At 43.4% G+C, this 72,089-nt stretch overlaps 1 protein-coding gene across 1 annotated transcript; it reads left to right on the top strand.

Moving 5' to 3' along the window:
* The first annotated feature begins 43,728 nt into the window (after positions 1-43,728).
* LRRTM1 (leucine rich repeat transmembrane neuronal 1) lies at positions 43,729-46,497 on the top strand. The gene has a single exon (XM_040335492.1). The coding sequence runs from the start codon at positions 44,633-44,635 to the stop codon at positions 46,289-46,291; it is 1,659 nt and encodes a 552-aa protein (XP_040191426.1). The 5' UTR covers positions 43,729-44,632; the 3' UTR covers positions 46,292-46,497.
* The last annotated feature ends 25,592 nt before the right edge of the window (positions 46,498-72,089 follow it).

The raw sequence follows: 72,089 nt of genomic DNA, 5'->3' as shown, positions 1-72,089 counted from the left end.
TTTCCCACTCTTTCATGTTTACTTTCCTGCTTCCTCCCTGCCTTCCTCTCTTCATTCCTTGCTCTCTCTTCTTTTCTCCTTCACCCCCCCCCCTTGTATCTTTTCCCCATTTCCCCCCTATTTTCCTTTCTCTTCCTCCTTCTTTTCATCTTTTCATCCACCCTCTTCTTTCCTTCCTTCCTTCCCTCATACCTTCCTTTCTACCCTCCCCTTTCCACCTTTTCTTTTATTTCCCTCCTTTCCTTCCTTCGTTTTTACCTTCCTTACATCCTCTGTTCTTCCCACTCTTTCATGTTTACTTTCCTGCTTCCTCTCTGCCTTCCTCTCTTCCCTCCTTGCTCTCTCTTCTTTTCTCCTTCACCCCCACCCCCTGAATTTCTTCCCCTTTTCCTCTCTATTTTCCTTTATCTTCCTTTTTCTTTTCATCCACCCCTTCCTTCCTTCCTCCTTCCCCTCCTCCCTTCCCTCATACCTTCCTTCTACCCTCCTCTTCCCACATTTCCTTTATTTCCCTCCCTTCCTTCCTTACTTCCGTCCTTCCTTCCTCTGTTTTCCCACTCTTTCATGTTTACTTTCCTGCTTCCTCACTCTTTTTTCCTTCATCCCTCTCTGTATTCCTTCCCCATGTCCTCTCTATCTTCCCTTCTCTTCTTCCTTGTTCATTCATCCCTCTATATCTCCCTCCCTACAATTCCATGCCCCCATCTATTACCAGTAGGTGTGTTCAGGATTTCATTGGATAGGTGAGGATGATATAAGTGTATAGACAAAGAATGGTGTACATAATATTGTCGGTGAAGACATAAAGACGCCTCTTTTCATATATCAGCCTATGACCCCGGTCATGTCACATGTGTACAATATCTATAATGGAAGATCGTTAGCAGCCACCTGATGGACGCCCCTTTCTGTACACAGACAATGAATTCCTTGGCATACATGGCGTGTAGAAGATCCTGTTCATTCCACAATATCTGCACATAATAAATAGTGAGATCCTGGCTCTTTTATTACAATCACGATCCTCATAGAGCTTTGTGCATTTACTCAGAGATAATGGATATCCTTTTATTTGCTTCTAATCAGATTCATTTAGTAGAGAATCGCCTCTTCCCACTGAATATTACTTCTCCTGTGGCCTAGATAGACTCCCGGAGAGAAGCGCAGTAACAGTACAGCTAATATGAACCTTCTTCCAGGTTTCCTGGGGCTCATGAAAGAAATGTTAGAACCTGGAGTTTTTCGTTGGGGAATAGCTTTCGTCCGAAAATCCAATAATACTTGGTCTCTGTCGAATGGTCAAAAGAATATTCGCCGAAACGTCGAATCTTTGTTTGTTTCTGTCTAATGGTCAAAAAATATTCGACGGAACGTCGAATCTTTACATCGAATCATACATTTCCGTTCGAATATTCCGCCTACAAGAATTCTAATGTTGTATGACTAGTAATAATGTCGAATCTATTCTCTATAATGTCGAATCTATTTTCTCATAAATCGAAATCTATTCTCTGTAATGTCGAATCTATTATTTCTATAGTGTCGAATCTTTTCTCTATAGTGTCGAATCTTTTCTCTATGATGTCGAACCTTTTCCCTATAATGTCGAATCTCTCTATATCGAATTTTTACCGCAACAAAACGAAAATAAAGCATTTTTTATGTCGGATCTTTCGGTTTTCGTTTCTTGCACTTTCATTATCGTTTGTTAAAACGATAACGAAAAAACCCGATTTTCGGACGAAAATGCATTCTAACGAAAACGAATGCACATGTCTATAATGGCTACTATGCACAACTGCACCAGATTTTGCACTCTCAAAGTTTTAGTAAATCAACCCCAATTGTCTTTAATTTTTTTATGAATAAACTTTTTCATGTGGTTGTTTTTAATAACTTTTTCAATTTGTTTTGTAATTGAGTAACAAGTGGTACCGTATGTACCTGGAACCCATTCATGTGGGAGGGTACCTGGGGGCCCCTTTATTTACTTGACTGGTCTGACCTCAACCCGATAGAACACATTTGGGATGAATAAGAGTGGAGACTGTGAGCCAGGCCTTCTCGTCCAACATCATTGCCTGACCTCACAAATGCGCTTCTGGAAGAATGATAAAACATTCCGATAGACACACTCCTAAACCTTGTGGACAACCTTCCCAGAAGAGTTAAAGCTGTTATAGCTGCAAAGAGTGGGCCAACTGAATATTGAACCCTACGGACTAAAGCCTCGTACACACGATCGGATTTTCCGACAACAAATGTGTGATGGCAGGGTTTTGTTGGGAAATCCGACCGTTTGTATGCTCCATTGGACAATTGTTGTCGGATTTTCCGACAACAAATGTTGGACAGCACGCTTTCAAATTTTCCAACAACAAATGTGTGATGTCGGATTATCCGATCATGTGTGTGCAAGTCCGTTGAAAAAAATAAATAATCTAAAGTACAAACACACATTCTCAGAAGCAATGCTAACCATAGCACAACATTAGCAGAAGTTGCCCAAAGGGTGGTGCTAAAGAGCTGAAAAAACACGTTGTTTTGTATTTGTTGGCCAGGGCTGCTGATAGGGGGGGACCACCAGTCCTCTTGTAGGGGGCCCAGGCTCACAGGGGGGACCAAACAGTAAAGGGAATCAGTGCGGTCGGATGGAGGGGCAATTACAGGATGCCCTATCTAGGGATGAGCCGAAAACCCCCCAGTTCGGTTCGCATCAGAACCTTCGAACGGACAGAACGTTTGCGCGAACATTTAGAACCCCATTGACGTCTATGGGACTCGAACGTTCGAATTCAAAAGTGATAATTTTAAAGCCTAATATGCAAGTTATTGTCGTAAAACGTCTTTGAGAACCCGGGTCTTTCCCCAGGGAACAAAAGTTTTAAAAGGGTCGTTTTTTCAGGAGCAGTGATTTTAATGATGCTTAAATAAAAAAATAAAAAAAATGAAAAATTCCTTTAAAAATTGTACCTGCTGGGTGTCTATAATATGCCTGTGAAAACGTCTTTGACAACCCGGGTCTTGCCCCAGGGAACATGTATCAATGGAAAAAAAGTTTTAAAAACGGTTGTATTTTTTAGGACTCTTTTATAGTGTGGGGCGTGAACTAACCCCCCCCCCAACCCCCCCCCCCCCTGAACCATAATTGGCCAAAGCCACCCTGGCTTTGGCCAATTATGGCTCTCCGTCTTTTGCAAGCTGTGATTGGCCAATCATGCGGGTCATAGTGCATGCTTGGCCAATCATCAGCCAGAGATGCCGCAGTGAATTATGTCCTGTGAAATGTAATTTCAAGTAATTTTTCACGCCACATTTCGAATTTGGCACGAACGACACGTTTTGTTCCTATTTCGACAAACGATTGAACATGATTTCGACGTGAATACGAAGATCATCCCTAGCCCTATGTAACTCTCTGCAGCAGCTGGAAAACCAGTTTCTCTCCCTCCCGCTGACTTTCAGCTGCTGCAGAGAGAGACACAGTCACAGCTGACGGCTTCCCTGTCCCATAAAAAAATAACAAAAAATAAATAATAAATTGTAACCCTGTATAGTTTTAATCCCTTGGAAAATGTAATAAAATTGTAAAAAATAATAATTTGTAAAAATGTTTAAATATTTTTCTTTCAAAACATATTTTTTTTTAAATCATATAATGTTTTTGTTAAAAAATGTAAAAAATGTATAAAAAAAAATGGCTAATTCACACAGCTCCTCTGTTATCTTTATGTCCGCTAAGAATGATTTTAACCTCTTGCCGACCGCGCCATACCCGATATACGGCTACAGCGCGGTCGAGTTATCCTGGGAGGACGTCTATGGACGTCCTCCCGTTCTCGTGCTTCTCGCGCGCCTCCTGGCGCGTGCTCCTGACAGTTTCCATGCTCGCCGGGTTCACGGAACCCTGCGCAACACGGATCAGGGTAAAAGACCAATGAAAATGGTCTTTTACCATGTGATCGCTTCCTCCAATGAGGGAGCGATCACAATGTAAACAAACTGGGGTCACAGAAAGGTCTATCTCTCTTCTCTCCTCACACCGATACAGTGAACTACAGTGCCCAGAAGTGCCCTACAGTGCCACACAGTGCCAATCTGAGCCCCCAAAGTACCCAGCAGTGCCCCCAAAGTACCCAAAAGTGCCCCCAAAGTACCCAGAAGTGCCACTACAGTACCCAGCAGTGCCATCAGTGCCACTACAGTACCCAGCAGTGCCACTAGTGTCCACCAGTGCCACTACAAGTCTCATCAGTGCCACACCAGTGCCCATCAGTGCCACCTCTGCCACTTCAGTGCCCAGCAGTGCCGCCAGTGTCCACCAGTGCCCCATCGGTGACGCCAGTGTCCACCAGTGCCCCATCGGTGCCACCAGTGTCCCATTGGTGCCACCTCTGCCACTTCAGTGCCCCTTCGGTGCCGCAGTATACATTTTTGCCCAAATTTATGAAGAAAAATTACTTATTTGCAAAATTTTATAATAGAAATGAAGAAAAAAACTTTTTTTTACAACATTTTCAGTCTTTTTTCATTTATAGCACAAAAAATAAAAAAACCCAGAGGTGATCAAATACCACCAAAAGAAAGCTCTATTTGTGGGAAAAAAAGGACGGAAATTTCATATGGGTACAATGTTGCATGACCGAGTAATTGTCATTCAAAATGTGAGAGCACACGAAAGCTGAAAATTGGTCTGGTTAGGAAGGGGGTTTAAGTGCCCAGTTGCCAAGTGGTTAATATATTTTTAGTGAAAATGTTGTTTTGATATATTTGAGGTGGGTCCTGCCAGGTAGGCTGTATGGGCCCCGTGATTTCAAATCCGATCGTGTGTATGAGGCTTTAGACTTGGATGCCATTAAAGTTCATGTGCGTGTAAAGGCAGGTGTCCCAATACTTTTGGCAAGATAGTGTATTTTCCTTAATATAAAGACGGAAACAGCTGTCAAAAATGGGGAAAGCTTTTATAAAGCGCAGTAACACACAATAGATATTAAACATTCTGCAAAAATAAAATAAAAAAATCTGTGTGTGACCAGAAGGCAGAGTTGGGTGATCCACCCTCCATAGGAACGTAGAATAAAATCTTTAAAGCTTGTTGAAAATCTCTAGACACGGTGACCCCATAGAAAACGTCTGTAATTTAATCTCTGGGTGGTATTACGCTCCGGTCAGGCTACAGCGGGACCTTTCCTTCACTCTCGGCAGGCCGTTACACGGGTTGTCATGGTAAAGGCTCTTACAGACGCGGATTGCCCGATAGCTACGTGACTTTTGGAAAAACGATAGAACACTTAATCAGAAAAGTTCCCGTCAATGAGATCACTTTGTCTCCATGGTCAGCCGGCATGTATGACACCGAAACTGGCCTTCAATATCACAGAAATACCTTTCCTATTAGTGTGCATAGATTACTGCTAAATCATCATCCAAGGGGGTGTAAAGGTTTGTGTTCTTTCACCTTAACCACTTAAGCCCCGGACCAATATGCTGCTAAATGCCCAAAGGCGTTTTTACAATTCGGCACTGCGTCGCTTTAACTGACAATTGCGCGGTCGTGCGACGTGGCTCCCAAACAAAATTGCATCCTTTTTCCCCCACAAATAGAGCTTTCTTTTGGTGGTATTTGATCACCTCTGCGTTTTTTTTTTGCGCTATAAACAAAAATAGAGCGACAATTTTAAAAAAAATGCAATATTTTTTACTTTTTGCTATAATAAATATTCCCCAAAAACATATATAAAACATTCCTCAGTTTAGGCCGATACGTATTTTTCTACCTATTTTTGTAAAAAAAAATCGCAATAAGTGTTTATCGATTGGTTTGCGCAAAATGTATAGCGTTTACAAAATAGGGGATAGTTTTATTGCATTTTTATTAATCTTTTTTTTTTTACTACTATTGGCGGCGATCAGCGATTTTTTTTGTGACTGCGACATTATGGCGGACACTTCGGACAATTTTGACACATTTTTGGGACCATTGTCATTTTCACAGCAAAAAATGCATTTAAATTGCATTGTTTATTGTGAAAATGACAGTTGCAGTTTGGGAGTTAACCACAGGGGGCGCTGTAGGAGTTAGGGTTCACCTAGTGTGTGTTTACAACTGTAGGGGGGTGTGGCTGTAGGTCTGACGTCATCGATCGAGTCTCCCTTATAAAAGGGATCACTCGATCGATACGCCGCCACAGTGAAGCACGGGGAAGCCGTGTTTACATACGGCTCTCCTCGTTCTTCAGCTCTGGGGAGCGATCGCGACGGAGTGGCTATAAACGAATAGCTGCGCCGTCCTCCCGGATCGCTCCCTGAGGGAATCCGCCCGCCGCACGCAGCGGGGGGGGGGGGGTCCCGATCGGACCCCCCACCCACTAGAAGGCAGGGACGTATATATACGCCCATCTGCCTGTATTAAGGTGAAAAAACACCTTACCTACTTACCTGACCCGTCAAAAGTCCTGCGCTCGGTCCCGAGATCCTCTTCGCTGCTCAACCTGGCCGCTGATTGGCTAGAGCGGATGGATTGAGAGCAGCGCAGCCATTGGCTGGCGCTGCTGTCAATCACATCCAGTGACGCTGCGCGCCGAGGGGCGGGGCCGAGTGATACAGCGTGCGGCTATGGCCGCTCGCTGTATCACAGGAGCGCGCCCGCAAGGACTCATCACCTCGCTCGCATGAATGTGGTGAGTTCTTGCGGGGCGGACCTCAGACAGCCGCCGAGGGACCCCAGAAGACGAGGATCGGGGGACACTCTGTGCAAAACAAACTGTACAGTGGAGGTAAGTATGACATGTTTGTTATTTTAAAGAACAATTTTTTTTCCCTTTAGTAACCCTTTAATACATCCTATGCATTAGGGTGAAAGAACACCTGGCAATGACGGTCATGAAGAGGGGTAAATCTTCCAGAGTTGAAGCGGTTAAAGCAGGTGTCTCAATCTGCCGGTCCCATGAGGCATTGCAAGGCTGACAGTTACAAGCGTGACTCCCACAGGCAGAGGCGTGATGGGTTTGCAACAGCTGGAGGGCCAGAAGATTGAAACCCCTGGATTAAAGTATAATAGTCCTCCCCCTGGGTGTGTGATATTGAGCTGTGCTGTGCCAGTAAAGGATTGGTAGGGGGCATTATACATACTTGCCAACTGTCCCAAATTTCCCGGGACATTCCCGGGATTCAGACCCTTTTCCCAGTTTGAAATGTCCCGGGAAATCCTTTTTTTTACAGATTTTTCGTCAGCGCCGCTGCTAGAGGTCCGCGGCCGGCGGAGACAATGTCTCCACCAGCTGCCATTTTGCAGAAGACCAGAACGTTTAGGCTGGGTGGCTGCCAATAGCCCCGCTGCTGGTCTGACAGTCTGTGAACTGTTGTGAAAAAGGCCACAGGGGGGTGGGCGGCGCCGCAGCTCAATTTCTATTGACGGTCACCCGGCCGGCTCTGCCTATTGTTCCACGCTGCCGGTTACTTTGTTCTGGTGTTCTGTAATGGCGGCGGAGAGAGTCTCCGCTACTGGGAGAGGGGGGCTGCTCCACTGTGGGACACGCACACATGGCAGGTGACACAGGGCTTCCATTAATTCTACATGATAGTGAGTTGAACTATTTCATTTTATATTACAATGTCAAAATAGAAATAATGCGCTTCAATCATCCTGACACCATAACAACCATGGTGCCGGCAGTGCCGGCCCAAGACATTGTGCTGCCTGGGACCAAGAATGAAATGCTGCCCCTCCCCCCCCAAAAAAAAAATCACGTCATGGCTCTATACATGTATAAAGAGGACCTGTCATGGCTCTATTCATGTGATAAAGACAAAATTGCTTAAGGTAAGCAACCAATGGTCGGACTTTATAGGCAACACAGACAGGAATAGTAAAAAATATATAATTTTTTTACAAAGTAGTTACATAAAACAACATTAAAAAGAAAACCATACAAGATGTCAGGTATGTATGTTGCCTATAAATGTCCCCTGTGCGTCTACATGTTTCGCCATGAGGCTTCTTCAGGACAGACAAGAGAGAAAAATAGTCAAAGTCATCCGAACCACATAGGCATAGGCATAGATATATCCTGTACACAGGCTGTCTCCCGGGGGCAAACGCTGCTATCCAATCTGCCATAATGAGTAATAACATTGTACCGGGGACACCACAGGGACGGGGCGGTATTAGGATCATAAGAATTTGTGGGTAGAGTACGAGGGAGCGGCAATGCAGAGGGCTGGAGAGGCGGAGTTCCGATCGGAGCCGAGAGCTAGGGGGGACAGATTCCGACGGGCAACCATTCTTGGCACAACAGGTTCCTCAGAGGGAGCGGCGCCTGCCTTTCTCACTCGCAGACTGCTCCCCTCCGGCTGCGAGTGTCCTCACAGGCAGCGGAGTGGGCTGTCTTGCGGGCGGCAGAATGCTGCCCCCTAAAAGTGCTACCTGGTACCCATCATAGGTAGGTAGATGACTGGGTGCCGGGGTGATTGAAGCGCCAACACCAAGTGTTTGGAGTATCGTTATCTGAATGAATGACTTGTATAGCGCTACACATGCTAACTGAATCGCCTCTGGGCGCTTTTTGCAGCCAGTGTCTTCCTGGCTGGTGCTGTCATTTTACCCCGTAGGATCTTGACACGCTTGGGATACACAGTCGTACACACATATATACATATATATACTGGGCCAATTTGACCAGGATACAATTAACCTTCCAGCATGTCTTTGGAGTGTGGGAGGAAACCAGAGTACCCGGAGGAAACCCACGCAGACACAGGGAGCACATGCAAACTCCAAGCAGATGGTGTCATGGTCGGGATCCGAAGCAGCGACCCTTTTGCTGCTAGGTGAAAGTGATAACCACTACACCACTCTACTGATTTGTTAAACTTTCTGAAATACACTTATTTCTATTGTGTTGTAGGATCTGGGCCTGCTGTCCCTCCATCCCTTTCTTTCTCTTTCTTTCTCCCTTTGTTTCTCCCTCCATCTCTTGTTCATCTCAGACTCTAACCACACCCCCTTTGAGTCACGCCCCATTTAAGCCACACACAATATTTAGCATAAACCACGCCCATTTCTGTGTCCCTATACATTTTTTTACAATGTTGGCAACTATGCAATATATAATATTGTACAGGACTACAATGAATGTTTTGTTATAGGCGTGTTACATTTTAATTGCATGGATATATTGCTCAATATTACACAGAAATGTTAAATAAAGAATTAAAGAAAATAATAATACCATTTCTATGTACAGATTATATACATGTAAATATTCTGCGCTGTACAGCGAATGTTCGCATAACACAGGCGTCTTGAAACTGAATCATTATTTTGATCATGGTCATTTTTTTCCCTTTTCTTCCCTTAAAAAGCTTTTTCATGCTTCTCTGCGCCTTAAAATTAAAGACAAAAAAAAACTAAAGATCAGTATCTAAGTTGATCCTGGACGTGGAGGGAAATAAAATCCCTGCACAGATGGATGCTGCAAATCCGACTGCACCAGCGCCAGGAGCTGAACCGCCAAGCCGCGCGGCAACACGGGCCAGACACCCCGCGCTCCGCGCTAGACAAGCAAAGGCAGAGAACTTAAAGGGGAACTCTCCCACCTAGGAAAATGTAGAGCAAGTTCACAAATGCTCACACATTTTATTTTTAGACTTTATTTTTAAAAAAAGGGAAATTTTAGGCAATATAAATCACTCAATAAAGGTAGTGTCCAACAATTACTGCAATTGTACTAATTGCAGAAAATTCATAGGCCCGGATTCACATACATCGGCACATATTTATGCCGGCGTAGTGTATCTCATATACGCTACGCCGACACAGCGCACAGAGGCAAGCACTGGATTCACAAAGCACTTGCTCCCACTCGCTCTTAAAGATACGCTGGGTTTCCTCTGCGTAAGCCGGCGTAGGTGGAAGTGGGCGTGAGCCATGCTAATGAGGCGTGACCCCATGCAAGTGATGGGCCAAGCGTCATAGAAGTACTTAAAACGAACAGCGCATGCGCCGTATTGTGGATGCATCCCAGTGCGCATGCTCAGAATCACGTCGGAACTACTCCCTAAGATACGACGGATCACTGCCTACGCCGTGAATGTAACCTACGCCTAGTCATATTCACATACTGTACTACGTAAACAACGTAAAATACGACGGCTGTGTTCCCTGGTCCATACCTTAGCATGAGTTGTGCCTCATATATGGGGAATAACTTTACGCCGGACGTACCACTTACGCAAACAGCGTATATTATGCGCCGGGTGCAAGTACGTTCGTGAATCAGCGTATCTCCCTCATTTGCATATGTGCATAGAAAATCAATGGGAGCGGGAAATGCGCCCAGCGTAAATTTGCGCCCACGATACGACAGCGTGGGCAAGTTACGTCGGTCGTAGGAAGCCTATTTTTAGGCGTATCTCAGATTGTGGGCACGGCGCAACAAATACGACAGTGCATAGTTACACTTACGCGGAGTATCTTGAGATACGTCCGCGTAAGTGCTTTGTGAATCCGGGCCATAATTGTTACCATAATCTAAATTCTGTGCAATCTACTGAAGCCAGAGTCCTGAGCAGTGGCGGCTGGTGATCTTTTTTTGGGGAGGCGTAAAACACGCTGCTTGCTAACCGTGCAGCTCCTCCCCTCCTAGGAGACATGGAGCCACTGCATGCTGCCTTCTACCCGCCTAGATGGGGTAAGTGCTGGCGGCACCTCCCTTCCCCTGCCAGTTGGTCAGCACTTACCCCATCTAGGCGCGTAATGGGTAGCATGCAGCTGCTCCTTCCCTCCTTCTAGGCATCCAATAGCATTCCCTGTCTTTTCAGTCAATCGGGTGATGGGTGTCAAAAGCCACTTTGTGATTGGCCAGGAGGAGGATTGGTGTTACAATAGCGAATATTCATTTGCTGTTGTAACACACCTGGGTGGGCTGTGAGCGCATTCTCTGTGGCCTGAGCCCACCCTATTTTGAAGCCAATTAGAGCCTTTGGTTTTAATCAGTGTTTCAAAAAAACACCCCCCACATTGGAATCCACGCGTCCTGAAAGGGGCCGGATGCATGGATAGGGGGCCCATGCGCACTTAATGGATGGGCCGCCCCTGCTGAGGGAACCTAACAAGGTCACTGGGGGTGCAAAACTTGTGCTTTGCAACATTCTCTCTCTCTCTCTTTTACCAATTACATTCTAACTTGCAATGAAGTATTGAATCTAACTTTTCATTCCAGTGTGCATGGCGATAGTGTCCAACCTGCTGCCTATGTGATTATTTTGCACTTTTGGTGGTCTTGGGGACCCCTGCAGGTGTGCAGAGGCTAAAATGTATTTCCCTCCTCCACCCTCGCTCACCTCGGAAGAGCCCACCTTAACCCAATTTTTATCATAATCCACAGTTTCCCCCAGGCCTTGACATTAGGGCCTTCCAGTGGTACTGTCCGTGATACTTTTATTATTTGCACTAAATTTGCATAATATTTTTCAGGACAAGCTTTCGGGGTATGTCCCCTTCTTCAAGGTCCAAGCAGTACTCAATTTTCTCTGCCACAATTGCACTAATACGGCTACAATCACGTAAAGAGTGGTGGCTAAATAAAGGGGTGTTTAGAATAGGACATTTCATATACCCTATGGGTCCTTTCTCGATTAGCCATTGTATAGGTAAACTGGATATGCCCCAATCAGAAAGATTTAGGGCTAGATTCATGTATGTCGGCGTAATTTTGTGGCGGCGTAGCGTATCGCATATACGCTACGCAGCAGGAAGTCAGAGAGGCAAGTGCTGTATTCACAAAGCACTTGCCTCCTAAGTTACGGCAGCGTAGCGTAAATGGGCCGGCCTAATCGCGCCTAATTCAAATGTGGAACAGGGGGGCATGTTTTATGTAAATTATTTGTGACCTGACGTGATTGCCATTTTTCACGAACGGCGGACATATCCCAGTGTGCATTGCTCCAAAGTACGCCGCAAGGCGTACTTGGTGATAAAGAGGCTTCTTATCACCATCAGAGATGCGGGCGCGCGCCGGCATAATATTCTGCTGGACACCCAGTCAGGATAACAGAACCATTCTGCAAACAGCGGGAGGGAAGTGGTTAATACTGTGTGACATAAACAATTGGAACTACCACTATTTTATTCTCCATATCTACTTTTTGGTTTTAACTAATCTTCAGGCCTAAAATAATAAAAAAAAAATAACGTGTGCAAGAAAACGCAATAACGTCTCCAGCAGCGAAAGGTTATTAAAGGTGTTCCTCTTTATCATCTTAGAGAATTGGGTGGCATGACATCCTCCCATACTTCCGTGTGCCACTGAGGAGGGTGGAAGTCAAGAGAACCTGTTTCTTTACCCTGAGCACAGGTTCACCGTTAAAGGTCATCTCGGTTTGCGTATTACCTTCTGAAGGCCGTCAAACCCCCATGCGACCTCTCCTGTAAAACATACTCATTAAAATCTCCCAGAATTCAGCCGCGGCTCCTGCTCGGGCCTTTTATCCGCTCATTTCGTTTGACACCGGCTGCGGCACGCCGAATCTCAATCAATTAGAGGTCATTTAAAAGGATCTCTGTATTTGTAAACAGAAACCTGTTAATAGGATCACAGGAGAATGAATATTTGCCCTGCTACGTCTTTAATTTGCCACTGACAGCGCCGAGGTTTCTAATAAAGATCACAGCCTAGTTAACTCCTCAGAAGATAATAGAAGACCATTAGGAGGACTGCCGATCATGGCTGGTTTTAGTCAGCAATAATTGACCAGGATCCCGGTAAACAAGCTTTTTTTTTTTTTTTCCTGTGTGCGGCGTTCAGCGTGATTGCTGAAGTCAATGATAAGAAACCCACAGGTGTTGTCACAGAGCTTGTTAGTGGATCTGCTTTTTTTTTCTGTGCCGCGATTGAATATGTGCTTAATGTCTTTTGCCAGATTGCTGAGGCACCATGGTGTTACTGGTGTATCAGCATAGATTTATCGGGTGGGTTAAGTCATTTCAATGAACAGCAATTTAACTTTTCTGCTCGCTTCAGAGCACTGACAATTTATTCCTGCCTGCATTCTGAATAGTATATATATATATATATATATATAGATAGATAGATAGATAGATAGATAGATACACACACTGGCCCAGATTCAAGTAGCAATTGCGCCTGTGTAACCATAGGTTACACAGCGCAATTGCTTACTTGCCCCGGTGTTACGAATGCTCCTGATTCAGGAACATCGTAACGCCGACTGCAGCCTAAAATCTGCGTGGCATAAGGCTCTTATGCCACGCATATCTAGGCTGCATTCTTGCGATGACCGCTAGGGGGGCGTTCCCATTGTGGTCAGCGTATAGTATGCAAATTGCATACTAACACCGATTCACAATGTTGCGCGAGCCCTGCGTACGCAATTTACGTTGTTTCCGTACGGCGTGTTTAGCGTAAGGCTGCCCCTTCTAATAGCAGGGGCAGCCAATGCTAAAGTATACCCGTCGTTCCCGCGTCGCAACGTTCGAATTTTACGTAATTTGCGTAAGTGATTCGTGAATGGCGCTGGACGCCATTCACGTTCACTTTGAAGCAAATGACGTCCTTGCAACGTCATTTGCCGCAATGCACGTCGGGAAAGTTTCCTGACGGAGCATGCGCTCTACGCTCGGCGCGGGAGCGCGCCTAATTTAAATGATTCCCGCCCCCTATGGGATCATTTACATTAGGCGCCCTTAGGCAGGGCAAGTTTACACAGCGCACACGCAATTTACGGAGCTACTGCTCCATGAATCGCGGGTAGCGCAGTAAGTAAATAAGGGGCAAATCTACCTGAATCCGGGCCACTATTCAGAATGCAGGCTTCCCTGATGTTGTAAAGCGCTGCGCAAACTGTTGGCGCTATATAAATCCTGTATAATAATAATAATAATAATAATAATAATATAATGTAATTATATATAAAAAAAAAGTATATAACTATATATGTGTATATAGATAGATAGATAGATAGATAGATAGATAGATAGATAGATAGATAGATAGATAGATAGACAGACAGACACATATATAGTTATATACTTTTTTTTTATATATAATTACATTATATTATTATTATTATTATTATTATTATTATTATTATTATTATTATACAGGATTTATATAGCGCCAACAGTTTGCGCAGCGCTTTACAACATCAGGGAAGACAGTACAGTTACAATACAATTCAATACAGGAGGGATCAGAGGGCCCTGCTCCTTAGAGCTTACAAGGGAGGGTTAAGTGGAACAAAGTGTAGTAGATGCGGGGGGTGATCAGATGGAACACAATTACAATACAGTTGTTAGATGTGGGTAGTATAGGCTTCTCTGAAGATGAGGGTTTTCAGGGATCCTCTAAAAGCTAATAGAGAAGGAGATAGACGGACAGATTGGGGTAAGGAGTTCCATAGGCTTGGAGAGGCTCTGGAAAAGTCCTGGAGACGAGCATGGGAGGAGGTGATGAGAGAGCTAGAGAGCAGGAGGTCTTGAGAAGAACGAATAGAATGATTAGGTTGGTATTTAGAGACTTGTAGGTAGAAGGTGGAATAACAATGTTAAAGTATGCCCGCCGTTCCCGACGCGAGATTCAAATTTTTTACGTCGTTTGCGTAAGTCGTCCGCAAATCGGGATTTACGTAGTTTATGTCCACGTCGAAATCAATGGGCCCGTGCGGCGTACTTAGCCGCAATGCACTCTGGGAAATGTAGGCGCCCGGTGCATTAAAGAAAAAACGTAAGACATTAATGGAGAGTGGAATGGGCATAGATGGGGGGAGGGTTATGGCAGGTGACAAGAAAGTTCCCATGTTGCAAACAGCCATTGGAAATAATAGTGCCATTTGTACTACTATAAATTATATGAAAAACACCAGAGAAAAATGTAACAATACATTTAAGTGTTTGTTCACCAATGCCAGAAGTCTGCCAAGCAAAACAGGTGAGCTGGAAGCTCTGATGCATGAGGAGAGCTATGATGTAATCGGTATTGCTGAAACTTGGCTTCAATCCTCACATGACTGGGCTATTAATATTCCTGGCTATGCTCTCTTTCGGAAAGACAGGGTAAAAAGGAAAGGTGGAGGGGTCTGTCTCTATGTGAGAAGTGACCTCAAAGCAAGCGTGAAAGAGAACCTGGTTGATGGAGAGTGTGATGAGGCTGAAGCATTATGGGTGGAACTGCATACAGATGTGCGTAGTTCAAAATTAATCATTGGAGTTTGTTATAAACCACCCAATGTTAATGAGGAGGTGGAGACTCAGCTCCTTGCACAGATGGAAAGGGCTGCAAGGTCTGGGACGGTGATAATAATGGGGGATTTTAACTACCCAGAAATTGACTGGATTAATGGCACTTCTGGGACAGTTAAAGGACAAAAATTTAAAAACCTATTGCAGGACAATTTTATGGTGCAGTTTATTGAGGCCCCAACTAGGAATGATGCTCTGTTGGACCTGATAATTTCAAACCATGCAGAGCTTATTACTAATGTTCAGATAAAGGAACACCTGGGTAGCAGTGATCATAACATGATTTCATTTAATGTTAACTATAAGCAAGAAATACATACAGGAAATATTAAAACACTAAATTTTAAGAGAGCAAATTTTCCAAGGATGAGGGCTGCTCTCCAGGACTTGGACTGGGAGGGACTATTGGCACAGATGAACACAGAACAGAAATGGGAATTCTTCAAAAAGACTGTGTGGAACCTCACTGCAAAGTATGTTCCCATGGGCAATAAGTTTAAAAGGCTAAAAATAAAACCTATGTGGCTCACGGTCAAAGTTAAAAAAGCTATAAACAATAAGAAAGTAGCTTTTAAAAAATATAAAAATGAAGGAACACTAGTGTTGTTTAAATGTTACAAAGAATATAACAGGATATGCAAAAAGGAAATCAAGGATGCAAAAATTCAAAACGAATGACAGATTGCAAAAGATAGTAGGACAAACCCCAAAAAAATCTTTAAATATATTAATAGTAAAAAGGTGAAGTCTGAGCATGTAGGCCCCTTACAAAATAATCTAGAGTGGGTGACTGGGGACAAAGAGAAGGCAAATTTACTAAATGTTTTCTTCAGCTCTGTGTATACAATGGAGCATGGGGGAGCTCATGTCCAAAATGGGGGTGGGAGTGACACAGCCCCAAATCCACAATGGCTCAAAAGTGATATGGTCCAGAAATATTTAGACAGAATAAAGGTGGATAAAGCACCTGGACCAGATGGCATCCACCCACGGATCCTAGGTGAGTTGAGCTCTGTCATTTCAAAGCCACTGTATCTAATATTTAGGGACTCATTAAAGACAGGATTAGTACCACTGGATTGGCGCAGGGCCAATGTGGTGCCCATATTTAAAAAGGGAACAAAGTCTTTACCAAGTAACTATAGACCTGTTAGTCTAACTTCTATAGTTGGGAAGATACTGGAACGTTTAATAAAAGACCACATGGATGAGTTCTTGCAGGAAAAAAACTATTTAAGCAGCAGACAACATGGATTCATGAAAGACAGAAGTTGTCAGACAAACCTGATTTCCTTTTATGAAGAGGTAAGTAAAACCCTGGACAGAGGCGTGGCTGTGGACGTGATATATTTGGATTTTGCAAAAGCGTTCGATACAGTTCCGCACACACGGCTCATGTGTAAGGTAAGGTCTACAGGATTGGATATATCAGTTTGTAAATGGATAGAAAACTGGCTGAAAGACAGAATTCAGAGAGTCGTGGTTAATGATTCTTACTCTGAATGGTCCAATGTTATGAGTGGTGTACCCCAAGGTTCAGTGCTGGGACCCTTACTTTTCAATATATTTATAAATGATATTGGGTCTGAGATCAAAAGTAACATTTCTGTCTTTGCAGATGACACCAAGCTATGCAGTGGAATAACGTCCTTGCAGGATGTCTCCAATTTACAAGCCGACCTCAATGCTCTGTCTAATTGGGCGACTAAGTGGCAGATGAGGTTTAATGTAGATAAATGTAAAGTTATGCACTTGGGGGCTAAGAATATGCATGCATCATACATACTAGGGGGAGTACAACTGGGGGGGTCTGTAGTGGAGAAGGATCTGGGGGTTTTAGTTGATCATAAGCTCAATAATGGCATGCAATGCCAAGCTGCGGTTTCCAAAGCGAGCAAAGTCCTTTCTTGTATTAAGAGAGGTATGGACTCCAGAGACAGAGATATAATTTTGCCCCTGTACAAATCATTAGTAAGACCTCATCTGGAATATGCAGTTCAGTTTTGGGCACCAGTTCTCAAAAAGGACATCGGAGAACTGGAGAAAGTGCAGAGAAGGGCAACCAAACTGATAAGAGGCATGGAGGAGCTCAGCTATGAGGAAAGATTAGAGGAACTAAATTTATTCACTCTTGAGAAGAGGAGAATAAGGGGGGATATGATCAACATGTACAAATATATAAGAGGTCCATACAGTGAACTTGGTGTTGAGTTATTCACTTTACGGTCATCACTGAGGACAAGGGGGCACTCTTTACGTCTAGAGGAAAAGAGATTTCACCTCCAAATACGGAAAGGTTTTTTCACAGTAAGAGCTGTGAAAATGTGGAACAGACTCCCTCCAGAGGTGGTTCTGGCCAGCTCAGTAGATTGCTTTAAGAAAGGTCTGGATTCTTTCCTAAATGTACAGAATATAACTGAGTACTAAGATTTGTAGGTATAGTTGATCCAGGGTAAATCCGATTGCCTCTCGGGGGATCAGGAAGGAATTTTTTCCCCTGCTGTAGCAAATTGGATCATGCTCCGCTGGGGTTTTTTGCCTTCCTCTGGATCAACTGTGGGTATGGAGTTGGGTGTATAGGATTTTACTGTGTTTTTTTTATTTTGTTTTTTGTGGTTGAACTGGATGGACTTGTGTCTTTTTTCAACCTGACTAACTATGTAACTATGTAACTATGTAACTATGTAAAAAAAAACGTGAGGTCAAGCCTCATTACCATAAAACACACCCCCTCCAAGACATTTGAATTTGGCGCCCTTACGCCCGCCTGCTTTAGGCTACGCCGCCGTATATTAGCAGGCAAGTACATTGAGAATCATGTACTTGCCTAGCTAACTTACGGCGGCGTAGCCTAAACAGGCTAAGCTATGCCGCCACAAGTTTAGGCCTTTCTCTGTGAATCTACCTATAGGTCATTATATAATATTATATACCGTACATATTATATATACAGTATCTCACAAAAGTGAGTGCACCCCTCTTACATTTTTTTTTTTAACCACTTCCATACCGGTCCCATCCTGGCACTCCTCTCCTACATGTAAAAAATCATATTTTTTTTGCTAGAAAATTACTCAGAATCCCCAAACATTATATATGTGTTTTTTTAGCAGACACACTAGGGAATAAAATGGTCATTTCAACTTTTTATCTTGCACAGTCATTGCGCAATCATTTTTTCAAATGTCTTTTTTTTGGGGGGGGCCGAGTAAATAGATACCTAACATGCCATGCTTTAAAAATGCAACCACTCATGGAATGGCGCCAAACTTCAGTACTTAAAAATCTTCATAGGCGACGCTTTCATTTATTTTACAGGTTACCAGTTTATCGTTACAGAAGAGGTCTAGTGCTTTAATTGTTGCATGCGGCTATACCTCACATGTGTGGTTTTAACAGCGTTTACATATGTGAGTGGGACTTACGTGTGTGTTTGCTTCTGGGCGCAAGCTCACGGGGACAGGAGCGTGTAAACATCCCTATTGTGACAGGTCCTCTTTATGGAGAGATGCGGGGTCAATAAGACCCCACATCTCTCCTCCAGACTGGAAAGCATGAGATCGAAAAAAAAAATCACTGATCTCATGTTGTCAGCCGCTATCGCTGCTTTGTTTACATTTGCGGCCCGGACGTGACGTCACAACGTCGCGCCCAGGCCTCTGACGGTCATAGAGATGACCGGAAATCTCTATGGTCGTCATCCAGCAGCAGCCGATTCTTTCTCCGGGTCCCCAATGGCACGGGAGAGCCAGGAGAAGCACCGGCAGCAGGGATGTCCCCTTCCGTTGTCTGTAAGAATGATCAAGTGGCGGAACTACCGCTATGATCATTCTTATGGTGCACAGAATTGCCGGCTGAAAATAGTGATATTTGAATAATGCCTGTAGCTGCACCCATCATTCAGATATCCCCCCCCCAAAAAAAAGTCAAGGACATTATATAACGTACTGCGGGCAGGAAGTGGTTAATCACTTAAATTTTTTATTGGTTTTGAACAGTTACAAGATCAAACATTTACATATTGGCATCATGTACATACAAACTTAAAGCGGGGGTTTACCCTAAAAAAAAATAAAAACATTTCTACCATGTCATCCAGCATACTAGCGCAAGCTACAGTATGCCTTTATTTTATTTTTTTGCGCCGTACTCACAGTTTAATCCCGTAGTTATGTTTCAGACTCCCTGCGGGGAATGGGCGTTCCTATGCAGAGGGGAACATGATTGACGGCCGGCTGTGGCGCGTCACGCTTCCCGAAAATAGCCGAAATAGGACTTGGCTCTTCACGGCGCCTGCGCAGTCAGCTCCTAGTCTGTGCGCGGGCGCCGTATAGCGCCATGAAGAGCCGAGTCCTACTTCGGCTATTTTCGGGAAGCGTGACGCGCTATAGCCGGCCGTCAATCATGTTCCCCTCTGCATAGGAACGCCCATTCCCCGCGGGGAGTCTGAAACTTAACTACGGGATTAAACTGTGAGTACGGCGCAAAAAAATAAATAAAGGCATACTGTAGCTCACGCTAGTATGCTGGATTTTATGGTAGAAACTTGTTATTTAGGGTGAACCACCGCTTTAAGTAAAAAGTTTGTTTTGTTCCACATGTCACCTTAGTATCTTACCATGAGAAAACAATCATGAGCTGCGTACAATAGTAGTGGTAGTAATTTTAACCCTTATAATTATAGAAGTTATAACCTAGATATGAATTTAATTTGTCTCTTTTGTACATAAACCTGTTTTTTTTAGAGGTCATCAATCTTACTTATAGACATAAAAGAGTAAACCAAAGAACATAACGGTGAGATTTTGTAAATATTTTTATATCTTTTCATGTGACAACACTGAAGAAATGACACTTTGCTACAATGTAAAGTAGTGAGTGTACAGCTTGTATAAGATCACACTGGGGTGGCACGACTTTGGGAGCGACTCCGCAAGGCGTCCTGAAGACGACTTCAGAGGCGACCTGCAAAATGACTTGTGTATAGAAGTCAATGCAGGTCGCACCGAGCCGCCCCCGAAGTCGTACAAGAACCTTTTTCTAAGTCGGAGCGACTTGCGTCGCTCCTATTAGAACGGTTCTATTGCATAGAATGGGACGCGACTCGTCAGGCGGCTGAGTCGCCCCAGTGTGAACCGGCTCTTACAGTGTAAATTTGTTGTCCCCTCAAAATAACTCAACACACAGCCATTAATGTCTAAGCTGCCAGCAACAAAAGTGAGTACACCCCTAAGTGAAAATTTCCAAATTGATCCCAATTAGCCATTTTCCCTCCCCGGTGTCATGTGACTCATTATGTTACAAGGTCTCAGATGTGAATGGGGAGCAGGTGTGTTAAATTTGGTGTTATTGCTCTCATACTGGTCACTGGAAGTTTATCATGACATGGCCCTTCATTGCAAAGAACTCTCTGAGGATCTAAAAAAGAATTGTTGCTCTACATAAAGATGGCCTAGGCTATAAGAAGATTGCCAAGACCCTGAAACTGAGCTGCAGCACGGTGGCCAAGACCATACAGCGGTTTAACAGGGCAGGTTCCACTCAGAACAGGTCTTGCTGGGCGTATCACAGCCAGCTCTGACATTTCTCCCCTCCCCCTGCTGCCCACACGACCAGTTAGAGAAGAGGAGCTGCTTCTACTCTTCCCCCTCCTCTCCTCCTCTCCTCCTGTATCTGCCCCGCCCACTCTCCCCGACAGACACTGTTCTGCTGCCTAAGGGATGTGGGCGGGAAGATTTAAGCTAAAGCCAAACAGAAAGGAAAGGAGAGATGGAGTCTGATATCCATCCATCCAGTCATTCCCTCCTGCCTGTACACTGATGTAGGGGTGCCCTTCATTCCCTTCTCTCTCTCTTCACCTTTCTTTCTTTCTCTTTCCCTATTATATATATATATATATATATATATATATATCTTTATCTATCTTTATCTATCTATATCTATCTATATCTATCTCTATCTATCTTTATCTATCTTTATCTATCTATCTCTATCTATCTCTATATATCTCTATCTCTATCTATCTCTATATATCTCTATTTATCTTTATCTATCTATATCTATCTATATCTATCTTTATCTATCTATATCTATCTATATCTATCTTTATCTATCTATATCTATCTTTATCTATCTATATATATATTTATCTATCTTTATCTATCTTTATCTATCTATATCTAAATGTATCTATATATATCTTTATCTATCTATATTTATCTTCATCTATCTTTATCTTTCTCTATCTATCTATCTTCCCTTCTTTCTTTCTATCTATATCTATATCTATCTATCTATCTATCTATCTATCTATCTATCTATCTATCTATCTATCTATCTATCTATCTATCTATCTATATATCTATCTATCTATCTATCTATCTATCTTTATTTTTCTATCTATATCTATCTTTCTTTGTATCTATTTTTCTTTATTCCTCTCTCTCTGTCTATCTATATTTCTTTATCTCACCCCACATCCCATCATTAACCCCGGCCTTAGTAGATCAGACCAAAATGAGGGACAAATGTGGAGGAAAGAGAGACAAAGGAACATTATTCCAAATCAAAGGACAGTCCCTCAAAATCAAGGACAGCTGGGAGCTAAAGCCAAACAATCCAGCACCAAGATCTACCCATTCCCAGATCTAGAACCCATTTATTTTTATTTTTTTTCATTTTGGCCTCTCTTGCTGCACATCTCAGAAATGTTCTTTGATTTAACTAAGCTGTCAGTCGCTGAGCTCAGGTTACAACTGCGAGCTCCTCTGAATGCATCAGCCAGGAGTAATGTAACAGGTCATTTCTATGATGGAGGCACTTTTATTCCTCAAATAAGTCAGTGATTAGAGATGTAGCAGACAGTGGCTCTCAGCGATCTGGACGGAAATGGACAGATCTCAAAGCATGTCTGCCGGTGATGGGCCTCAGAAACGTTTTCTGATTGGCTGCTATGGGTCACAGCACATGGCACATTGCTGGTTTTTTTTGTTTGTTTGTTTTTTTGCAAAAAAACAATGAACTCAATCATATAGCCATACAGTATATATATATATATATATATAACCACTTCCTTACTGGGCACTTAAACCCCCTTCCTGCCCAGACAAATTTTCAGCTTTCAGCGCTGACGCATTTTGAATGACAATTGCGCGGTCATACAACACTGTACCCAAATTATATTTTTATCATTTTTTTCCCACAAATAGAGCTTTCTTTTTGTGGTATTTGATCATCTCTGTGGTTTTTATTTTTTGCGCTATAAACAAAAAAATACTGAAAATTTAGAAAAAAACACAGTGGGCTAGATTCAGGTACGAGATACAACGGCGTATCTCCAGATACGCTGTTGTATCTCTGAGTTGCGGTGTCGTATCTATGCGCCTGATTCATAGAATCAGTTACGCACAGAGGCGTCCCTAGGGGGGGGGCAGAGGGGGCCCTGACCCCCCCAACATCATGCTGTGCCCCACCATGTGCCCCCCCCAAAAAAAAAAAATTTTTTTTTTTTTTTTTTTTTTTTTTTTTTTGCAATTTTGGTATTTCCCCCCCCGAGAGGGAGAGCGGCCCCAGTCAGCTCTGCGGGGGATTCCTCCCCCTCCCTCTGCTCGCCGACACTGCATAATGCGAGCGCTCACACAACCAGATATTCTAGCCTGGACTGTGTTTAAGTGTGTGCACTGCAGACTGCAGTACACTGTAATCACTGAACTACATTATCTCCATCCCTTCTCTCCCCCCCATCTGTCTCCCTCCCCCTCTCCTGTTCTTTCAAAACATTCACAATTTACTTTCACTTTCAGTTAGGCAGATAATATACGGTGCAAATTTCTTTCCTGCACCCACAGATTGCAGGAAAGAAACTTGCATGATTCCCCCATCAACAGACAGTGGTGACAGGAGAATATCCCTCCTGCCCAGCAATTATATTCTCCCGACAAACAGTGATTATCACCAGTGGCTATACAGCAACCACTAGTGATAATTATAAGAGAATCTGCTCATTAATTGTTCAAATCTCAGCCAGTTTCTGCTGAACCAGCTGAGATTTAAACTGTCTATGGCTGGTCTTATCTCTTAGGCAGCCCATACATTGATTAGCATTGTGGAGTGTCGGCTTCCTGGCGTGATCGGGCATGTGGGATTTCAAACACATCCGAGCCCATCTCTATTGGTTGTAGACAGTTGAGCTCCCTTCAGGTTGCTTAGCAGCAGTGGACCCTTCTCTGACATGCTGATCGGGATGCAATCCAGGTGATGCTCTTAGTCAAATCCTAGTCATAAATATCAGTGATTTTATTGATAAAAACCCACACTTTACAGGCATAGAGCCCACACTTTACAGGCATAGAGCCCACATGGCTGCGGAACATACGGTTGATTATATTTATGTGGTTGTACTCTTGATGCTAATAAATACTGGCCCAGATTCAAGAAGCAATTGCGCCCGTGATTCACCACTGATTCACAAGCTTGCGCGGGCCCCGCGCAAGCCAGGTACGGAGTTTCCGTACGGCAACTTTAGCGCAAGGCTGCCCATTCTAATAGTAGGGGCAGCCAATGCTAAAGTATAGCCGGCCTTCCCGCGCCATGAAATTTGAATTTCACTGCGTTTGCGTAAGTGATTCGTGAATGGCGCTGGACGCCATTCACGTTCACTTTGAAGCAAATGACGTCCTTGCGACGTCATTTGCCGCAATGCACGTCGGGAAAGTTTCCCGACGGAGCATGCGCTGTACGCTCGACGCGGGAGCCGGGCTTACGCCGGGCAAATTTGCCGGCGCGCCCTCGTAATTCACGGAGCTACTGCTCCGTGAATCGAGGGTAGCGCAAATTATTTGCGGGGGCGCAGGGCAAAATCGTTGCCCTGCTCCCCCGCAAATAAAGCGCAAATCTACTTGAATCTGGGCCACTGTGTTTATTAGATCTGACTGGGAGCATCACCTGGATCACATCCCGATCAGCATGTCAACAGAGAAGGTTATACAGCATTACTGCTGCTAGGTGACCAGCTGGGGGCTCGGCTCTCTATAACCAATAGTGCCAGCCTTCCCCTGCATGCACCCATAATGTCACCAGCACTAGGTCCTAATAGACTGCCGCCACTGCCAAGGAGACAGACGCCAGACCAGCGCTGTAAATAGCAGGGACATGACAGCATGATCCCCACTGTGGCAGAACACCAGGGCCCGGTGGCAAGACAACCTTTGCAATAATGATAGTTCTCCCACTGCTTTGGACCCTTATATTTTCTTGGTGTGCTGGTGACATATATCTCTTGTTTTCTGCCACCCTGGGGCCCCCAGTATAGTAGGAAGGGAGCTCACTGCAGAACATGTGAAAGGGCCCATAGTGGGATCGTAGTAAAGGGCCCCAGGATATATATATATATATATATATATATATATATATATATATATATATAATTGCATTTTATAGTTGGCCCCCCTACTTTTGTCCCTGTCCCCCCATGTGCCCCCCCCCAAATATGAAAGCTGGAGACGCCACTGGTTACGCACAGATTTGACTAAGGTCCGACCGGCGTAAGTCTCTTACGCCGTCGTATCTTAGTTGCAATTTTACGCTGGCCGCTAGGTGGCGCTTCCGTATATTTACCCGTCGAATATGCTAATTAGGTAGATACGTCGATTCAGAAACGTACGTTTGCCCGGCGCATTTTTTTACATCGTTTACGTTAGGCTTTTTCCGGCGTATAGTTACCCCTGCTATATGAGGCGTATCCTATGTTAAGTATGGACGTCGTTCCCGCGTCAAATTTTGAAAATTTTACGTCGTCTGCGTAAGTCGTTCGTGAATAGGGCTGGACGTAATTTACTTTTACGTCGAAAGCAATGACGATTTGCGGCGGAATTTCGAGCATGCGCACTGGGATTCTTTCACGAACGGCGCATGCGCCGTTCGTAAAAAACGTAAAAAAACGCGGGGTCACCATTAATTTAAATAAAACACGCCCACATCATCCCCATTTGAATTAGGCGGGCTTACGCTACGCCGCCGTAACTTAAGGCGCAAGATCTTTCTGAATACGGAACTTGCGCCCTAATTTACGGTGGCGTAACGTATCTCACATATACGTATACGAGAGATACGTTACGCCCACAGAAAGATACGCTTATCTTTCTGAATCTAGCCCAAGATTTTTTTACTTTTTGTAATGATAATATCCCGATTTTTTTTTTTTTTTTAAAACATTTATTTTATTTATTTATACGCATTAAGCGTATATTGATTGGTTTGCGCAAAAGTTATAGCGCCTACAAAATAGGGGATAAATTTATAATTTTTTTTTAAATTTAATTTTAATACTAGCGGGGATCTGTGATTTTTGTCAGGCCTCCGATATTGCGGCGGACATATCAGACACTTTTGACACTATTTTGGGACCATTCACATTTATACAGCGAACAGTGCTATAAATATGCACTGATTACTGTGTAAATGTGACTGGCAGGGAAGGGGTTAACACTAGGGGGCGAGGAAGGGGTTAAATGTATTCCCTGGGAGTGATTCTTACTGTGGGGGAGGGGGACTGACTGGGGGAGGTAACCGATCTATGTCCCTATGTACAAGGGACACAGCATCGGTTTCCTCTCTCTGACAGGACGTGGAGCTCTGTGTTTACACACAGAGCTCCACATCCTTGCTCTGTCACTGCCGAGCGCAGGTACCTGGCGGACATCGCGGCCCGCCAGGCACGCGCATCGGCATCACGTGACACGCCGGGCACGTTTTTCTCTGCAGCGGCACGCACAAGGAATGTAAATAGCAGGACGTCCACCCGGCAGTTGAGAGCCGCGCTGTGAACGTCTTTCGTCTATAGCGTGGCTCTCAAGTGGATATATATATATATATATATATATATATTTTTTTTTTTATAACAAATTCTACTTCTTTAATGAAAAAGACAGCGGATTAGCGGACAGGATTCTGCTGCATCCCACCGACAAGCTCTCCTCTCCCTGTCATTTGGTGTGTGAGTCTGGCAGGCTGCATTGCTGAATTTTTATTTGGTGTTAAAAGCATTGAAAGTGTGAACTGGAATTTCTCAGTCACACTGATGATTACTGAACTTGCAATGATTACAAAAAAAAAAACCTCGCCAGTGCAACAGACAGTGAAAGAACCACGCAAACATAATCAATATCGAAGGTGAAATCCAGTCAAACATGAACATTTTACGATTAAACAGACTCAGGAGAGACGGCCAACCTGCTGGCTGCCTCTCGTTTTTATCCCATCATTTACACTACATGGCCAAAAGAATATGCGATGGGCTGCAACCTATGTTCTAGCAAAATAAGAGAAAGGGAGAGGGGGGGTCAGTCTGCAACGCACACACAGTGCAGGGGTCAGGAGAATGTAATGCACAGTGCAGGGGTCAGGAGAATGTAATGCACAGTGCAGGGGTCAGGAGAATGTAATGCACAGTGCAGGGGTCAGGAGAATGTAATGCACAGTGCAGGGGTCAGGAGAATGTAATGCACAGTGCAGGCGTCAGGAGAATGTAATGCACAGTCCTGGGGTCAGGAGAATGTAATGCACAGTCCAGGGGTCAGGAGCAAGTAACACACAAAGTGCAGGGGTCAGGATGAACTCCATGCCCAAGAGGGTTAAGGCAGTGCTGGAAAATAATGGCGGCCACACAAAATATTGGCACTTTGGGCCCAATTTGGACATTTTCACTTAGGGGTGTACTCACTTTTGTTGCCAGCGGTTTAGACATGAATGGCTTTGTGTTGAGTTATTTTGAGAGAACAGAAAATTTACACTGTTATACAAGCTGTACACTCACTACACAACATTGTAGCAAAGTGTCATTTCTTCAGTGTTGTCACATGAAAAGATAGAATAAAATATTTAAAAAAATTTGAGGGGTGTACTCACTTTTGTGAGATACTGTATATGTTTGTATATATATATATAATTATAATAAACAAGAATAGAAAATATTTCCAAAATCTTGACATTTCCTCAACAAAGGTAGAGTCTCAGGGCCAGATCCACGTAGCGTGGCGCATTGTTGCGTCCGGCGTAGCGTACAGTATCTCTGATACACTACACCGCCGTAACTTACAGCGTATTTTCCTTATCCTGAAAGAATTTGCATCATAAGTTACGGCGGCGTAGTGTAACTTTGGCGGCGTAAGGATGCGCGCAATTCAAATGGATGTGATGGGGGCGTGTTTTATGTTAATACGTCTTGAACCAACGTGAATGCGTTTTTTTTTTAACGGCGCATGCGCCGTCCGTGGGGGTATCCCAGTGCCCATGCTCGAAATTAACCCGCATCAAGCCAATGCTTATGACGTGAACGTCATTCTACGCAAAGCCCTATTCGCGAACGACTTACGCAAACGACGTAACATTTTCAAAGTTCGACGCGGGAACGACGTCCATACTTAACATAGGATACGCCTCATATAGCAGGGGTAACTGTACGCCGAAAAAAGCCTTACGGAAACGTAAAAAAATGCGCCGGCCGGACGTACGTTCGTGGATATCTAGCTAATTTGCATACTCGACGCGGAAATCGACGGAAACGCTACCTAGCGGCCAGCGTAAATATGCACCTTAGATCCGACGGCTTACTAAGACGTACGCCAGTCGGATCTAGCACATCTTCAGGCGTATCTTGTTTGTGGATACAAAACAAAGATACGCCGGAGCAAACTAGAAGTTACGCGGCGTATCAATAGATACGCCAGCGTAACTTCTTTGAGGATCTGCCCCTCAGTTTAATTTGTAGCAGAGCAGGTGGTTGGCAGAACACTTTCGCCTTACCTTGTCCCATGACGAAATAAACATGGCTCCACTATCTTTCCTCTGTTGGCACTAGAAGTGTCTGCAGTATTGTATCCCTGAGGCCCCATACACACGGGAGGATTTATCCGCGGATACGGTCCAGTGGACCGTCTCCACGGATAAATCCTCTCGAGGATTTGCGCGGATTTTGATGCGATGGAGTGTACTCACCATCGAATCGAAATCCGCGCCGAAATCCTCTGGCGATGACGTGTCGCGCCGTCGTGCGCGACGCAGTCATATAAGGAATTCCATGCATGCGTCGAATCATTACGACGCATGCGGGGGATCCCTTTGGACGGATTGATCCGGTGAGTCTGTACAGACCAGCGGATCAATCCGTTGGGATGGATTCCAGCGGATAGATTTGAAGACATGTCTTCAAATATTTATCTGCTGGAAATCCATCGCATGGGAGAAAAATCCGCGGAAACAGATCCGCTGGAGTGTACACACCATAGAATCTATCCGCTGAAACCCATTCGCTGGGATTTTTCAGCGGATGGATTCTATCGTGTGTATGGGGCCTAAGGATCGGTTTCAGCGGATAGATCCCCTGGTGTGTACGTTCCAGCGGATATTTATCCGCGGATATTTCCGAATTCCAGCAGATAAAAATTTGTAGACATGTCTACAAATCGATCCGCTGGAATCGGCACCAGCGGATCGATCCGGTGGTCTGTACAGACTCACCGGATCGATCCGTCCGAACCCATCCCTCGCATGCGTCGTAATGATTCGACGCATGCGTGGATATCCTTATATGACAGCGTCGCGCACGTCGCCGCGTCATCATCGCGGCGACGGCGCGACACGTCACCGCGATGGGAATTCGGCGCAGATTTCAATCCGATGGTGTGTACACTCCATCGAATTAAAATCCGCAGAGGATTTATCCGCAGATACGGTCCGGCGGACCGTATCCGCGGATAAATCCTATCGTGTGTATGGGGCCTCAGTCTGAAGCCTGCCAGGTCTCTATGTTTAATTGCAGAATTACAGACAAACCTCGCCTGCACATTACTCCTCGGAATCCTGCCAACGCCTGCAGGACAGGTTAAAGTCTATTTATTTTATGTCTTGGTATAAAAATATATTAATATAAAATGATATTTATAAAATAGATTTTGCATATTAGACGTAGCCGTAAGCACGGATGCACCTCTTGATACAGCGTACTGCATTAATAGACACACGGCCACAGTAACCCACGCAGACACAAGCCAGCGCACGCACACAGCCAATTATCACGAGCAATTCAGCGGCCTCCTATTGCAGCTAGCAGGGAACGCACTCAAGCGTGCAGAGCTGGTGTGACCCCCTAGATACACAAATTTAGACTAATGTGCTGGGGGGTCCCCGGCATTCCAGCTGTGTGATTACCAGTCCATCCAGAACCCCGGGGGAGCAGCAGCATTGCAGTGTAAATTCATCCAGGTCCCCCCGGCACAGAGGAGATTAATATAACATCTCGGCGACAGCACCAGCAGCGATAAAATGAAAATGCTGTAAATTGTATAGAAAACAGATACAAGCACTTATGGAGGACGGAGAGGAGAGAAGCTGGTCCTGTCTAATAATTCATCCATCACAGGATGATGGACTTCTAGGCAAAGATTCATGTGCAACATGCCGTAACCCATCGCAACCCGTTCTGTATGAACTTGAGTTAGGCTACGTTCACTTCACACTTTGGATCCATCGTCATTTTTTTAAGTGTTTTTTTTATATGCCTTTTTACGCATGTTTTTCAAAAACAGATTACTAATAGTAATGAGCTAAGGTTCGAAATATGAGGTCAATGATGTCACCAGTGTCCCCATGATCCAGATGAGATGATGAGACCTCACCTCACTGGATCCTCAGGGTTACTAGGAGTTAGGCTAGGTTCACACTTTGGATCCATCGTCATTTTTTTAAGTGTTTTTTTTATTATTATATGCCATTTAACGCATGTTTTTCAAAAACAGATAACTAATAGTGATGAGCTAAGGTTCGAAATATGAGGTCAATGATGTCACCAGTGTCCCCATGATCCAGGAGTTAGGCTAGGTTCACACTTTGGATTCATCGTCGTTTTTTTAAGTGTTTTTTACATGTTTTTTTGCAAGTGCAGAAATTTACAGGTCCATAAAGTTGGGGGCTAATTACATCTGACCTGAAAAGATCATAGAAAAGCTAGAAGGATCATTTATTGGAAGCAGATCTCAACCCTACAGTATACTGCGCTAAAGTACTGCGTACTGTACGAAAAGAAAAACAAAAATTAAATACGTTAAATAATCATTTTAAAGGGGTTGTAAAGGTTTGTTTTTTATTTTCTAAATAGGTTCCTTTAACCACTTAAGACCCAGACCAAAATGCAGGTAAAGGACCAGGCCCTTTTTGCGATTCAGGACTGCGTCGCTTTAACTGACAAATGCGCGGTCGTGCGACGTGGCTCCCAAACAAAATTGGCGTCCTTTTTTTCCCACAAATAGAGCTTTCTTTTGGTGGTATTTGATCACCTCTGCGGTTTTTAGTTTTTGCGCTATAAACAAAAAAAGAGCGAAAAATGTGAAAAAAAACAATATTTTTTACTTTTTGCTATAATAAATATCCCCCAAAATATATATAAAAATTTTTCTTTCCTCAATTTAGGCCGATACGTATTCTTCTACATATTTTTGGTAAAAAAAAATCGCAATAAGCGTTTATCGATTGGTTTGCGCAAAATTTATAGCGTTTACAAAATAGGGGATAGTTTTATTTCATTTTTTTTTCATTTTTATTTTTTACTACTAATGGCGGCGATCAGCGATTTTTTTCGTGACTGCGACATTATGGCGGACACATCGGACAATTTTGACACGTTTTTGTGACCATTGTCATTTTCACAGCAAAAAATGCTATAAAAATGCACTGATAACTGTGAAAATGACAATTGCAGTTTGGGAGTTAACCACAAGGGGGCGCTGAAGGGGTTAAGTGTGACCTCATATGTGTTTCTAACTGTAGGGGGGCGGGGCTGGACGTGTGACGTCATTGATCGTCTTTCCCTATATCAGGGAACAGACGATCAATGACAGCGCCACTGTGAAGAACGGGGAAGGTGAGTTTACACACAGCTCTCCCCGTTCTTCAGCTCCGGGGACCGATCATGGGACTCTGGCGGTGATCGGTTCCGCGGGTCCTGCGGCTGCGGTCACGGAGCTTCGGACCGGGTCACGGCTGGGCATTTAACAATCCCGTACAGGTACGTGATTGTGCCCAGCCGTGCCATTCTGCCGACATATATTGGCGTTAGGCGGTCCTTAAGTGGTTAAACATTTTCAGGTTAAAGCATTTTTGTTTTATCCAATGGAAAACAGATAACTAATAACGATGAGCTAAGGTTCAAAATATGAGGTCAATGATGTCACCAGTGTCCCCACAATCTAGATGAGATGATGAGACCTCACTGGATCCTCAGGGTTGCTAGGAGTTAGGCTAGGTTTACTTCACACTTTTAGGTAGATTCAGGTAGAGAAGCCTATAGTTACGGCGGCGTAACTTAGCGTGTTTAGTCTACGCCGCCGTAAGTTAGCTAGGCAAGTACATGATTCTCAATGTACTTGCCTGCTAATATACGGCGGCGTAGACTAAAGCGGGCGGGAGTAAGGGCGCCAAATTCAAATGTCTTGGAGGGGGGCGTGTTTAATGGTAATGAGGCTTGACCTCACGTTTTTTACGTTTCTTTTAATGCGCATGCGCCGGGCGCCTACACTTCCCCGGGTGCATTGCGGCTAAGTACGCCGCACGGGCCTATTGATTTCGACGTGGACGTAAACGACGTAAATCCCGAATTGGCGGACGACTTACGCAAACGACGTAAAAAATTTGAATCTCGCGGCGGGAACGGCGGCCATACTTTAACATTGTTATTCCACCTAATAGATGGAATAACTTTAGGCCTGCTAATGCCTTACGGAAACGGCGTAAAACTACTGCGGCGGCCAGGCGTACGTTCGTGAATCGGCGTATCAACTCATTTACATATTCTACGCCGACCGCAATGGAAGCGCCACCTAGCGGCCATCCGAAATATTGCAATCTAAGATAGGACGGCGCAAGCCACCGTATCTTAGATATGTTTAAGCGTATCTCTGTTTGAGCATACGCTTAAACATAGGTCGGCGTAGATTCTGAGTTAGGTCGACTTATCTACTGATAAGCCGGCCTAACTCTTTCTGAATCTACCTATATGGATTTATCATCGTTTTCTTTTAAGTGTTTTTTTTTATTAAAAATGTTTTTTATTACAAACCTTTTTACCAATGTTTTTCAAACATTTTCAGGAGTAAGCATTTTTTTTTTATTCAATGGAAAATAGATTACTAATAGCAATGAGCTCAGGTTCTATATATGAGGTCAATGATGTCACCATTGTCCCCACACCTTTTTTACATGCAGGGCAGGGAATTCCCAGGGCGCCATTTATCGGTACCCCGCTATCATGTGACAGCTTCCCACAGGTTTAGGCCATTACATGATAGCAGGCCAGTGGCCCAATCAAAAGCAGCCAGGGAATTCCCCGTACGCCATGCAACCTCAAGTATCAAAAGGGGCAGGGATGCTGGAGACATCGGGCTGGATTCACGTAGATCCGCGCATTTTTACGGCGGCGTAGCGTATCGTATTTACAGTACGCTACGCCGCCGTAAGTCAGAGAGGCAAGTGCTGTATTCACAAAGCACTTGCCTCCTAAGTTACGGCGGCGTAGCGTAAATGGGGCTGGCGTAAGCGCGCCTAATTCAAATGAGGATGAGGGGGCATGTTTTATGTAAATTATTGGTGACCCGACGTGATTGACATTTTTTACGAATGGCGCATGCGCCGTCCATGTACATATCCCAGTGTGCATTGCTCCAAAGTACGCCGCAAGGACGTATTGGTTTCGACGTGAACGTAAATTACATCCAGCCCTATTCACGGACGACTTACGCAAACTACGTAAAATTTTCAAATTTCGACGCGGGAACGACAGCCATACTTAACATTGGCTGCGCCACCTAGGGGGCAGCTTTATCTTTACGCGGCGTATCTCTTACGGAAACGGCGTATCTTTACTGCGACGGGCAAGCGTACGTTCGTGAATCGGCGTATCTAGTCATTTACATATTCTACGCCAAAATCAACGGAAGCGCCACCTAGCGGCCAGCGGAAAAATTGCACCCTAAGATACGATGGCGCAGGTTGTCGTATCTTAGCTAGGTTTAAGTGTATCTCAGTTTGAGAATACACTTAAACATACGACGGGCTTAGATTCCGAGTTACGTCGGCATATCTACTGATACGCCGGCGTAACTCTTTGTGAATCCAGCCCATCATTGACATAATGGAGCCACATGGCCACATATGGGACTTTGGAACCTTAGCTCATTGCTAGTTCGAGGAGAAAACGAATTGTTACTTGCGAATACATGTGACAAGCGCGTGTTACGTGCATTTTGCCAGATGCTCCCCTTGAAGTCTATAGGGCAAAAAAATTGCAATCCTGCCCCAAAAGAGAACCCAATAAATTGAATATCATATTTTCAAATATTAGGGGGGCTAATTTTTTTTTTATCAATTTATTCATATCATTTTTTTATCAATTTAATCATAAAATAATCCAAAATGTAGTAAAGGGGAAACAACAACTACAAGTAGATATTGATTGTCAGACTTTGAGGCCAAGGAAGTATATTAAAAATAAAGTTTAATATCATATTAAATTACAAAGAAATACATGGTAATAAATTACAATTACAACAAATGACCACTGTATACAAAATCCTCAGAAGTCGCCGACGCACGTTTCGCACACACACAATAGGTCCTCAATATGCTAGTTCCTATGCTGCACAACAGTGTTGTAACCTATAAAGGTAATGTCATACGGCTGTTAGAAGGTCGGGTATGTGTCCCAGGGTGTACACACATGTAACACTCATAATCATACGTCTCGTATGCAAAACCCAACCTAAAATTATTTTAATGTAATGTTAACAATTTGTACAAGCAGATTAAAAAAATTATAACATAAAACAAATAGATACAATAAAAAGTAATAATAATAATAATACATTTTTATTATTATTGTACGTTTACAAAACATCTAAGCTACTTCCCTTTTGGGAAGTAGGAAGCCTCACCTGTGTCCCCCTATATTTAATAGGTTGACCCCTAATACACTGCATCACATGCAACCTTATACATGATTACAGTACTGAACAGTTTAACATATTAGAGCCTGCATAATCAAAATTATAACATGTTTGGCCAACTTGTTTCCCTTTTCCTGGATGCGAGGAGGAGGAGCTTTCTCAGCTGAGCACACCCTTCTTCCTGCATGCCTGAGCAGGGATTTTTTTTTTCAGTGGGAACGCAGTTCTGTAACCTCCATCACTTAACCACTTCCATACCAGGCACTTACGCACCTTCCAGCCCAAGCCAATTTTCAGCTTTCAGCACTGTCGCACTTTGAATGGCAATTGCGCGGTCATGCTACACTGTACCCAAACAAAATTGGCGTCCTTTTTTCCCCACAAATAGAGCTTTCTTTTGGTGGTATTTGATCACCTCTGCGATTTTTTTTTTTTGCGCAACAACTAAAAAAAGACTGACAATTTTGAAAAAAAATTACGTTTTTATTTTTTTCTGTTTTCTCTTTCAATTACGGGCACTGATATGGCGGCACTGATGGACATCGATGAGGTAGTACTAATGGGCACAGATGAGGTGGCACTGATTGGCGGCGCTGGTATGCGGCACTGATGGGCACACATAGGCCGCACTGATGGGCACACATAGGCCGCACTGATGGGCACACATAGGCGGCACTGATGGGCACTCATGGGCGGCATAGATGGGCACTCATGGGCGGCACTGATGGGCACTCATAGGCGGCACAGATGGGCACTCATGGGCGGCACTTATGGATACTTATGGGTGGCACAGATGGGCACTGATAGGTGGGCACTGGGCATGGGTGGGCACTGTGGGGTGGCACTGATGGACACTGTGGGGTGGCACTGATGGACACTGTGGGGCGGCACTGATTTACCCATGCTGCCAGTCAGTGCCCATTTGTGGGCACTGATTGGCATCTTTTTTTATTTTTTAATGCTTTTTTTTTTCAAGCTTTTTTTTTGCCCCCCTTTTTTATTTATTTTTGCCCTTCCCTGGTGGTCCAGGGTGGCGATACGAGGGGGGGGGGGGCTGCGCTGATAAACAATCAGCGCGAACCCCCCGTCAGGAGAGCCGCCGATCGGCTCTCCTCTACTCGCGTCTGTCGGACACCTATCAGTAAGAGTATGCAGGCATAGGACACACCCCTTGCCACGCCCCCTTAAAGGAGAATTGTACAAAAAAACAAGATTGGTTAAACCCACAAGTGCTTTTTTTACCACTACTATTCCTTTATATTGGCTTTTAGAATTTACAAATGCAGCATCTTAGCAATCAGATGAAAGGTTTAGCACTGGGAAACACTTTTTAAATGATAAACAGTGCATTTTATATACAACTTTATAGATCAGATCAAAATGAGGGACAAATTAGGAGAATGAGGGACATTGCTCCAAATCAGGGACAGTCCCTCGAAATCAGGGACAGTTGGGAGGTATGTAATGGCAAGGGGTACTAGAGTGTGCTGGAGGGTCTTTTGATGATGGCTGCTGGGGGATGTATGGTTACTTGAGGGATCTATTGTGGGGGGGGGGGGGTCTAATGTTGCTGGTGAGATGCCAACTGCATGGTTTTATATGACAGCTAGTTCTCAATACTGCTGAGCATACAACAGATTAATAAAAAAAAAAAAAAAAAAAAACTAGTAATCCTGTAAAACCTGAGAAAAGTGACATTTCCACAAACATATGAAAAAATACATTCAGGTCCTAACTGCAGGGGGTGCTGGTAGACTAAAGCTTTGGGGTTATGAACTTTTAGAGCCCCCTACAATGTTTGAAAATTGGTTTTAAATGTCAATGCCAAGTAATGTAAAGCAAAGCGTTATGCGAATTATTGTTAATGCCATGACATCTCTCTAAGGCTCTATAAATACTTATATGCACATTCACATTTACAATAAAGACTATCTGCATTACTTTTGGTCAATGCAGTACACAGACATTCTCAGCACAGACTTTTCCTAGCCTGTCTATATATACTACCCTAGCCTGTCCATATACTACCCTAGCCTGCCTATATACTACCCCAGCCTGTCTATATACTATCCTAGCCTGTTCATATACTACCCTAGCCTGCCTATATACTACCCCAGCCTGTCTATATACTATCCTAGCCTGTTCATATACTACCCTAGCCTGTCTATATACTACCCCAGCCTGTCTATATACTACCCCAGCCTGCCCCAATACTACCCTATCTTGTCTATATACTACCCTAGCCTTTGCATATACTACCCTAGCCTGTCCATATACTACCCTAGCTTGTCTATATACCGTGTTTCCCCGAAAATACCTTAGTGCAGTCTTCCTTCACTTACCTCGTCCTTCCATTTTTCTTTTAAATGTCCTTATTTCTTCTGAGAAATCCTCACTTCCTGTTCTTCTGTCTGTAACTCCACACAGAAATGCAAGGCTTTCTCCCTGGTGTGGAGAAAGCCTCTTGAGGGGGGAGGGGGCGAGCAGGCAAGTCAGGACACTCTCTACTTTGCAGATAGAAAAATGAGCTGTTTGTTAGTGGGCGTCCTGACACTCCTGCTCACCTCCTCCCCCCTCAAGAGGCTTTCTCCACACCAGGAAGAAAGCCTTGCATTACTGTGTGGAGTTACAGACAGAAGAACAGGAAGTGAGGATTTCTCAGAAGAAATAAGGACATTTAAAAGCAAAATGGAAGGATAAGGTAAGTGAAGGAGGACTGCACTAAGGTAAAGGAAGCTATTTAGGGAAAATAAAAATATACCTTTACAACCCCTTTAATCTCTTTTGGAGGAATATAAAAAATATGACAAAGCCTTTAGTTCCCCTCTAAATATGGCTATGGGTAAGCACTTACGCCTCGCATTATTGGGGTCTTTGGCTCTAATCTCGCGGTCTGCATGGAGACGGCAGGTTCTCCTTGTGTTTTTGTGTTTTTTTTTGCCTCATTTTAAAGATATGCTGGTAGGTTAATTGGCACCTGTTAGAACTGGCCCTAGTATGTATGTACAAACTGACTATGCACAAGCGTATCGCAATCTGCATCCCAGTTTTAGGCCAAGTAGTTGAGGAAAGACCTGGCAACCAACATTGTAAAACAAAAGTCGCCAAGAAAATTCTATGGAAAAGGCTTTCAAGCCTATCAGACATGGTGCCCACGGAATCGCTGAGATTTGGAGACAACTGAATGGTTTATACAAATATGGCTGTACAACAGCCATGTACACAACGCACTCACAGGTCTCCTTTTATTATCCTGACTGCCCTACGCTGGTCAGGACACAAAAAACAATTGTTTACTAGCTGTCACAGTTCTTCATACTGTTTCTCATCTCTGCTCTCTGGATCTGGTTAGTAAATATCTCATGCCCCGTACACACGTGCGGGATTTCCGACGGGAAAAGTTCCCATCGGAAACCCCAAAGGGAAAGCCGAGAACCTGCTCGGTCAGTCTTTCCCCTACACACGAGAGGTTTTCCCGACAGGAAAACTGCAATGGAGCTTTGGCTGGGAATCCCGGCCTTGTGTATGCTCCATCGCAGTTTTTCCCTTAGGAAAACTGCAAAAAACGCCGGGCAAAAGTCCACCGGTTTTCCCGGCAGGAAAAAAGAGAACTGTTTTTTTGTCCGGCGGTTTTTGGGCAGTTTTCCCATCGGAAAAACTGTGAGGAGTATACACACAGCCGGGATTCCCGGCCAAAAGCTCTCCTCACATTGTTTTTCGGCTTCTGAAAAACGACAAAAAAAAAAATTCGAACGTGCTGCATTTTTTAACGTCGTTTTAAAATTTTTTGTTTTCCGGGTCGGAAAAAATTATCGTGTGTGGGCAAAAACGACGTTTTAAACCCACACATGCCCAGTGGAGCGCTCGTTCAGGTAAAACTACCATTCATAATGGAGTAAGCACATTCATCACGCTGTAACAGACAGAAAAGCGTGAATCGTCTCTTACTAACAAGGAATCAGCTAAAAGCAGCCCAAAGGCGAATAGAACTTCCCCTTCAGAGTACCGTCGTACGTGTTGTACGTCACCGCGCTTTGTTTTTCTTCCAGCACGATTGCCCCTGTCCTTAAGGGCTCTTTCACACGGAGCGGATCCGTATTGATCCGCTCCGTTAGCCCGTTTGGCTCAGCGGGGATTCCTCCGTAAATCCCTGCTGAGCTGTCGGCGGACAGGGCGGTCCCCGCACACTGTGCAGAGACCGCCCTGTCTCTCCTCCGCTCTCCCCGTCTCTCCTCCGCTCTCCCCTATGGGGAATCGGATGAATACGGACCGTGTGTCCGTATTCATCCGATCCGTTCCGCCGGACGGAAGAAAAATAGGGTTTTCTTCCGTCCGCAAAAGCGGATCTTTGCGGACGCGGATGGTTGCGGACGTTAGCGGATGCATCATCCGCTAACGTCTGCAATCCCATAGGGATACATTACAAGTCCATAAACGGACTTGTAATAAACGGACCGTTTGTCCGTATGTGTGAAAGGGCCCTAAGCGTGGCGGTCTCAGGGAAAGCTGCTCAGGTGTCCTCTCGTGGAGCAGCTTCCACAGTGCGTCGCCTTTCTGCTCCTCCCAGCGCTAGGCGTCCAATAGGATCGTCTGATGTTTTGGCCAATTGGGGGAACGGGTTCCATACCCGCATCCCGATTGGCCGGGAGGAGGATCAGTTTTGCAACAGCGAATAGTCATTCACTGTTGCAACACACCTGGGTGGGCTCCGGATGCAGTGCTCTGCGCCCTGAGCCCACCCTATTTTGAAGCTTATTTGATTATTAAATACACACCCTTCCGCCTATCCCCGCAATTGTAATTCATGCGCCCGGCGTCCTGAAAGGGGCCATGCGCACGAATAAGGAGGGCAGCGGCGGTGTTAAGGGGGGGCGGCGCCCATGCACCCACAATGCCCAGGCTGCCACTGGCGATGTCCCTTGCAAAGTGAGCAGTTTTTTGGTAAATCAACTCCATGGCACAGTTGCCACCCTAGGTCAGGAAATAGGCTTACCAGGATAAAACGAAGCAGAAAACAAATGCAACCACCATATCATGAGACTGGTAAGCTGCATTATATTAATATTGTGTATCCATGGTTGACGCATACATCCCCTGATGAAGCCTAGAAGCGAAACATGTTGGGATAAGCTATGACTGTTCAACCTTTAGAAAACTTCCATATATAACCACCACTTTGGACCAACCCTACACTAACGTCCTCTTGTGGCTTGTTACTATTTTTTAATCTTTTGTATAATAAAGATAATTCATATATACTTTTTAACCACTTCCATACCGGGCACATATACACCTTCCCGCCCAGACCAATTTTTAGCTTTCAGCGCTGTTGCACTTTGAATAACAATTGCACGGTCATGCTACACTGTACCCAAACTCAATTTTTATCATTTTGTACCCACAAATTCAAATTCTTTTGGTGGTATTTGATCACCTCTGGGATATTTATTTTCTGCAAAAAATAAATAAAAAAATGACCGAAAATTTAGAAAAAAAAAAACGTTTTTTTTTAGTTTCTGTTATAAAACATTGTAAATAAGTAAATTTTCTCCTTCACTGATGGTACTGCACTGACGGGCACTGATAAGGCGGCACTGATGGGCAACGATGAGGTGGCACTAATGTGGTGGCATTGATGGGCACTGATGGGCGGCACGGATGGGCACTGATAGGCAGCACGGATAGGCGGCATGGATGGGCTTGGATAGGCGGCACGGATAGGTGGCACAGATGGGCACAGATAGGCGGCACGGCTGGGCACGGACGGGCACGGATAGGCGGCACGGACGAGCACGGATAGGCGGCACGGATGGGCACTGATAGGCGGCATGGATGGGCACTGATAGGCGGCATGGATGGGCACTGATAGGCGGCATGGATGGGCACTGATAGGCGGCATTGATGGGCACTGATAGGTGGCACGGATGGGCATAGATGGGCACTATTGTATGTGTTGTACTAATGGATGCCAATCAGTGCCAAACAATGCCTGCCAATCAGTGATGCCCATTGTGGGCACTGATTGGCATCCATTTTTTGTGTCCTCCTCATCCCTGGTGGTCTAGGGTGGCATCGTTTTTTTTTTATTTTTATGCCTGGTGGTCTATATGGCCATCCCTGGTGGTCCAGTGGGCATCCTCGGGGGGGCTGTGCTGACGATCGATCAGCACAAACCCCCCCTGTCACAGGAGCAGCAGATCGGCTCTCCTCTACTCGCGTCTGACTCGCCTCTTTACCTTGATCGGTGTTGCGGGGTGTCAGACTGACACCCTGCAACAACGATCGCCGCGATGCGCGCCCCCCGGGGGCGCGCAGCGGCTCAGAATCCTGAGGACGTCATATGACGTCCAGTCAGGATTCTACAACCACTTTGCCGACGTCAATATGTCATTGGCGGGCGGCAAGTGGTTAATTATCGTTAGTCGGTTTCCATTATTAAGTGAACAAGCAGCGTTATAGTCCCATCATCCGTCTCCTTCCTCTTTTTTTTTGCAATATATACCATTTTTGTTCTTGGGTTAGAAGATTGATAATGAGCCGATATGGATCATGCCATTATTGCTCTTCGTCTTAAAATAATAAGTTGCCATTTGTAACGTGTACAAACCCACCAAAGCCAATCATGGTCCCATCTTCGGCACATCGATGACGTTTACTTGGTTGCTAGCGGTGACCACACCATGCAGATCTATACTGCTCTACACGCTGCCTTTCTAAATGAGCCATTTGTCTGCAGCCGGGGGATTTAGACCCCCTTTGTGCTCTCACTGTCACTCAGTGCACTGCAGTGCTCTCCAGCCTGACTGGGATAAGGGGGAGAGCAGTGGAATTCAGCGGGACTCAGTGCAGGAGAAAACAAACAGAAGGAAAGGCACGGACATTGAGCAATCAATGGTGGCTGAAGAGTAGGGAAGTAAGACAGAGCTCACTTCATCTCTTAACGCTGCGTAGCTGAGCGAAAAAAGGAAGAAAAAAAAGAAAAAAAAAACACTGGCTGCGAATTAGCAGCCCAGTTCTGATTGTATCAGCAATCTTTGAAGATATTCTATAATTGAAAACCACTGCCAACATTTCCCCGTCAATAGTTTTGGACACCGGCTCTAAAGTGAGTAAGATTTACACAGGGGCCGTAATTCAAAGCCACCACAGATTCATCCACCCCCCCTTTTTATAATTAAATATACATCAAAGTAAGCCAGGTTAATAGCAGCCCTGCGTTAAATAAATAGAACTGGAAAATGGATCACTCACAATACAAAACGCACTTCCTTTTTTTTTTTTTTTTTGTGCCTAAAAATACAGCATTCTCCTGACCCGACGACTGCTGCATCTGGATATGAGATGCTGGGCTGGCATTAATATGATCTTGGTGTATACAGGTGCAGCATTACAACACATTGCTAATCCCACTGGCTGCTATTACTCAATACATAGGCGTCTTGTCACAGCCCAGGTCTTCATGGAACAGGAGAATAAAAAAATAAAAGACAGCAGGATAAGCAGATCATTGGTATATTTTGATATCGGTGCACGCGTTCTTGTGTGCGTTCCTGTTTATACAGTGCACGGCACAAAAAAAATTATATATATATAGACCTATATCTATATCTATAAATATATACACAAATGGCAAAGAATCATATGATGCACATTCTTACCAATTAAAAAATAAATAAATATAAATACATATATATTTTGCACACACACTCATTTTGTAATCAATATATGTTAATGCTTAACATACACGCACATAAAAAAAAAAAAAAATATATATATATATATATATATATATAGTTTTATATATATATATATATATATATATATATATATCAGAATATATATATATTTTTTATATATACTGTATATATATATATATATATATATATATATATATATATATATATATATATATATATACACACACATATACATACTTACAGTATAAGGCTATATAATGCCAAATATACCTAATAGATATATAACAAAAAAATATGTATATATATATATATATATATGTATATATATATATATATATATATATATATATATATATATATATATATATATATACACACATATACCTATAAAATATATATATATATATAATGCTTAATATACCTATAAAATATATATATATAAAGCATTATATATATATATATATATATATATATATATATATATATATATATATATATATATATATATATATATATATATATATATATATATGTATATATATATATATATATATATATATACACACACACATATACATACTTACAGTATAAGGCTATATAATGCCAAATATACCTAATAGATATATTAAAAAAAATATGTGTGAATACATATATATATATATATATATATATATATATATATACACACACATATACCTATAATGTATATATATATATATATATATATAATGCTTAATATACCTATAAAATATATATATTTATATATATATTAAGCAATATATATATATATATATATATATATATATATATATATATATATATATATATATAATGCTTAATATACCTATAACTATATATAAGAAAAACATATATATTTATATACACATATATATGCTTACAGTACCTGTGCTTACAAATTTCTGTGTACATATATATTATTATTATTATATATAGTTATAGGTATATTAAGCATTATATAGCCTTATACTGTATATATATATATATATATATATATATATATATATATATATATATATATATACACGCACATACAGGCATACACACATACACAGCAGTATACATACATATACATACATACATATATATATATATATATATATATATATATATATATATATATATATATATATATATATATATATATATTTACTCTCACTCTCTCTCTCTCTCTCTCTACCTCTCTCTCTCTCTCTCTCTATATATATATATATATATATATAAATATAAAAATATATGTATATAGTATAAGGCTATATAATGCCTAATATGTATTTATATGAAAATAAATGCCTATTATACATACACAACACATAATATCTTTCTAGCTATCTCTTTTTTCTATCTATTGATGAATCCAAACCATCAATCTGATCCTATTTATCCATCTGTCCATCTAACTATCCATTAAACACATATGCATTACCCATTCATAAGCATTACCCCCCCCCCCCCTCCAAAAAAAAAAATAATACTTAAAAGAAACCCATGAAAAGCCTAAATAAAGAATCCATTGCAGTGATAAACGCAAGAGCATGCATTAAAATAAAATAATCTTGCTCTGTTCCTTCTTCTTCTTCTTCTTTTCCTTCCTCCTCCTTAATGTTGATGATTTTTGTGTAAGGCATTGAAAGAGAAGCTTAAAGTCTTTTCCATTTCATCAGCAAGGCACATATATTACTTTACTGGTTCACTAAAATGTTGGTTTAATGCCCACCCCCTTTCAATCTGCCCATGTCTGAGATTCTCTGTTCGAGCATACAATCATGACCAGCTTACGACACTCAGTGTGCAAGAGGCGCCTCTGCATGCTTTAGCAACATACTGGCTGAGCTGAAGAAGAGAAGGAATCCTTAGCTTGTCTGCTTTCTTTTATTTATTTATTTTATTATTATTATAATTTTTTTTGCTCTCTTTTTTTCTTCGCTTTAAACGTCAACTAATCAACTAGGCGCAGAAGAGGGGGACTTAGCGGAATGAATCTACGGTCTTCTGCTCAGTGACTGGATGGTGATCTGTCCTTTTCTTTCTTTTTTTTTTTTGGTGGTTGCTTCTGGCGAACGATTATTTCAGAGATGGACACTGAGCAGCCTTGCCTGATGCCGTGGAGATCTTAGCGAAGAGAGTTTGGAGTTCTTTCCGGAATGACACTGTAATCACCGCAGAGGCAAAAAGGACGGACGTCGAAAAGAAAAAAAAAAGAGGGGGATCAAGCTCCTTGTTGTGCAACTTGAAGGTCCTACAAGTCGGCTACAAAGGTAACCGGACCCCCACCGTCACCACCACCGCCACCCCCCCCCCTCTTCTTCCCTTTCAGCTCATTGAGAAGGAGCAAAGGGGGGATATTGTAAGCCTTGCCAGCCTTCGCAAAAGGCTAAAAGCTACTGTATGTCTGTACACAGAGGGGTCTTTTTTAAGCTCGGCATATAATTAACCCAAAACACAAAGGAAGCAGCTGAATGGAGCTTGTCACTCTCTGGAAAAGGGTGGGTAAGATACTTTTTTAATTAAATTCTTTCATGAAGAAAGATATCCCCCCCCTCCTCGACCACCACCCTCTCTTCTGCAGCATTTATCATGAACAAAACCCAATCACCTTCCAATTTGCATCACCTTTAATGCTGCCAAGATTTCTGCATGCTGAAAAAAAAAAGTCCCTCTGTTGACCTATGACATGTATTTCACTGAAATATGATGTAGAAGCCGCAGACATTTTCAATGGACATTCTCGGGAAAAACTGGAACCGTGTTTGCTAATGGATTTCCTTCTCATTGGTCTCTGTTTAAACTGGATGCTGAGAAAGCCCCCTGGGTTAATACTGTGTGCAATGGGCATATTTGTTAAAATGCTTCCACTGGTGAGCAGTGGCTGTCCCAGAGTGTGCCGTTGCGAGGGCAGGTTCTTGTACTGCGAGTCACAAAATGTCACAGAGCTGCCTCGCAACCTATCGGGCGTGATGGGCTTGTCGCTGCGGTACAACAGCTTGACGGAGCTGCAAGATGGACAGTTCACTGGGTTAATTCAACTCACGTGGCTCTATCTGGATCACAATCACATAGACACAATAGAGGGGGATGCCTTTCAAAAATTGCGTAGGGTCAAAGAACTCACACTTAGCTCCAACAAAATCACACATCTAGCGAACCATACTTTCCGACCCATGCCAAACTTGCGCAGTGTGGATTTGTCAAACAATAACATACAGTCCCTGGCACCGGATCTGTTCCACGGGCTACGCAAGCTGACGAGTTTACAGATGCGCCACAACGACATCAAGTTTGTGCCAGTAAGAATTTTTCAGGACTGTCGCAGCCTCGAGTTTCTCGACTTGGGATACAATCAGTTGAAGAGCCTGGCCCGCAACTCCTTTGCGGGCTTATTCAAACTTGCAGAACTTCACCTGGAGCACAATGACTTAGTGAAAGTTAATTTAGCTCACTTTCCCAGGCTCCTCTCGCTACATTCTCTCTTTATGAGAAAGAACAAAGTCACCATAGTGGTGAACTCTTTGGACTGGGTGTGGAAGCTCACCAAAATGGATCTATCTGGGAACGAGATCGAATACATCGAACCTCATGTTTTCGAAAGTGTACCTCACCTGGAATCCCTACAGCTCGATTCCAATCGCCTCACCTATATCGATTCTAGAATCCTGAGTTCTTGGAATTCTCTCGCCAGTATCACCCTGTCCGGGAACAACTGGGACTGTGGGCGTAACGTCTGCGCCTTGGCCTCTTGGTTGAGCAACTTCAAAGGTCGCTATGATGGCAACATGCTTTGCACCACCCCTGAGTATGCCCAAGGAGAGGATGTTTTGGATGCTGTTTATGCCTTTCATTTATGTGAGGACCCTACTGATCCAACTAGCCCCAATGCCATCATCACCTTCTTTAACAACAGTGACAAAAACGCCCATAACAATCCCACCATGACTACCGCCACCTATGACGTCCAGGATACCGAAGGGGAAAAAACTACGGACATCTTGATGGCTACTCTACCCAGCGAGCTTACGGACAACACCATCCAGATTCACAAGGTGGTCACCGGGACTATGGCTCTGATTTTTTCCTTTCTTATTGTGGTTTTGATGTTGTATGTTAGCTGGAAGTGTTTCCCAGCCAGCCTCCGGCAGTTGAGGCAGTGCTTTGTGACACAGCGTAGGAAGCAAAAACAAAAACAGACTATGCATCAGATGGCTTCTATGTCTGCCCAGGAATACTATGTTGATTACAAACCCAATCACATCGAAGGAGCCCTGGTAATTATTAATGAATATGGTTCTTGTTCTTGTCACCAGCAACCTGCCAGGGAATGTGAGGTGTGACCATGTCTTTCACAAAAAAAACAAAAACAAAAAAACAACAAAAAAAGGGATTTAAAACACTGTACAACCAAATAACGATGGCATATAGACCAGCTGAAGAGAATATTTTTGCACCTCTTGACTTGATACTCAAAGGGGAATCTATTGAAAAAAAAGAATAAATCAAAAACTTGACCTTTTAGCTTTATTGTGTCTTAAAAAAAAAACCTTCAGGACATGAAATAAAAACAAAAAAATAAAATAAAATCTAAAAATATTCTAATGGTACGAAGATTTGTCTATATTCAGGAATCTAAGAGTGTATAAAAAAAAAGGTACCATGTTGAATTTTTTTTTTGTAATCTACAATGTTTAAAAAGGAAAAAAAAAAAATAATAAAATAGCATTTACAATATTTTTTTTTTAAATGTTTCTTCTGCACGGTGATGTTCAAAGTAAATCAATGTCATTGAGAACATAAATCTCATTTCCTCTTCATCTGCAGTTTCTTGGCTTGTGTGGCACCCCCCACCACCCCCCAGCAACAGGGAGAATAAAGCAGCCTTGATTTAGCTATAGATGGATCAATGGCTGGTCGTTTTAATGGCTCACCCTGCAATAAAACTCAGAAATTATTTGCAGTGGCCGTTGCTTAGGCAAGCACTGCAGATTGGATAGGAGGAAATTAAAAAAAAAACTTGGTTTTGCTTAGTTGGTTATCATCAAAGAGTTGGTAGACTTTCCATAAGGTTGTATTGGGAACCTGTTGACCGTTGAATGAAATGCAAAGAAATAGTTGACGATGTTGCATTTGGGCAAAAGGTTGTTGCTTGAGACTGCAGCAAAAAAAAAAAAGAGCTTGGGCATAGATGAGCCTTTTTAGTCCTTGTTGGTATCTTACCCATTGCTGCACATAGGGATCTGTACTCTATAGCCCCCTACAATCCACATCTCAACCTTTATATGTGTTTTTTGGGCAACCTAAGTCTAAATCAGTAGTCTTTGGTCAAAGTGCCCTTGACCCTTTGGTCCTGTAGTCTTTGGTCAAAGTGCCGTTTTCAGGTTTTTGGTTTAATTTTGAGTGTTTTACAGAATTGCGGCACAAGAGCAGAGAATACAGGGCTGGAGAACATCAGTTTCTATAGAGAATCACCAGAAGGTATTACTAGCAGTAGCAAGCCCTTATCCAAAATGCATCCAATCCACCATGAATGGGGTATATTTATAAAGCTGGGGTATCTGACATTCCACAAACATTCTCTGTGGGTGAATCTTCATGGCAGTGACAGTCACATTCACTGCTTTATTAATAGACCCCCCCCCCCCTTCAGTGTATGGTCAATGAACAGCTCACATTGGCAGCAGGATATGTAATGCAATGTATGGTGGGTTTTACTGTATCCAAGATTGGAGTTATCACTGAAATGTGCTCACTGGGGGACTACAAGTGCCAACGTGCCCGGATTGCTTCATCCTCCATCTGGTTAATTGGTAACATTTGCAAGGGATTTGGGACTGAAGGTCCCAACATTGGTCATTGGCCTAGCCATATTGTTTTATATATAGGGAGTGCTTAGACTTACAGGTTGGCGCTGATGGGAAACCACAAATCCCAGCGTGCCCTCGACTGTGCTTTTATACCAGGCTCTGAAGAGTTATACTGGGATTTGACCTTTCATTACTGGTCATGGTGAAATGCTGTGCTTTGTCTGGCAATTAGGGTCAGGCTGGGACTTCTAGTTCCATTTCTAACCCTAATGCTGAGGCTTTTAGTTCCACCTCTATCTGTAATGCTGGCATTTGTAGTTCCACCTTTACCCCTATCCCTGGGACTTGTAGTTCAATCTATACTCCTAATGATGGGAGTTGTAGTCCCATGTTTAAGCCTAACACTGATACTTGTAGCTCCAGCTCTAACCCATAAAACTGGGACTTGTAGTTCTACCTCTAACCTTAAAGTTGGGAGTAATAGTTCCATCTCTGACCCTAATACTGGGAGTTGTAGTCCCACTTTTAACTGTAACACTGATATTTATAGCTCCAGCTCTAACCCGTATGTGGGGAATTGTAGTTCCACCCTTAACCCTAAAACTGGGACTTGTAGTTCTACCTCTAACCCTAATGTTGGGAGTTGTAGTTCGATCTCTAACCCTAATGTTGGGACTTGAAGTTAGACCTCCAACCCTAAAACTCGAACTTGTAGTTCTACCTCTGACCCTAATGTTGGGAGTTGTAGTTCCAGCTCTAACCCACTTGTAGTTAGACCTCTACCCTAACACTGGGACCTTTAGTTTTACTTCTAACCTTAATGTTGGGAGTTGTAGTTCCATATCTAACCCTAACACTGGGACTTGTAGTTCTACCTCCAACCCTAACACTGGGACTTGTAGTTCTACCTCCAACCCTAACACTGGGACTTGTAGTTCTACCTCCAACCCTAAAACTGGGACTTGTAGTTCTACCTCTAACCCTAATGTTGGGAGTTGTAGTTCGATCTCTAACCCTAATGCTGGGACTTGTAGTTCTACCTCCAACCCTAACACTGGGACTTATAGTTCTACCTCCAACCCTAACACTGGGACTTGTAGTTCCACCTCCAACCCTAACACTGGGACTTATAGTTCTACCTCCAACCCTAACACTGGGACTTGTAGTTCTACCTCCAACCCTAACACTGGGACTTGTAGTTCCAGCTCTAACCCTTACACTGGTATTTGTAGTTTGACCTTTAACCCTAACACTGGGACTTGTAGTCCTACCGCTAACCCTTTTATTGGGATTCCACCTCTAATCATTATACTGGGACTTGTAGTTCCACATCTACATGTTATGCTGGGACCTGTAGTTCCACCTCCAACCCATTCACTGGGACTTGTAGTTCTACTTCTAACCCTAAAGCTGGGACTTGTAGTTCTACTTCTAACCCTAAAGCTGGGATTTGTAGTTCTCTCTCTAACTGTAATGCTTGGACTTGTAGTTCTACCACTAACCCATATTCTGAAACTGGCAGGTTCGCCTCTAACCCTATTGCTGGGACTTGTAGTTCCACTTCTAACCCTGGGAATTGCAGGTCCACTTCAAACTAATACATCAGGCTGGAATATGTAGTTCAACGTTTTTTATGACTGCTGGGGCCCAGATGGCATATCCACAGCTGGTTACCATGACATGCTGGGACTTGTAGTTCCAAATCAATTGTTTTGGGTTTTGGTGGGATTGTCCATATCTGTCTGTGACATCTAATAGAGGCCTGGGAGTTGTGGTTCTTCTGCTTGCTGTCATGACCGGTCCAGCTGAGACTTGTAGTTCCACTTGCTTCTATGTAGTGACAATGCTGGTGATCCCACTGAGCAGTCCCCTGTGTCCTCCAATCATTGTAGAGGTCTGTATTTCACCTCCAGGGCTAATTACTAAGCCAGAGCAGACACAATCAGTGTCCCCCCCCCCCCCCCCGCTCTGCACACATCTCTATGTATATTATCTGGGGGGGGGGGGGGGGTCTGGGTTGTCTCTCGGCTATAGATCGCCCTGTGAATCAAAGCCTTGCTTTTAATTTCTATGTCGCTATGGCAACAGAATCAAGTTGGAATATAACATAAAATCAGGAGCTGATTGCTGGAGGTGTTCCCGCTTCTAAGGGAAATAAGATGAGCCTGTTCCCAGGATACAGATAAAGCCTGATAATGGGGGGTCCTGGGTGGGACATAGGCATGGGAAGGGTTAACGGTCACATGTACACACCGCCGCTCTCCCAGTCTGCTGACCCCAGACGGGAAAGGGTTAATGTGCCCCTTATAAATCAGTAATTGTACTCAGAGCATGGAGACTTCCATTAGTCATGGATGTATTATTATATCATTTATTACCAGATTATTCCATGGAAACTTCTCTTCATTCTATCTATAGATCTGGATTGTGTGCAATCAGCCAGCATACTATATCAGTGTTAGAATGTGGTGTATGGATCTCTATCTGTCATTATATAGCATGACTTCTATTAGTATCTATCTATCTATCTATCTATCTATCTATCTATCTATCTATCTATCTATCTATCTAACCATGTACCTATCAATCAATCAGTCAGTATATCCATTTATTTATCAATGTGTGCCAGATCTATCTAACCCCACTTTATCTATAATTTATTGACCCCCCCCCCCCCCCCCCCCCTCTCTGTCTGTTTGTCTATCTATCTTATAAACAAGACCAAGGATACATCCAAGTAAAGATCCAAGCTTTGTCTATCTATCTACTGATCTACCTACCCCCTCCCTCTATCTATATTTATCTATCAGTCTATATCTCTATCTATCTATCTATCTATCTATCTATCTATCTATCTATCTATCTATCTATCTATCTATCTATCTATCTATCTATCTATCTCACCTATCAATGTACCTACCCATTTCCTCTCTCTATCCATTCTCTATCAATCAGTCTATTTCATCTATCAAATTAACCCCACTCTATCTATCATTTGTTGATCCCCCCCTCTATCTCTGTCTGTCTGTTTGTCTATCTATCTTATAAACAAGACCAAGGATAAATCCAAGTAAAGATCCAAGCTTTATCTATCTATCTAGCTACTGATCTACCTACTCCTCCCTCTCTCTCTATGTATCTATCAGTCTGTCTGTCTATCTATCTATCTATCTATCTATCTATCTATCTATCTATCTATCTATCTATCTCACATATCAATCTACCTATCCCCCCTTACTCCCTCTCTATCAATCAGTCTATTTCTCTATTTATTCATCTATCAATCTGACCCCACTCTATGATTTATTGAACTTCTCTATCTATCTGTCTGTCTATCTATCTATCTATCTATCTATCTATCTATCTATCTATCTATCTATCTATCTATCTATCTATCTATCTACCTACACCCTCACTCTCTTTGTATTTATCTATCAGTCTATCTATCTATCTATCTATCTATCTATCTATCTATCTATCTATCTATCTATCTATCTATCTATCTATCTATCTATCTATCTATCTATCTATCTATCTATCTCACCTAATAATCTACCTACCCCCTTTCCTCTCTCTCTATCAAACAGTCTATTTCTCTATTTATTCATCTATCAATCCAACTCCACTCTACCTATCATTTATTAATCATCCCTTACTCTGTCCATTTATGTATCTATCTATCCATTTATCTATCTACTGATCTACCTACGCCATCTATCTATCTATCTATCTATCTATCTGTCTATCTATCTATCTATCTATCTATCTATCTATCTATCTATCTATCTATCTATCTATTTACCTACCCCCTTTCTCTTTCTCTAACCATTTATCTGTCTATCAATTTATCCCATATCTATCTATCTATCTACACCCTCACTCTATATCTATCTATCTATCTATCTATCTATCTATCTATCTATCTATCTATCTATCTATCTATCTATCTATCTATCTATCTATCTATCTACACCCTCACTCACTCTCTCTCTATCTATCTATCAATTTACCTACCCCCTTTCTCTTTCTCTAACCATGTATCTATCAATCAATTTATCTCTCTATCAATTTATCTATCAATTTGTCCCATATCTATCTATCTATCTATCTACACCCTCACTCTATCTATCTATCTATCTATCTATCTATCTATCTATCTATCTATCTATCTATCTATCTATCTATCTATCTATCTATCTATCTATCTATCTATCTCACCTATTAATCTACCTACCCCCTTTCCTCTCTCTCTCTCTATCAAAAAGTATATTTCTCTATTTATTCATCTATCAATCCAACTCCACTCTACCTATCATTTATTAATCATCCCTTACTCTGTCCATTTATTTATCTATCATTTATTAATCCTCCATTTCTCTATCTATCTATCTATCTATCTATCTATCTATCTATCTATCTATCTATCTACCCCCTCTCTCTCTCTCTCTCTCTCTCTCTCTCTCTCTCTTTCTCTCTCTATCAGTCTATTTATTCATCTATCAATCATCTCCACTCTATCTATCATTTATTGAATCTATCTATCTATCTATCTATCTATCTATCTATCTATCTATCTACCCCCCTCTCTCTCTCTCTCTCTCTCTCTCTCTCTCTCTTTCTCTCTCTATCAGTCTATTTATTCATCTATCAATCATCTCCACTCTATCTATCATTTATTGAATCAATCTATCTATCTATCTATCTATCTATCTATCTATCTATCTATCTATCTATCTATCTATCTATCTATCTATCTATCTATCTATCTATCTATCTATCATTCCATGTTCTTCCTTCCCTTCCTCGCCTTCTATAACTCATACTTCCCAGTCCCTTTTCCAGGCAGTTTCCAATACAGAATTCTAGAAGTATTTCCGGGAAAACAATCTCTGTGCATTATTTCCTGTTCTCTAATAATGAATAGATACAAGGAATAACTGACAGCTAGTAGGGATTGTCCTGGCCATGCACTGGTAGAGCGGTGGTGTAGCGGTCCAGGAGGCCATGCTGGGAGTGGTAGTTCTACAACAGGTTGCCTGTGCCAGTGGCGGGAGATGTATGCTCGTCGTTGGCTCAGTGTGGATTAGTAGGAGCGCAGTGCCATCTGCAGTGAACAAGCCTTGTTTTCCCTCTCTAGTCGTCACCGTCGCTCTATTAAAGCAGAAATAAAATAATACTGTAGATCCTTCTATGGGACTTACAACTGATAGGCTTAATGTACGGTCTCCGATCCTTGTACATAGCTCGGGGTCCTTATTAGGATAAATAATGAAAACATTACAGCACTATAAAAAGTCATGCTAGATAACAATAGTATAAAAGGGAGAAGGCCAGGCTGAATTGAAGGTCATCCGATGGCCTCCGAGCGAGGCCTTCAAAGACGCCAAACTAATTTATCACAAATTTATTTCCCCATTACTTAAAATCAATCATTGGGGGTTTTGGTCTCAGAGGAATTCGGTGTAAGATATGTAATTTTGTCTCGGGACACGTCTGATGAATTGCCCTCCCGGGACTCACTTTGTATCAGATAAGGGGAAAAAAAAGTGACTGCAAGATGTATTGGTCCGGAAATTTACATTGAAATGGCCTGTTAAAGGGGGGCTCCTGCTTAGCCAGCGCTGCTCTCAAGGGCGCCATTGTGATGTTTATGCTACTTTGTGAACGAAATGATGAATTACACAAGTGGGGTCTTTTTGTTATTGCTTTCATCAGCCTTGAAGTTGTCCTCCACAGTCGCTCCTCTATCTCTCAGCATTGAGCTGCAAAAAACACTCCCAGGCCAGTAGTACTGATGTGTTGATAGAGTGTGATGGCGCGTACACACGATCGGTTAAACCGATGAGAATGGTCTGATGGACCGTTTTCATCGGTCAAGACCGATCGTGTGTGGGCGCCATCGGTTATTTTTCCATCGGTTAAAAAAAAGCCAACTCGTTTTAAAATTAACCGATGGATTTCTAACCGATAGAACAAAACCGATCGTTAGTAGGCACAACCATAGGTTAAAAATCCATGCATGCTCAGAATCAAGTCGACGCATGCTTGGAAGCATTGAACTTTGTTTTTTTCAGCACGTCGTTGTGTTTTACATCACCGTGTTCTGACACGATCGTTTTTTTAACCGATGGTGTGTAGGCGCGACGGACCATCAGTCAGCTTCATCGGTTAACCAATGAAAACGGTCCATCGGCCCATTCTCATCAGATGGACTGATTGTGTGTATGCGGCATTAGAGATAACATGAGCCACTTTTCTTCCCAATGATATGAGGCACTATCCCTTCCCATTAATATCAATGATGGGGCACTATCCCTTCCTATTAATATCAATGATGGGGCACTATCCCTTCCTATTAATATCAATGATGGGGCACTATCCCTTCCCATTAATATCAACAATGGGGTACTATCCCTCCCATTAATATTAAGGATGGGGTACTATCTCTCCCATTAGTATCAATGATGGGGTACTATCCATCCCATTAGGGTCAACAATGGGGTACTATCCCTCCCATCAATATTAAGGATGGGGTACTATGCCTCCCAATACTATTAGTGATGGGGTACTATTCCTTCCATTAATATCAACAATGGGGTGCTATCCCTCCCATTAATATCAGTGATAGGGTACTATCTGTCCCATTAGTATCAATGATGGGGCAATATCCCTGTAATTAGTATCAAAGATGATGGGGCACTAATCCTTCCACTAATACAAATGATGGGGTAGTATTCCTCCCACTAATACCAATGATGGGGTACTATTCCTCCCACTAATACCAATGATGGGGTACTATTCCTTCCAGTAATACCAATGTTGGGGTACTATTCCTCCCACTAATACCAATGATGGGGTACTATTCCTTCCAGTAATACCAATGTTGGGGTACTATTCCTTCCAGTAATACCAATGTTGGGGTACTATTCCTCCCACTAATACCAATGATGGGGTACTATTCCTTCCAGTAATACCAATGTTGGGGTACTATTCCTCCAACTAATATCAATGATGGGGTACTATTCCTCCCATTTATACCAATGATGGGATACTGCTCCTTCTCCTACTGACCACCAACCTTGAGGCCATGTTTATTCCCACTGATGCTGGGCCTGGGAATTTTTTTTACCCCCTGCTGGCCACAATCTGCCCCCCTAAAGTCTGAAGGACAAGAAACTGGCCCTTTGTTTGAAAAGTTTGCTGACCCTTGGTCTAGGGCAGGATTTCTCAACAAGGGTTCCTCCAGAGGTGGCTAGGGGGTTCCTTGAGCAAAGAGCAATGTGTGTCTCTCAGATAAGTTCCCACTGACACCATTGATTTTTTAGCTATTTGTAAGGCGGCAATTCTTCCCAATGACCACAAGTGTAAGGAATATTCTTCCCAATGACCACAAATGTAAGGAATATTCTTCCCAATGACCACAAATGTAAGGAGCATTCTTCCCAATGACCACAAGTGTAAGGAGCATTCTTCCCAATGACCACAAGTGTAAGGAGCATTCTTCCCAATGACCACAAATGTAAGGAGCATTCTTCCCAATGACCACAAATCTAAGGAATTATCTTCCCAATGACCACAAATGTAAGGAATTATCTTCCCAATGACCACAAATGTAAGGAATTATCTTCCCAGTGACCACAAATGTAAGGAGCATTCTTCCCAATGACCACAAATGTAAGGAATATTCTTCCCAATGACCACAAATGTAAGGAATATTCTTCCCAATGACCACAAATGTAAGGAACATTATTCCCAATGACCACAAATGTAAGGAGCATTCTTCCCAATGACCACAAATGCAAGGATGTAATATATAATAATATATCACGAGTTGTGGATATAGTCATTTTATCAGAGGTTCCTTGGGACAATATCCCTCCCATTAATATCAACAGTCAAGTTATTACAAGGGTTGCTCTGCGTTGAAAAGGTTGAGAAAGTCCGGTGTAGGGTGTCAGTAATCTGGCTTTTCTGACGTCATCAGGGGCAGTCTTTTCTTTGAACTGGCTCCTTGCAGTGGAGATTCCAAGCCCCCTGGGATGTCTGATGGGGCCTACACACGTTTGGAATTTCCGACCAAAAGCTCACATCAGACTTTTCTTGTCGGAATTTCAGATCGTATGTACGCGGCATAACTGTTCTCTGTAGCACCGTTGTGCCCAACTGGAGGCCTGAGGGCCACATTCAGCCCTTTAGCACTTACTGTGCGGTCCGTAGGGGTCCTACAGACAGTAGTCTATGTTTTGGTGCTGAAGTTAGCGAATGGAAAATATTCATTCGCCTGGCTTTTTTCTTTTTTCCGTTCCATCCCTTTTTTTTTACTTTTTATCTTTTTTAGATCTCTTGTAATAGATCTTGCTAAGACAAATAGCAAAAAGTCATTTGAAGGCATTAGATTTATATATTAGGTGTGGCCCTTTGGTGATGTCAGGGGCCACACATGAGGCCAGCTATATGAAATAGGTTGACCACCACTGGTGTAAGCGATTACAGTATTGTTCTTTTTTTGAGTTTGTTGCTTAATATGACGTATAAAGCATTGTGGAGTGGTAATCAATGGCAACCAATCAAATTTCAGCAAGAGTTTACAATTGTCAGACCAAGATCGGAGGACCCTCAGATTATTGATAACAGTGACTGAATTTTACAAATGTATGCTTGCTGTCTTATTGGCTGCTTGCAGGGCTCAAGTCCTGCGGGAACGCGTGGGAACGGAGTTCCTGCACTTTTTTCACAGCAGGAACTCAGTTCCCTTTGCAGGACTAGAGCAGCCGAGCCGCCCGAGCCAATCCTTCACTAAGGGGCGATGCCCAGCTCAAGTCACTGTCAGGGGCAGGCGAACCTTAGTAATCCTTTATGTTACTGGCCGCTTCCTGTATATGGATTCATCATTTAGTGTGCGGGTATTCCGTCACTTCCTCGATGCCGCAATGTCTCCTGGGAGCTTTTGTCATTGTTCCCAGGAGACATTGCGGAGGTCTGCCGTGAGTTATCGCGAGATTTAGAAAGAACATGCGGTTTAGTAATTATGCATATGAGCGTATCTTTTTTTTTTTTTTGGTGGGGGAGTGGATCTTGGGTGGGAGTTCCCACACTTTTTCCCCAGGACTTGACCCCTGGCTGCTTGTCTGTTTATGAATAGGTTGTATTGACTACTACAGAACTACATGTCCCAGCATGCTTTGCTTCACCTTATAGTAGACCAGTTATGGATAAAAGCATAGCTCCCAACTGTCTCTGAGTTCGGGGGACTCTCCCTGATTTGGAGCAATGTCCCTCTGTCCCTCTTTCCTCCTCATTTGTCCCTCATTTTGGTCTGATCTATATAGTTGTATATAAAATGCACTTTTTATCTATCAAAGTGTTTCCCAGTGCTAAACCTTTCATCCAATTTATAAATTGCTGCTTTTTTCAATTTTAAAAGTCAATATAAAGGAATAGTAGTGGTAAAAATAAAGTACTTGTGGATTTAATGAACCTTTTTTTGGGGGGTTGTTTCCCCTTTAACTGGGTATGGCAGGGGGCGTGTCCTATGCCTACATACGTTTGCTAGTAGGTGTCCCTCGTTCCCATCTCAAAATGTTGGGAGGTATGTCTACTAACAACATTGTAGAGCTGGGATCTGGCTGATACTAACTGAATAAATAGTTTAGGTTGTTTTGGTAGCTCTAAAGGCAGTTGTACATAGATTGTACAGATTTATTGCAACGTATATGGCCGGATTAATACTGAACTCCAGGCACAAAAAAATGAAAATAATGCAGTTCTGCAGTCATTAATACGCCATTAAGTGTTACTAAACCCACAGCAGTAAAATCAGTCTGCATATGCAGTAAAACATGCTTGTTATACGCACTGTGGAATCTAAGCAGGTAATCCTCTACATTGTGTGAAAAGGCTGTTTGATTCTGTCATCTCTGATCCTCCCCCTCTTTCACTGTCCCCAATCCATCTCCTGATGGTACAGAGCCTTGGGGGCACTCTGCACATGCTCAGTTTGGTGTGTATTGCTAGAGAGTTTTTTTTGGGGGGAGAGAGCATGTGATCAGTACAGGGCCAATCAGCACTGTTCAGATAGAGGGTCAGGGGCCCTGCAGTCTCATGGGACAGTCAGAGGAGAATGAAAGCTGCTCCTACAAGCTTTGACCAGTTCTCAACCAAAGACTGATAGAATTCACAAGACTGCTACCGTGTTTCCCCGAAAATAAGCCCGGGTCTTATATTAATTATGCCAACAAAAGACACAGTAGGGCTTATTTTCGGAGTAGGTCTTACCATGTAATGTGCTGTCTTCTCTCCCCCTCTCCCTCCCTGCCTGTCAGGAATCCCCAGTGTGAACTGAGTTAAAATGCTTGTAAAATCCTATAATCCACTCTATTACAGTAGTATATAATGTACAATGTGTGTTCCTGTAATATAATTGTGCCAAATACCTTTGTTATAGCGCCATTCTGCACTTCTCTGACCCGCCGGAGCTCTCTTCCCCACAATTATATTACAGAAACACACACATTGTACATTATATACTACTGTAATAGAGTGGATTTTAGGATTTAGTATTTTTAACTAGGGCTTATTTTTGGGGTAGGGCTTATATTGCAGCCCTCCTGGAAAAAAACGCTAGGTCTTATTTTCAGGGTAGGTCTTATTTTTGGGGAAACAGGGTATATACTGCTGATAAAAAAAAAAAGGTGTTTAGCAGTAGACATGTGCACAACAAAAAAAATCGTATTTTTGTTCCATTTCGTCTCGTTCAGTAGATTCGAAAAAGATTCGTAATTTCGGAAGACGCAAGTTTTCCTATTCGGACCCGTTCGTATTTTCATAACAGTTTTATTTTCATTTTTACTGAATGATTTGTAATTCTGTCTAATTTATTTTCGTTGATTGGAAATTCGTAATTTTGTTAGATAATAATTTTCGTTTAATGGATTCGTAATTTTGTACTTTCGTAAATACATCGCAACACGCGGCTAATCCATATTAAGATAGACTTTCTCTTAAGCCCCGTACACACAGTCGGACTTTTTGCCAACAAACTTCAAAATGAGCGTTTTCCAAAAATTCCGACCGTGTGTACGCTCTATCGGACAAGCTTTTTCGGTTTCAAAAGTCTGGCCAACTCCCTTCAGACAAATATCCACGGAAAAGTTTGTTTGAAGTCCGATCGTGTGTACGAGGCTTTACACTGTACAATGTGACTCAGCACAAAAGAGATAAGCTGATTGGCTAAGATATTAAGTAAGATAATCACTCACTAACTACACTGCCCAGTGCCCATTCGAAAGAACGATACAAGTACACAAATTTACGAACAGACAAAGAAACGCATTTACAAAACACACAAATGAAAATACGAACAGACAAAGGATTTAAAATACGGAATGCAAATCGTTCGTTATAGATGTCATTTTCGTTCTTTTGCTTTTTCGGTGTTTCGTATTTTAGTAAGATTGTCCAATCGTACGTTCGTATTTTCGCTTGTTCTTTATTTTGCTTATTCGTAATTCCGTAATTTTCGTATTTTGGTTCTTTCAGCTTTTCGGATGTTCAAATTGATCCGAATGTACGAATACTAACAAATTAGTACGAAAATCCATTTGTTACGAACGGGAACGCACATTTCTATTTAGCAGTTTATATTTACTAAAATAATTGCATTTCCAGTTCTGTGTACTGTGGGAGATCAGATATAGTGAATGCAGGGTCCTGGGTTTAGTAACACTTTAAATGTATTTTTTTTAAACGCAAACTGAATGTGACCTGATAGCCTCTTGCAGTCTCTGTACAGCAGGGCCAGACTATGAGGGGAAGAGGCAGCACAATAATCCAATTAGTTTATGTGCTGTCAAGGAGTGTGTTGATAGGAGGAAAGAGCAGAGTGACAGAGAGATAAGCTCATCACTGTGCTGCTTCTCTTTTTACTGCCCAATCAAAGGCTGGGGGCTGGTCCACAAAGACCGGGGCTTAGAGGAAGTGGGTTGAAGTATGCTGGTTATTAGAATTAGGACATCTAGTGGCAGGAAAAAAAGTTACACTGGGGAAATGTACTGTATGGATTGAAATTGAATATTGCAGCATAGGCTGGCTTCGTTATTGTTCCTTTTAATAGGCTATTCTTTTTTTATCTTATTTTTTGGCTCAAGTTCTGCTGAGTGGAAACCTGGGATGTACCTACTGCAATAAAGTGGTCTTGGAAAAACATATATGCTATCAATGTGGGTGATATGGCTTTAGGGGCACATACAAATACTGCAGAGCATTCATAAATACAGATGTTGGCTCTATGGTCCTGTGACTATTGGCCTCATGTCATGGTGAGAATATGGCTAACTTGTGAATCAATCAGCTCAGCTATATGGTCAAGTATTTGTGGATAACCCTCCACATCATTGAGTTCAGGATTTTCCAGTGAAGTGTATTGTTAAGCCGGCCATAGATGATTTGAATCTCAGCCGGTTCAGCAGGAACCAAGTATGGGCAGGCTGAATGTACCTAAGTTGATCAATCAATCAACTTGGGTACAACCAGCCTGCTGGATTTTATATTTGATTATCACAATTGGCTGTTATAACCGCGAGCAATAATTGCTTTGTTCTCCCAGAGGGGATGGCTTCCCCCCGCCGGGAGAACACAATGGCTCGGTGGGAGGAATTCCCCTACCGGGAGAACACAATGGCTCGGTGGGAGGAATTCCCCTACCGGGAGAACACAATGGCTCGGTGGGAGGGATTCCCCTGCCGGGAGAACACAATGGCTCTGTGGAAGTGATTCCCCTGCCAGGAGAACACAATGGCTCGGTGGGAGGGATTCCCCTGCCGGGAGAACACAATGGCTCCGTGGGAGGGATTCCCCTGCCGGGAGAACACAATGGCTCGGTGGGAGGGATTCCCCTGCCGGGAGAACACAATGGCTCCGTGGGAGGGATTCTCCTGCCGGGAGAACACAATTGCTCGGTGGGAGGGATTCCCCTGCCGGGAGAATGCAATGGCTCGGTGGGAGGAATTCCCCTGCCAGGAGAACACAATGGCTCGGTGGGAGGGATTCCCCTGCCAGGAGAACACAATGGCGCCGTGGAAGGGATTCCCCTGCCAGGAGAACACAATGGCTCCGTGGAAGGGATTCCCCTGCCAGGAGAACACAATGGCTCCGTGGAAGGGATTTCCCTGCCCGGAGAACACAATGGCTCGGTGGGAGGGATTCCCCTGCCGGGAGAACACAATGGCTCGGTGGGAGGAATTCCCCTGCCGGGAGAACACAATGGCTTGGTGGGATGGATTCCCCTGCCGGGAGAACACAATGGCTCGGTGGGCTGGATTCCCCTGCCGGGAGAACACAATGGCTCGGTGGGCTGGATTCCCCTGTCAACACTGTCTGTGTTTGCAGGAAAGAAATTTGCTCTGTCTATGGCTGGTCCCAATGCTACAGCACACAAAGACTTTTTCGATAATTGTACACTTCCAAACTTGTGACAACAGTTCAGGGAAGACCTTTTTTTGTACCAGCATGACTGTGCAACTATGTACAAAGCTGGCTTCATAAAAGACATGGTTTCATGAGGTTTCATGAGTCTTCTCATCTAACATCAGTACCGGACTTCCTCAAAAACGTTCTTTTGGCTAAATGGGTACAAACTCCTTCAGACACATTTCCAAATTTTGGAAAAAGTCTTCTCAGAAGAGTGGAGACTGTTATAATTGCAATGTGGGCCAACCCTACCTTAAAGCAAACCTTCCATGGCAAAAATAAGGGTCACCTTTTTCTGCCCGGCCCTCTTCTGGTGATGTGTCCCAGCAGAGATGAGATCAAGAAATCACTCCAGCCTTTTCGCAAAAGTGCATTATCCTAAGATTTCTAGCTCCCAAATCTGCCAGAAGGTTTGGGTGCAAACTTTTTCTTTACAAATGGCTTTTTAAACTCTTATTGACTGTGTAACACATACACTGTATGCATTGGCAGGACAGATGGCCTGTGACCTCCCGTCATCACACACACACGTCCACCGCATCTTGACGTTGTGTGCTAAGAACGTGTTAACAGGGCACTGCTCAAGCTTTTGCTAACAGTACTTGGTCACAGCATCTGATCAAGTGCCAGAGGCACAGTCACCCAATCATGTGACCACTGTGAGATGCCAATCAAAACAGTCACATGATACAGCATCTGCACTGTTAAGGATTTAAAGTAGAAGTTGGGGGCAAGGGGGCTATTTGCCAAGGGGTCCGCTTTATTGCCCATGGTTTTGAAACGGAATGTCCAACAACTTCATATAGTTGTGATGATCAGATATTTACATGCCCAACAAGCTCATGTCAGTGCAATGATCTGGCTTTTACAATAAAATGTCAAACAAGCTCATTTATGTAGGATGATTGGGTGTCTATAATGGAGTGCCCAACTTGCTCATGCAGGTGTAATGATCAGATGTTTACATTAGAATGGCCAACAAGTTCATAGACTTATGACGATCAGGTGTTTACAATGGAATGCCCAACAAGCTCATATAGATGTGACGATCAGGTTTTTAGAGTGTAATGTCCAACAAGGTCAGATGATCAAGTGTTCACATTAAAATGCCCAACAAGCTCATGTCAGTGCAATGGTCTAGTCTAGTGTTTTAGAATGGGTTGTCCAAAAAGCTCATACAAGTATTATAATCAGCTGTTTATAATAGAATGTCCAACAAGCTCGCGTAGGTGTAGGTGTGATGATCAGGTGTTTACAATGGAATATCCAACAAAATCATATATTTGTAATGATCAGATGTTTACAACGGAATGTCCAACAAGCTTGTGTAGGTGCTATGATCAGGTGTTTACAACGGAATGTCCAACAAGGTTAGATGATCAAGTATTTACAATGGAGTGTCCAACAAGCTCATATAGTTGTGATGATCAGGTGTTTACATTTGAATGCCCAACAAGCTCATATAGTTGTTGTGCTCAGGCATTTACAATGGAATGTCCAACAAGGTCGGGTGATCAAGTATTTACAATGGAGTGTCCAACAAGCTCATATAGTTGCGATTATCAGGTGTTTACATTGGCATTTCCAACAAAGTCATATATTTGTAATGATCAGATGTTTACATTGGGATGTCCAACAAGCTCATGTAGGTGCAATGATCAGATGTTTACATTGGAATGTCCAACAAGCTTGTGTAGGTGCTATGATCAGGTGCTTACAAAGGAATGTCCAACAAGCTTATGTGGGTGCAATGATCAGGTGTTTACAAAGGAATGTCCAACAAGGTCAGATGATCAAGCATTTACAATGGAGTGTCCAACAAGCTCACATAGGTGCAATGGTCAGGCGTTTACAAAGGAATGTCCAACAAGCTCATATAGTTTTAATGATCAGGTGTTTACAATGGAATGTCCAACAAAGTCATATAATTGTAATGGTCAGATGTTTACATTGGAATGTCCAACAAGCTCATGTAGGTGCAATGGTCAGGTGTTTACAAGGGAATGTCCAACAAGCTCACATAGGTGCAATGTTCAGGTGTTTACAAAGGAATGTCCAACAAGCTCACATAGGTGCAATGTTCAGGTGTTTACAAAGGAATGTCCAACAAGCTCACATAGGTGCAATGGTCAGGTGTTTACAAATTAATGTCCAACAAGCTCATGTAGGTGCAATGGTCAGGTGTTTACAAAGGAATGTCCAACAAGCTCATGTAGGTGCAATGGTCAGGTGTTTACAAATTAATGTCCAACAAGCTCATGTAGGTGCAATGGTCAGGTGTTTACAAAGGAATGTCCAACAAGCTCATGTAGGTGCAATGGTCAGGTGTTTACAATGGAATGTCCAACAAGCTCACATAGGTGCAATGGTCAGGTGTTTACAAAGGAATGTCCAACAAGCTCACATAGGTGCATGGTCAGGTGTTTACAATGGAATGTCCAACAAGCTCACATAGGTGCAATGGTCAGGTGTTTACAAAGGAATGCCCAGAAAGCTTGTAAAAGTTGTGAATATCAGACCTTTACAAAGGAATTTCCAACAAACTAATATAGGTGTAGTGATCAGATGTTTACAGCCTTGGCTTCATAGTGTATTCTTTCTACAACATGCTAAGTCGTCTGGCTCACAATGAAACTGCAGGATAATCATCAATCTAGAGATTGCAAGGGATCGGGTGATGGGTATATTTAGGGTATACATTCCATAGAGCAAGTCAAACATCCATGAGGAGCCTCAGCTCTGGGTTTTCTTTATTTTCAAGGTGTGTTCCTGTTTTGTGGAGTGATGCTGAACTTATTACTAGTAGAACTGCCTACTAGGATGGTGGCCACATAGAGTTGCAGACTGGATGACAAAGGGAGTCCAGGCAAAAGATCAGCTGCTGAATGTCCTACTTTCAGTACTATATCACTCAGAACTGAACTGTACTGAAAGTACGAGATTATCAGAGTCTAGGTCCCCTTTAAAATCATTCTTTGAATTGCTGATCTAAATCAGGTCAATGAGGAATCATTGATCTAAATCAGGGGTTTCCAAACTTTCTAAATAAGGAGCTAGTTTACTGTTCATCAGACTTTAGGGGGGCCTCACTGTAGCCATTGGGAATAGAAAAGGTCCCGATGTCAGAGGGGAAAAACAATGCCCCATCTTTGGTGTCAGTAGGAGGAATTTTGGCTCCTCATTGGTGTCATTGGGCCCAATTGTTGGTGTCATTGGGAGGAATTGTGCCCATCGTTGGTGTCAGTAGGAGGAATTGTGCCCTAGCATTGGTGTCATTGTTCCCAATGGTTAGTGTCATTGGGTCATTAGGTCATTGGGAGGAATTGTGCCTCACAGTTGGTGTCAGTGGGAGGAATTGTGCCCCATCATTGGTATCATTGGGCCCAAATGTTGGTGTCATTGGGTCATTAGATCATTGGGAGGAATTGTGCCCCATTGTTAATGTCATTGGGAGGAACTGTGCCCATTGTTGGTGTCAGTAGGAGGAATTGTGCCCTATCATTAGTATCGTTGGGCCCAATTGTTAGTGTCATTAGGTCATTGGGAGGAATTGTGCCTCACCCTTGGTGTTAGTGGGAGAAATTTTGCCATGTCGTTGATGTCAGTGGAAGGAATTGTGCCCCATCATTGGTGTTAATGGGCCCAAATGTTGGTGTCATTGAGTAATTAAATAATTGGGAGGAATGGTGCCCCATTGTCGGTGTCATTGGGAGGAATTGTGCCCATCGTTGGTGTCAGTAGAAGGAATTGTGCCCTATCATTGATTTCGTTGGGCCCAATTGTTAGTGTCATTGGGTCATTAGGTCATTGGGAGGAATTGTGTCTCACAGTTGGTGTCAGTGGGAGAAATTTTGCCATGTCTTTGATGTCAGTGGAAGGAATTGTGTCCCATCATTGGTGTCATTGGGCCCAAATGTTGGTGTGATTGGGTCATTAGGTCTTTGAGAGGAATTGTGCCGCATAGTTGGTGTCATTGGGAGAAATTGTGCATCCTCACTGGTGTGGAGGGATAAACTATGCCCCATTGTTGGTATCAGTGGATAAAATAGTGCCTCAAAGACCGGATAAAAGCAAGCAAAGTGCCGCAATCTGCCACTGAGAAGTTTGGAGACCACTGATCTAAATCGTAGTGCCCTTTTTTTGGTATTTAAAGAGAATGTACAGGATGTACCGTAAGTACCACAGGTGTCTAGTAAAGCCAGCGCACTGTAGATTCATTATTCGTGGTAAAAGATCAGAAAGTAAAACCAACGCGTTTCAGTGGCTTATTCATCTCGACAAATGACGCAGTGGTAACCCTAAATTGCGCATTCACATCTCAGTGTACAGTGCAGACAGGCAGGTAAGAAACGTGAATGCAAAAGATACATAATTTTCAATCAAACTGAGTAGGTTGGCCACCGTTCAGTAGCACTGAGAAACTTTGTTTATGAATACAATTGTATTTCAATCGATCAGATGGTGGGGATGCATTGTGGGAACAGAGATGCGATCAGGCTGCAACAGGCTGGTTGTACACAAGTCGATCTAGGGTTTGACTTGTGCACAACCAGGGTGCCCATACATGTAATAACCACTGACAGTAGGAGATAGCAGGGTGATTAGCACCTTCATTATCTAGTGACCAGGCTGAGCGTTGGGCCACTGACCCACCTGTGTTTTGTGATCTGCTCTGGAGAAAAGTGTGGTCATGAAAATGGCTGAACCGAATTACACATCTTTTGGCACGTCCCTATATATGTATTTCAGCTGCATATTTATCCACCTGGATATTATCTTTACATCTACGTGTGTGCGTGAATGTGCGTTTTTACAGTATGTAACAAACTTCAATGCCTCTGTATGGTGTGAACAGGACACAGGACACAGAGATGAATTGTATTCCATTAGGTAGATTCAGAAAGAGTTAGGCCGGCTTATCTACAGATAAGCCGACCTAACTCTGAATCTGCACCGACTTATGCACCGTCCTATCTTAGATTGCAATGTTTCGGATGGCCGCTAGGTGGCGCTTCCATTGCGGCCGGCGTAGATTATGTAAATGAGCTTGTACGCCGATTCACGAACGTACGCCCAGCCGCCGCAGTCGAATTACGTCGTTTCCGTAAGGCCTTAGGCGGCCTAAAGTTATTCCACCTATGAAGTGGAATAACAATGTTAAAGTATGGCCGCCGTTCCCGCCGCAAGGTTCGAATTTTTTACGTCGTTTGCGTAAGTCGTCCGCGAATCGGGACTTACGTCGTTTACGTCCACGTCGAAATCAATAGGCCCGTACGGCGTACTTAGCCGCAATGCGCACTGGGAAATGTAGGCGCCCGGCGCATGTGCAGTGGCAATAAACATCAAAAAACGTGAGGTCAAGCCTCATTTCCATACAACACGCCCCCTCCAACCAATTTGAATTAGGCGCCCTTACACCCGCCCGCTTTAGGCTACACCGCCGTATATTAGCAGGTAAGTAGATTGAGAATGACTACTAGCCTAGCTAATTTACGGCGGTGTAGCCTAAACAGGCTAGGCTACGCCGCCCTAAAGTTAATCCATTGTACTTGAATCTACCTACATGTGTCCATACATTGAGAGTGCTTTGATCGATGGATCTCAATGCACCTGGTGTGATTGAACCCTTATAGCTAGATTCAGAAAGAGTTAAGCCGGCGTATTAGTAGATACGCCGTCGTAACTCTGAATCTGCGCCGTTGTACATTTAAGTGTATTCTCAAATTGAGATACACTTAAATGTAGCTAAGATACGACAGCCTGCGCCGTCGTATCTTAGCTGTCTAGTTCCGCCGACTACTAGGGGCGTGAACGCTGATTTATGCCTAGAATGCGTAAATCAGCGAGATACGCCTATTCATGAATGTACGCTTGCCCATCGCAGTAAAGATACGCCATTTACGTAAGGCGTTTTCAGGCGTAAAGTTAGTCGAACAAAAAGCTGGCCTAGCCAATGTTAAGTATGGACGTCGTTCCCGTGTCAAATTTTGAAAATTTTGCATCGTTTGAGTAAGTCATCCGTGAATGGGGCTGGACGGAATTTACGTTCACGTCGAAACCAATAAGTCCTTGCGGCGTACTTTGGAGCAATGCACACTGGGATATGTCCACGGACGGCGCATCACGTCGGGTCACGAATCATTAACATAAAACACGCCCCCCTGTTCCTCATTTGAATTAGGCGCGCTTACGCCGGCCCATTTACGCTACGCCTCCGTAACTTAGGAGGCAAGTGCTTTGTGAATACAGCACTTGCCTCTCTGACTTACGGCAGCGTAAATACGATACGCTACGCCGGCTCAACCATACGCCGCCCTACGTGAATCCAGCTATCAATGTTTGTTTCTGGTCTCTTGGCACTTCTCTTCAAGGTAGCATATTGAAGCGAGTGTCTTCTGCTCATTATGTTGTAAAGCGGAGTACCTTTGTTTTGCTGCGTATCGGTGAATTACAAGGAGACGTTTCCTTCCGTATTAGCTTTTCAGAGGTGAATTATAGCGTGAATAATACAAGGGTCTGTTTAATGGAGGGAAGAATGAACACACACTATAATAAGCATTGGCAGCATGGTGTCTAAGTGGCGATCACTCTTGACGTACAGCACTAAGATTCTGGGATCAGTTTCCGCCAGGGACATTATCTGCATGCCGATTCGGTGGGGGTATGAAAAGCACTAGTAGCACAAGTACTACTAAACCCTCAGGATAAGAACCACGAACATGAAAGCCCCATATATAGTCATCATCAATGTCAATTTTTTTGCCCCAAGAAAGAATGCTTCCTAATCTTTAGCGCGGTACATGACACTGCAGTACAATATAATGTTATGTTCTATAGATGTAATAACTTGCCTACACTGCAGGGTACTATGATTCCCTGGGCGCTTTGCTCTGTACTAGCATGAAGCTGCTGCCAATGAACAAGGACTCCTGACTTTACTCTCTTCTCTGGTCTGCGATCTTGATGTAGATCAGCGACTCAAAATACTGAAACCAGAGGATGAGCATAACAACCAGACAACTCACATTTTCAGAATGCCATCAGCAATACCGACCTCCATATTCCTCCTTTAAGTAATAATGTCAAATCGGAACCTATCAGCTTATCTCTCTGTCGACAGAGACCTGGTTTTCCCCATTGGATGCCACCTTCTTGTCTATCACCATGTAGGCAGGTGTAGGTTGACCTCCCTACTAGGGTGACCACATTTCCAAACTACCATTCAGGGACACCCCCATCCCAAAAATCAGCTTCTGCTGTAACGAATCACAGCACAGTGATTGGACACAAGAGGCGGGATTTATGATTTCTCCAATCACAAGCAGGGGGCGGGGGATTGTGCTCCTCTAGGCATACTGTCAGTGAGTAAAGCAATGATGTGGCGGCCTTTTTTGGGGCATCAGATTGGCCCGGGGGGTAGCTGTGTCAGTTTCATTCCGGGACACTGTATTGTCCTGGAATAAAGGTGCCCGGGACAGACCTGCAAAAAAGCGGGCAATCTGGGACACGTGGTCACCCTACTCCCTACACAGGTGGCGTTGCTGCAACTACTATGCAGGCAGGGCCGTTTTCAAGGCAGAGCAAAAGGAGCAGCTGCCCCGGGCCCTGTCATTGTTGTGGGGCCCAAAGCAGCTGCCTCATACTTGCCAACTATCCCAGTTTAAATTCCCTTGTCCCCTGAAGTTTTAGTCACGTGCTGTGTCCCGATATCTCAGTGTGAAGTGCTGCTACTAATGCTGCTCAGCGCTGCCCTTTTGTTGTGTACAGATGACTCACCGGTGATCTGACGTGCTGGTTCCATGTATCATGGAAGTTCCAGCGCATGCGCGAACTGATGCGCTGAGCTGGTTCCAGCCATCGGGAAAGTTCCGTCAAGCACTGCGCAGGTGCAAACTTGCTGACGGAAATCCCCGAACGGCGGCCGGCATCCAGGGCGACGTGGACTTAGAGGAAAGTGCTCGCTCGGCCTCCTGGCTCTTTTTTTAACATCCTCCAATCCACGGGGATGTTAAGGAAAGAGCCTGGCTGCCGGGCGAGGTTCGGGGATTTCCGTCAGAAAGTTTGCGCCTGCGCAGTGAGTGGAGGAACTTCCCCCATAGGGGAACATTCAGGACAAGTCACCGGCAGACCCTGTGTTTACATGTAAATAACCGTCAGTCATATGTAAATAGCGGTGGCATTCATATGTAAATAGCTGGGTCTGGGAGAGTGGAGGAGAAGGGTACTCTCCATAAAATCCCTTTCTCTGCTTTCATTGAAGGAGACCTTGAAGATCTGTAGATCTTGACCACTTAGTTATATCATCACCTGCAGGTGTACAACCCCCAGTTTCTAACACAGCCCTGGTTAGTAGTAAGCAGTAAAAGGGGACAATCTAAATCCAACTGGCAGTGCCCAACACAGCTATACGGGCGGTTACTGTGTCCTTCACTGAAAGCAGAGAAAACGTTTTATGGTATTCCATTAATTGAAAGACACAGTGGAAATCTGTAGATTTTGACCAATGGGGCATCAAAAAGCATTGGGGTAGATTCAGGTAGCCTTGCGCATTTTTTGCGTAGGCGCAGGGCACCGTTTTTGCCCTGCGCCCCCGCAAATTTACTGCGCTACCCACGATTCACGGAGCAGTAGCTCCGTAAATTGCGTGTGCTCTCTTTAAAATTGCCCGGCATAAGCGCGCACAATTTAAATGATCCCGTAGGGGGCGGGAATCATTTAAATTAGGCGCGTTCCCGCGGCGATCGTAGAGCGCATGCTCCGTCGGGAAACTTTCCCGACGTGCATTGCGGCAAATGACGTCGCAAGGACGTCATTTGCTTCAAAGTGAACGTGAATGGCGTCCACCGCCATTCACGAATCACTTACGCAAACTACGTAAAATTCAAATTTCGCAACGCAGGAACGACGGGTATACGTAACATTGGCTGCCCCTGCTAATAGCAGGGGCAGCCTTACGCGAAAGACGCCATACGGAAACAACGTAAACTGCGTATGCAGGACTTGCGTAACGTTGTGAATCGGCATTAGTATGCAATTTGCATACTATACGCTGAGCACAACGGGAACGCCACCTAGCGGCCATCGCAAGAATGCAGCCTAAGATATGCGGGCATAAGAGCCTTATGCCGCGCATATCTTAGGCTGCAGTCGGCTTAACGAGGTTCCTGAATCAGGAGCATTTGTTACGCCGGGGCAAGTAAGCAATTGCGCTGTGTAACTATGGTTACACAGGCGCAATTGCTTCTTGAATCCAGGCCATTGTCCACAGATAAGAGAGGTGGGGGGGGGGGGGGTAAATACAAAAACAAAATCAAGAGAGGAATTGATAATGCCACCTACAAGACCTTGCACCCAAGAATAACATCCAAGGAAGCAAGAACATCCACCGTATGAAAATTTTCAAAGATACGAACTGAAGACCAAGTAGCTGTTTTACAAACTTTTGAAATTGAAACAGTATTTGAAAATTGTGGGGGTGTCGTCCACCAGCACTGGCCCCCCTAGATCGTTTTTTGTGTTTGCACCTAGTTTCCCACTCATGCAGGGGGCACTATGACCCAGGTGTCAAGATCTATAGATCTTTGTTGTGTCCTTCAACAGACGAAGGAAGGAGAAAAGTCTACATGTGCATACAAATAACAGCCAAGGGTGCACATTTTGGGGAAATGAATGACAAGTGTGATTAAAAAAGCTCATGGAGTGAGTAATGAGGGTACCATTAAGTTTACATGCTTGAGGCACACGGATGTCCACCTTTAGGCCCAAATGCACCCTTCTTTGTTTAAAGCTGTGATTTTTTATAATGTCTCTAGTAAAATCAAATCTTCTTTCTTGTCCTCTACTCAACACAGAAGTGCAGATCTGTTCTTCAGACCATGGCCATTGGGTAACTTTTAGGCTGACCCTAGAAGGGTCTAGAGACCCTTCCTCTGAAGTCCACAATACCATTAAAGCCTCGTACACACAATCAGTCCATCCGATGAGAACGGTCTTAAGGACCGTTGTCATAGGTTAACCGATGAAGCTGACTGATGGTCCGTCGCGCCTACACACCATCGGTTAAAAAAACGATAGTGTCAGAATGCGGTGACGTAAAACACAATGACGTGCTGAAAAAAAAACGAACTTCAATGCTTCCAAGCATGCGTCGACTTGATTCTGAGCATGCGTGGATTTTTAACCGATGGTTGTGCCTACTAACGATCGGTTTTGACCTATTGGTTAGGAATCCATCGGTAAAATATAAAGGAAGTTGGCTTTTTTTAACCTATGGATAAATAAGCTATGGGGCCCATACACGATCGGTTTTGACCGATGAAAACGGTCCATCAGACCGTTGTCCTTTGGTTAACCTATCGTGTGTACGAGGCCTAAGACAGCAGTGGCATCACAAGTGAGCAAAACATAGAGTGCACTACCCTAAAATGACAACAACTCTGCTGAATGATGGAGAGATGATGGGGGGGGATCTGTGCTCCCCTATCATCCTCCAATCAGCTGCTGTCATCTCCACAAAGACACACACACACTCTCTAAGGGCCCTCATGCTACATTATGGCTGTATGGGCCTGTAGTCAATCTGCCTAATGCGTGGCCATAGCAGGTGGCCAGACATTCCCGCCTTTGCCCAGAAGATTCCACGTATTCACTCCCTTGATGTGTGGGTGGGGGTAAGTGACCGGATGCTCTTCCCTGTGTGCTGTACCCCCTGACTCCCAGGGGTATCAAGACGATGACCAAATTTCTCCAAGGGCTCGACAACCAAGTGGCATCACCGAACCGTTACTTCTCACCGCATCTACTGCGTTACCAGATGAACTTGCATAGATGCCGCATACACCAAATCCTTCTTTACCGAAGATCC

The sequence above is a fragment of the Rana temporaria genome, chromosome 1 (genome assembly GCF_905171775.1).
Source record: "Rana temporaria chromosome 1, aRanTem1.1, whole genome shotgun sequence".
Classification (NCBI taxonomy): Eukaryota; Metazoa; Chordata; class Amphibia; order Anura; family Ranidae; genus Rana; species Rana temporaria.
Note: the sequence above shows the minus strand (reverse complement) of the source record. Positions and strands in the feature narration are given on the sequence as shown.

Bases quoted from the DNA above. Each gene is read 5' to 3' on its own strand.
- LRRTM1 (XM_040335492.1), top strand. From the start codon at position 44,633: ATGACATGTATTTCACTGAAATATGATGTAGAAGCCGCAGACATTTTC.